This window comes from Chenopodium album, chromosome 8, assembly GCF_948465745.1.
Source record: "Chenopodium album chromosome 8, dcCheAlbu1.1, whole genome shotgun sequence".
NCBI lineage: Eukaryota > Viridiplantae > Streptophyta > Magnoliopsida > Caryophyllales > Amaranthaceae > Chenopodium > Chenopodium album.
Genome location: NC_137841.1, coordinates 71,052,613 through 71,108,736, shown reverse-complemented (window position 1 = coordinate 71,108,736; position 56,124 = coordinate 71,052,613). Strand labels below are relative to the sequence as shown.

The following is a 56,124-nucleotide window of genomic DNA, read 5'->3' as shown; positions in this document are numbered from 1 at the left end:
GCGGTTGCTATCAAATATAAAAATCAATTAGACATAACAACAATCAATAGTCAAACAAACTAATAAAAGTATAAGAGGCTGTTTAAGTAAAAATTTGACAGAGTTACAAATCAAGCGGACAAGGACTCACAAGACTACATGATAAGGAAAGCCACTACACAACATTATACCATCTGCTTCCAGCAAATATAGGTGAATCATATTGTCGTGTATTGTAAAACCTTGGCTATTTTTGTCTCCCAAGTTACAACCTAGAACTCAATAAACAAAAAAGAAGAGGCGATAACAATTTTCCAATGCAATTCTTACCGCCATAGAGGATAGATGCTAAATCTAATTCATGAATCATGATACATCAATCTTAAAGCTGTATCTACATACCTTCAGGGTGTTGGATAAAAAAACTACAGAAAGATGCGAATAATGCAATATTGAGCAATTTTAGCAAACCTAATTATGGGGTGTTTGGTTCGCGGAATATAGGTACAAGGTATGGGTTTAGAATGACTAAAACCCATACCACATGTTTGGTTGTCAAAAGTATGAATTATAAACCCATACCTCAAACCCATGAATTTGAATAAACAATCTTGTGAGTAGTCTAAGATAAACAATATCATGACAAGCCTAAGATAAACAATATCTGAGGACTCTAAGATAAAAAAATCTGTGACTAGTCTTAGTAGTCTAAGATAAACAACTTGAGTTGGCTTCAGTTCAGAATCCAGTAAGTGAAGAGCACTGCCCGTTCTGGCTTCCCTGGACCCAAAAACGAAGGAAAAAAAAAATATATATATATATATATGTACCAACAGTACACGGCTATGGCTAGGATATAATGATCAATAAAAACCAACTTTTACACAACTACAAAGAAACAATTTTGTATGTCCTGATCTTTGAGAACTACACCATATAACACCACATTGTTAACACAATCAAGGTGCATGTTAAACCTAAATGTTCATATTAATATATTATCAATGAAATTGAGCTTCCACACAGCTGTACCCTTGTCATCTTCAACTCGCATCAATCAGATGCAAAGAGATAGAGTAACTGTTAACTATGTCAATTAAATGATGATAGAAAGGCTGATTGAAGTTTACACAAGAAAAGTATTAAAGTGATTGTGACACTGAAAAGCTAAACAGAGAAGGAAATAGTGCAGAATTAGTAGCTTTATCGGATTAAGATAAATTATATTCATAATCTCATAATCATTACATTTTTGCTTCCTCAACATAATATTCTAGCAATAAGGAAGAGCAAATTTCCAACAAAGTTGATAGCATTACCTATGCAATTGTGTAAAAAAAAATCCAGCAATTTGAGACAAGTGAAATAAAAAATAAAAAAAAAATATTAGCAATGAAACTCATTAGCATCTATACCAAATCTTAACAACAGTCTACCACATCATGGTAATTTTAATTTCCAAAGACATAATAACTTTACGTTGATAATATAGCTTGTACAAAAGATAAATGTCAGCACATGTACAAGCTACAAAAGCACATAATATAAGAATGTATGTATAACAATAAACATTGATAATAATTTACATTAAGTGCTTGATATTGTCAATTAGTTTACAGCAGTTGGAGAGACAAAAGGATCCTGTCATATTCTCCCGTAAATGGTATGTAATGTTTACTCGTACAATTACAAATCTCACAACCCAACCCATCGCATTCCAAATGTCACATTAGCACTGAATCACTGTTCTCAGTCAAAATAGCCAGTCATGTCTAATATAAAAGACCACTTCTGTAGTGAACTCATCAGAAAGCTAATGTGGATTATATGTTGACATAGTCTCAATTACTAACATTAACAGCACAAGCTGAAAATGTGTCTTAGCTTACTTAGACACAATAATATGAGTAAACTAAAACATTTTTCCTATATGAAGCAAAACGAGGAATAAGGGACATGAAATTTACATGTTGGTGAATGAAGTGCCAAAGAAAGCCCCATGAAACCCTCATTAAGAAGAAACAAATTCAAGGTCAGTAGACAGATGCATCAAACCTTGGCTCGTAGAAGCAGACTTGGCTGTTGTATGATTGGAGAGCACAGCCAACAATCCAAGACCAAACCTTCTTGTCCACATCATAAAGAAGGCCTTTTCCTTGATTCCAAGATGTAAAGCAGATCAGATTATCCTGCCCAAAGCACTCAAACCTCTCAGCTGATAGCCTCAGTAAAGCTCGAAAATATTTGGGAGGCATCCTACTAATCTCCACCCACAGTACTTTAGAATGATCTAATTCCCAAATTCTCATACTTTGCAGGGTGCTATAAAGGCCTATCCTTCCAACCAGAAAGAGACGCTTCTGTGTACCAGCAACCAAATACCCATCTAACAATGATCGAGGAAATTTTGCTGGGATGTGCTCCCAAGATCCAGTGTCCAGTCGGTACATCATCAGACCAAGTGGTGAAAGTGTTTCCAAATACAACCTAGAATCACAAAAAGCCATTTTCGAAGAACACAAGTTAACTGCAGGCATTATTTGGTGGACCGACCAGCTGTTCATCTTGGAATCATACACTTCAGTGGGTAACGACTTATCACCATAGATATCACACGTGGCTATAACTTTGAAAGATTTGTCCTTGCGATCAACAACCATAATTAACTGCCTCTGCTGATTACAATGCATGCTTGGCAACATCCTCCAAGTCTGTGTGAGTGGATTACACACCAAGGTTCTAAAATCATAACCATCAAATCCCGAAAAGCAAACAAGACCACCAGAAGAACCAACCAACCAAAACGCCCAAGGGGGCAGGTAAGTAAATGGGATCCTATACCACGTTTTCAGCGGTAAGCTAAAAACCGAGCATTGTGGGGTATTAGAGTTCTTCCAAAATGTGAGAAGACAAGGCCCATGAGAAGGCACTTGGGAGTGAAACTTAAGAAAACTACCATCCTGCAATATCAAATTCCACCTCTTACAAACAGAACGAAGCCGGAATATCATAAATGGTGGAACTCTAGCTAAAATCTCATTCAACAAATCCTCTGGCAACATTGCCCATATATTATCCTCCATCTGAACATCCGGGTGAACGGCTTTACTAAACGTTGCCACGGTTTCCTCATCCAAACCCCGAGGTTTCGTCTTAACAACCTTCTGCTTACATGGACTAGTATTCCTAGACCCCGTTCGCCCTACCGGGCTCGTATTCCTTGAACCAGAAGCAGAACCACCCAATTGACTCGAATTCCTAGACCCACAAACACTCATAGCAACCACTTGCTTTAGGCTATCATCTATCTCAACAAATGAACTACTTCTACAAACCCTAGAATCAGATACATCCCCAATTTCAACCATTTTTTCGATCAATCACACCCCCAAAACCCTAAATTGATAGCTAAGAGCATAAGATTAATCAAACACCATAAAACTACCCAAAAATTGTCATAAAAAGCAGAACTTCCAACTATAATCAAATTAACCCAGAATTGCTGAAGTAATTTAATCAAGAACAGTGGGATTTAATCCCAAATCGATAAACATATCAACATTATCATCAGTTTAACTTCAGCAGATCAATCAAATTGAGGGGTTTAGATTATTACCTTGACTAAACAAGATCTCTTTTAGAATGAGCTTCTCTATCTTTCTCTCTCCTCTGTGATCTCATCTTAGTTTTCCATATCTTAAATCGCGTGTTTTATAACCCCAAAAATGGGATTTTTTTCGTCAAAGTGTAATAATTGTTTGTAATTTCATCGCTTTTTTTTTTTTTTTTTTTTTTTGTAGGAGAAATAAAGAAAAAGAAAATAATCAAATTATAAGTTATTTTAGGCAAGAAAAAGCAAGTTAGTTCATGACAAAAGGACAAACCTAATTTGTGAAAGTATGACTTTTGGATAACAAGGGAAAACAGAAATTATTTTTTTGTAAAAAAAAAGTAATACAATGGTAATACACTAATGTGAGGTGTGAGTGTAATGAAAAAATTTATTTACATTGTATATTCGTAAATAAAACAATAATATTTTTATTATATTCGGACCTCATATTTTATGATGATTGGATATGGAAAAAAGTTGCTGATTATTTTTCCTTTAAAAAATTTGTTGATTTATTTACAAAAATATTATGGGATAAACAATTTTATTTATCTCAGATATAAACAAATGTATGTTTAATTTGTCTTGTTTTGGAGGGAAAAAATGTAAATTGTTTTAAATATCAGACTTGCATTTTTATTTTTATTTTTTTAATATAATCATCAGATTTGTGATTTTATATTAACCCTTTGATCCTTTTATTTTATTTTATTTCTTATTATAGGCTGCAAAATAAAAGTAATTCTCATATAGAATCTTCCCTACATATGTTAAATAATTATATTCTATTTTCCTTAACTTAATTGGGATGAACAAAAATGTATTAACTTTTTCTCTAATCCATGCAAGTTTTATACAATTTTCCAATGATTGGTTTTTTCATGCATTATTCTTAATTCCTCCCTCCGTGTTTTAATAAGTGTTACATTTTGACCAAATACGCATGTTGAGATACGACTTTGACCATTAATTTATCTAATCATATGTTAATAAAATTATAGGAAAAATTAAAATTATGAAAGTATACGTTATAACAAATCTAACAATATATTATACAATAATATTTGTTATTTATATATTAGTAAATTTATCAAGTTGTGTCAAAAAAATATATTTATCAAGTCAAACCCATTATGTGAGTAGTGAAAAAAGTCAAATTATAACACTTATTAAAACATGGAGGAAATATCATTCTACCTTCCAAAGCACCATAATAATTACCATGTTTTTTATATTTTCTTTTTCATTTTCAAAAGTGTGGCTATTTAATGTAAAATTAGAGTTTCTTATTTTATTGAATATTTTTTTTTAAGGTGGAGTGAATAAGGCATTAAACTGGATATCGTCATAAAATTTTACTGCCTTTTTCTTTGTTAAATGGACAAAATTTTCTCTCCTCATTCATCAACCATTTTCAAATGTTCAATACCTTAAATTTTGGGCACAGATGAATTCTCATATTTTAGATCAATTTGGCTTTATTCATCATTTTCGTTGTCTGTCATTCTCATAAAATGCGTAATTTCATCTGCTAAATTCCCCCAAAATACTTGAGCAACCTTAGAAGAAAAAAAATAGCTCAATTTCACTGTCAAATCTACGTTAGGTTTGCAACTTTGCTTGCATGGACCAATAATCCACCCATCAATTCAACTCCACTAAATCACAACATCATCAAACCTATATTTGAAATTCAAGGCATATGGGATTCAGGGAGTGAGTATCTTTCTCCTTTCTTCTAAAATTGCGCATGAAAATCAGGAGAATAGGGTTTTTTTTTTTTTTTTGTTTTTTTTTTCAAATGAATTTATTTTGTAGTATCAATCAAGTAACAAATTGGTTGTGAAGTTGTGACAATTGTGCATATTGTTTATTATACTTACCTAAATTCAATTCCTTTTTTGGTTTTTTTGGTTGTGAAGCTGATTGGTATAACTAGTTGTATCAAATGATTTATGAAAAAATTGTCAAAAATAATACAAACTTTGAGCGATCCGCCAAAAACGAGTCAAACTTTTGATTATTTCTAAATAATACAAACTTTAGAGAGTATCCGCTTTAAATGAGATAATTAACCTAGGTACTAAATAACCGTTTACCAATTTGTATTTTGTTTTGATAAATTCAGTTAAAAAAATTAATTAACTCCTAATTAAAGCTTTAATCATAATTAATTAACAATTAACAAAAAAAAAAAAAGATATAAAATCCCATCCCTTCCCTCACCACCAGCCACCCCCTCTTCCCTCATCACCAGCAGCTTCCCTATTTATACCTATCGTCGTCGTCGTCGCCCTCCCCCTCCCTCGAACCACCAATTTACCATCACCGAAATCCCATTCTCCTCCCCACGAAAAACCCACAAAATCTCCTCCTCCACCCACGAAACCCCTTCCCGCTGTAGCCCGAAACACATTATTCTCATTCCCGGCGGTTTGGGCTGATTTCGTTGGGTTTCGCGGCGGTTTGGGCTGAGGCGTCACAACGATTATGCGGTAAGGGGAAGGGAGAGGATAGGGTCTGCATCGGGAGAGAGTACTGGGTTAGTGTTCGCCCGGATTTAGGGACAGTGGTCAACGAACCGCCGTCAGTCAAAGGTGGTTGTTGGTCTTGGCAGGGTGGGGGTTGGTTCAGTAGGTGGTTGGGATTTTTTTTTTTTTTTTTTTAATTTCTAAAATAATAATAAATGTTATTTTATATCTTTAGAGAATTAAAAACATTAACTCAAAGGAAAAATTGCTAAAAATAACACAACCTTTGTTCCATTCTTTTTTAATAATACAACCTTTTGATTATTTTGTAATAATACAACCTTTAGTGGGTGTTCATTTTAAACAAAATAAAATCAAATTTTCGGTGAGTTTTGAGGTGGGAGAAGAGGAGGGGATATTCCATTCTTCCTTATCTCCACCACCTAAAACTCATCCGTCCCCTTTCCTAACCTCAAAATCCACCGAAAATTTGATTTTATCTTGTTTAAAATGAACATCCCCTAAAGTTGTATTATTACAAAATAATCCAAAAATTGTATTATTAAAAAAAGATGGGCCAAAGGTTGTATTATTTTTAGCAATTTTTCCTAAATGGAAAAAAAAAAAAACAAATTCAATTGTCAAACCAATATAATAACGACACGTGTCCCATAAACCTACTAATCAAGTCACCAACCGGTTATAACCTGTTTAAAGCGGGTACTTACCAAAGTTTGTATTATTTAGTAATAATCAAAAGTTTGACTTATTTTTGGCGGATCACTCAAAGTTTGTATTATTTTTGACAATTTTTCTAATGATTTAACTAACTTTCCCTTAAAAAAATGATTTAATTAACTGGTTATATTAGTTGGTCTAACTAACTTATTGCAGATAACTGATTGTATAAAAGTATTTGACAAATACAAGTATTATAAAGCTCTTATAAAGCTATATACTTTGTATGAACCAGCTTGTTATAAGAGTTTTTTTGAAATTAACTTATGGAACAACTAGCTTTATAACTACTAAAGAAGCTTTCTAAGCTCAAAATACTATTTTAATAAGCATATTATCAAACATCCAAATTAATTTTTTAAATAGTTAAACTTTTAGTAACTCAATAAGCTAAAAGTTTTCTATAAAGTTCTTTACCAAACAATGACATATAAGTACAGAGTAGATATCATTCAAACCAACAATGTTACTAAGGGCCTATTCAGGTTTACTGAGCTGAACGGAACTGAATAGAGTTGAAATGAATATTTTATGAGAGAATGAAATTGAAAACTCAGCTAAGTTGAACTGAGCTGAAATTAAGTTGAAATAAACAGACCATAATACGGTTCATGAGCTTTAGGTGAAGCCCTAAATAATTTTATATAACGGGTATTTTCGACTTCGATACTCCGCGGCACGTGCCACCTCAATATTTCGCCGGCAAACTCTCTTTAATAAATTTCTCTCTCCTCTTTTTCACATTTGGACATCTGACTTTCAAAATTTATTTATTACCAACGAAAATAAAACAAATCCAACACAGATCTAACACTTTACACTCTGCTAAAGCCACTCTTCCCTAAAATAAAAAAATAAACCAGAAAAAAGGCCAATTTTTTAAAAATTTTCCCTTTCTCTCGAAACCCTAGCCCTAATTTAATGCAATTGTTGTAGATTTCGATGATTCATGTTTACTGTACATAGAGAAAGAAATTCAAGAAGAGAGAGAAAGTTGCTTCCACTTCACATGATTTTTGAGGAAAGCAATTAGCTTTTTTATTATTATTTTTTATTTTTTTCCTGGTAATTTAACGTTGGTATTTATCCTTTTCCTGTATTTAAAATCAAAACCTGTAGTTTTAATTGATTTTGCAATCTTTTTATTACTATTTTTTATTTATTCAAATTCCCTATTTTTCAATTTTTGTTGGTGTTGAATGGTGTTAATTTCATATCTATATTCATATTTTTTCTAAAAATAAAAATAAATTTTTGATGAATTTGTTGATTTCGAATTTTGAATTGTTGTAGAAAACCCAAAATTTTGTAAATCTTACAAAATTTGAGCTAATTTAATCTTGGATTTGATAAAATGGGGGCGGTGACATCGACAATGGCGGCGAAATTCGCGTTCTTTCCGCCGGACCCACCGTCGTATAAGGTGGTGATGGAGGAAGGAACAGGGAAGATGAAGATGAGTGAAGTGGTGGAGAGAGAAAATGCAGATGTTTTGAAGCTAAGTACAAAAAAAGGGAATGAAATTGTGGCAGTTTTTATGAGAAATCCAATGGCAAAACTCACTGTTCTATATTCTCATGGTAATGCTGCTGATTTGGGACAGATGTATGAGCTTTTTGGGGAGCTCAGTATTCACCTCAGAGTCAATTTGATGGGGTAAAATCATGAACTCAATCATTATTATTATTATTTTTTAAATTAATTTGTACTTCTAATTCTGTTAATTACAGGTTTTATTATTATTTTTGGGTTTTCTGTAGTTGATTTGATGGAATTGAAAAAGAATTAAATTTGGTGTATGTGTGTTGTTCTTTGATTTGATGGGGGGATTTTTTGCTTTTCAGTGTTTGTTTGTTGTAGTGTGGCAGGAACTGTTGATTGTTTTGGGTGGTTGTGGTTAATTTAATGGGGAAAGCAAGAATTTTTTGTTTGTTGAAATAGTAATTATAGTCTGTATTATTTTCTAAGAACATGCTTTAATCCATCTTTTTGTGTAGAAAGATTATCAGATTAAGGTGATTAGGTGGAGTCGTCGGAGATGATTAGAGACCTAGAAAGGGTTTGTTATGTACCTTTTGTGAAGCTTTTTGCAATGATGAAGTTTCTATTGTTAATGAGCTGAATTTTAATATTTGGAATTATTATGCTAATTGATGTATCCTTTATCGGGTTTCATGGTGACATTACTTTGAGCTGTTTTGATTTGTGACCAGACTGATCACTGTTTGTTTGAATCTGTTTAACAGTTAGCTAGCTTATGATTGTAAACACAAATTTTAAATCTGCAAAGTATAGATTCAAAACAAATGCAACAAAGTGTTAATTTTATTAATTTGAGAATTTATGGGTACAATCTCTAATTTGCTCCTCTGATTCGATCTTCACTTTAAAATTTTATGTGTCTACAATAGTACAATGATTGTAGGTTGATCCTTTCTAGTTTTATTGTTGCTTGCAGATACGATTATTCTGGGTATGGACAGTCTACAGGCAAGGTATGTTAATGCATCACCAAGTACTGCCCCTTTTTATTTACCTTGTAAAGATAAATTTTGATTTTGATCCGACGGAAAACACTGATGAAGATATAATTCTATGATCTGATGTTCCTGCAGCCGAATGAGCAGAATACTTATGCAGACATAGAGGCTGCATATAGATGTCTTGTGGAAAGATATGGAGTGAAGGAGGAAGATGTTATATTATATGGGCAGTCTGTTGGAAGTGGGCCTACATTAGATTTAGCTACTCGGTTACCAAAATTAAGAGCTGTTGTGCTTCATAGTCCAATTATGTCTGGCTTACGGGTTATGTATCCAGTAAAAAGATCATATTGGTTTGACATATATAAGGTGGGTTAAGGTGTTTGTTGACTGACAAGCAGCTTTAATACACAAGTGCAAGTTTTCTAACTTTATTTCTTTCTAATGCAGAATATTGACAAAATACCGTTGGTCAGTTGCCCTGTTTTAGTAATTCATGTAAGTATCCTCTGACTCGTCAACAGTTTGAAATTTTGGTATCATACTACATGAGGTAGAAGCATAGGCTGCATTTAATTGTTTGCTCGAATTGTGCTTTGTGCCTTTATACATCCTTTAAATTGTAATTGTAATAATATAAAGGTGCCTTTACATTATAATGTTGATGCAGTATGGAATTTTGTTGTATGGTGTGTGCTTCTGATCTTTTGTGAAGATTATTTTGCTCATAGTAAGAATAAGAATCTTTGGGGAAGTGATTTTGTTTTTCTTTTTTTAGAAGTAACTTAAATGAGAAGCAAATTTTTAATGCACTTTAATTTACTACAGACACTTTTGGTTAGGAGGTTCATTGATTTTGATCTCAACAACTCTAGTAGAATTCAAGAACTTCGAAAATTTAGAAAATATGTATGCTTCTAACTGAAAGCAACTCATATAATCAGCAAATACAGAAAACAACTTCATTTTTCGATGGAAACAAGGAAATTAGAGGAGTAAAGCTTTCTGAGGTTTAGTCTATGAGAGACATATGTGCAATTTGGTTGTCATATACTTCTCTTGAATACAAGTAACTTCCAAACTCTACCAATTTTCCTGGCCAACACTCTGCAAGACTGATATGGTCATATGGTGTTTCTTGCCCTCTGTAACCTTGAGTGATTGTGTGTGTAATGCCAATTTTTGTACATCTCCTTTCTGTTGCATTCAGCCAAGAAAAATCAATGGATGAACTTGGATTTTCTTGAAGTAGTAGACTTGACTGGCACCTGGCAGTACATCATATGTTTTGTTGTTATTGCCGTTGAAAGGTTGGACTCTTGTGATATCTTCTTTTTACATCTTGAGCTTAGGGAAGAGGCTGATCACACATCTGAATATCTGACGGTATTACGAGTTGGTTCTGGAGTACAGAGAATTTTAGGTTTGAAATATGTAAAGAGACAAATGTAACTCAGTATGTTCAAGTTCTATTGAGTACAAGTGTTAGTTACTCTACCACTGTCTATTTAGGGGTGGCTGGGCATGGTTATGGATTAATTGAGTGTAAGAACGGAAAGATTTGAAGCTTGTTATATCTTATCGTCAATGCGAAACTTATCTGTTGAAAAGTTGCCATATTGGGATGGACTACTATTGTTTTTACACTATGGAAGCCGAAAGTTCTTGCTGCAGATATGTTGCATACTTGCATCATAGCCGTATAAGTAGCTACTTGACTTGGCAATTGGCTCTCTGCCATCCCTCTGACTCCAATGCTTATTGTTATCTAAGTGAAAGATGGAACTACCAATTACTTAGATCAAAACGATTATGTAAAGATGTAATGTGTGGTGTGTTGCCATGTCAAAAAATTTCATCAATGCACTGTTAATGAGAAACATGTGAAGAGATTCTGTTAAAACAATTATTTGAGATAGGAAGAATCCTGGAGACTTTTTTCTATGAGTGTTTGTTCGGTGTTGCCTCACTACTAGTATCTTTAAGGAGTATAATTAAGGGAAACTCAGATAGCATATGAAGAAAGCAACATATTTACTAAGATGGAAATGGGAAAATGATTGGAGTAAAACTTTCTCAGCTGCAGACTGTTTAGGAGCAAGTGTAACCAGTAGTTTCTTGTCATCTATGTGTTTTTAAGCAGGTAGCTTCAGAATTCCACTTGGAAAACGTGCTGTAAGAAATCATCCAATAGGGTATCTGGAAAGCATGTATGCTTCTAATTGAAAACAATTTAAATAAGAAGGAATATAAGAAAACAACTTGTAATTGAGATATAAGGAAGTTGGAGAAATAAAGCTTTCTTTGCCGCAGATAATGAGGGATAAATGCAATTGACTAGTCTGTTATCTTTCCTGAACTCAAGTAGCGTCCAAAACTCTAAACTCTATTGGACCAACATGACATGTTGCTGAACTTTTATTTTGCCTTTTCTGAATATATTTAAAAATGGTTGTGTGATGGTGGCTATTGCATACCTCTGCTTTATTGTTTTCAGCCAAGGATCAAATAGGATAGATACTAATAGAATGTAGTCAGGTCTCAGTTGTAGCTAGATATACAAAATAAAGTGAACTCAAAGAATTGGAGAAGAAGAACCCTAGCTACCACCTATCAGGCGGAAAACCGCACTATGGAGTATGGATGGGTGAAGAAAATGTTTTTGTAGTGTGGTCATGTCTGTAATCATCATTTATTTGTTGTATCTGTTGAAGGGTTGGAATTCTATGGTGTCTTCTTTGAATTTTGTGAGCATGGGAGTTGTGATCCTGTGGGTACTGTGGTGGTTTTGAGTTGTATGTGTGGTGGCAGGCTGGCAGCTATAACATAGTTTAAACCTTGTTCTTCTTGGTATTTGTTTCTTTTTTGGTGCAAATGAGGGGTGGAGACTGGAGACTGACAATAATATAAATAAGAAACTTAACATGTTTTCATAGCACCTACAAAATCCTCAAGGGGAGGTTAGAAAAGTCTTGTGAAGGGCTATAAAAGAAAATAAAAGTAAGTGATATCATGTAGCTATATTATATAGTAACTAGTAAGATTGTAACTCTTAAGGCCTAATGTTGCTAAGGTCACCTGGCTACCCACATGGTAGGTAGTAATGTAGTATGGAGTACAATGACTTGGATTTAAAATTTTGTGAAGAGGCACTGGAATGAATATCAGTGTGTTCACGATCTTATTTATTACAAGTATAAAGCTATAATACTGTCATATATTACTGGGGAGATGGCTTGGTGTGGGGTTGGGTTTGTTGATTCCGGGAATGGAAAATCGATTGAAACTTGGTATGTCTTATTTTCAAAGTAAAATCTACTTGTTAGAAAATTTGATGTAATTTTGGAATGGTCTACTATTGTTCTTACAGTAGTGCAAATCAAGATTCCTCCTAAGTGTAGACATATTGCAAAGGTGGCTATTTGATTTACCATTTGGCTCTTTTCCGCCCTCTTTGATCCCCAACATAACTCTCTTCTAAAGTTCTAAATTTTGATTGAGTGCAAGAAGGAACCTTGAATAATCATAATCTTAACTATTTAGTGAAAATTCATGATGTTATGACTTGTTATTTAAGTGTGTCAAGAAATTCTGTTAAACCTTTTTTATTCTTTCTTTTTGTGGGAGTGGGGTGGGGGATGGGAGTAGGTGTTGAGAGTAAGGCGCACACTAAAGTTTAACTATAGTTCAGGTATCAATTATCCATGGTGATTTTCTTTGTTACTTGACCATGCTAATGATTTTAGTTAGGGAGGCAGTTTAGATTTATTGAGTGAGTCTGGGAGTACAAAGGGTGTATGGTACAACACTGTGATCTTTTACAGTTTTGCTATCCCTAAATCTAGTCATATCTGTATTTATTGACTGGTGATGGTTAAACTTCCTTTTACTGTCAAGATTTTACTGGACTCTTGGTGTAGTGTTTCATCTTAGTTGCACATCCACTTCATTGAGCGAGAATTTATCACATATGAACATGAATGTAACCTCCTATCTAGATTTGATCAGGCACTCAATCTATCTTCACTGTTCAGTTCTATTTCAAATTTAGACAACCATGTGCCAACCTGCCAACTAATTTATACTTGTATGAGAAGATGATGATATACTTACATTTGTTGATGCTGCAGGGGACATCTGATGACGTGGTTGATTGGTCTCATGGTAAGCAACTGTGGGAGAATTGTAAAGAAAAGTATGAGCCATTATGGGTTAAAGGTGGAAATCACTGTGACTTAGAGCTTTATCCAGAGTACATAAAACATCTTAAAAAGTTCATATCTGTTGTTGAGAAATCACCACAATTAAGAAGCGGATCTGGATTGAGTTCTGAACGATTGGATCATCCACGGAGGAGCAGCACAGATTGTCGAGATAATAAATCAAGATCAAGTGCTGATCAAAGAGAAATGCCTAGAGCAAGTATGGACCAAAAAGAAAAATCCAGGAAAAGCTTAGATTTAAGAGACAAGTCAAGAACCAGTACCGACAAGAGAGAAAAATCGAGGAAGAGTTTAGATCTTCCTGATAAAGCAAATAACTCTATTGAACGGCCTGATAAAGCTCGGAATAGTGTTGATAGGTCAGTTAAACGCAGAACAACTCGGAATTTCTTTTGTTGACTGTCATCCCTTAATTTCTTTTGCCACTTCCAGTTCTAGCTTATCCTCTGAATTGTTGTTTATTTCGAACACTGTTTGTGCAGATTTGGAGGGATGATAAGATCTGTGGGATTGTGCAATATTGATTGTTTTAGGCCTTCAGCCACAGGGTGATGGAGAAGGGAAGAGGCCTGTCCACGAACTGAGATTGTAATTTTTTCTTTGTTTTATATATTTGATAGTGTTGTGGGGGTCTGGGATTGTTTTTCCTCATCTTTAAGAGAAATAACAGTATCTTGTTGATCCTGAGGCAGATTGTCTACTGAATGTCAGTTTTTTATCTGTCGGGATCAATGACGATTACCTTGTTGTGTCTTCCTTGTCTAGTTGTGTATGCTGAGCAAAGGCAGGAGTTGTTTGTACAATGCTCTTGCTTTCTCTCATGTAAATATACTAATTAAAAAGCTTTGTCCTATATTAATTCTGACAAATCATATTCTGTCGAAGTTTGTAAGTCTAGCTTCAAATCTTTGATTCTTCAATCTTCCTGATATTTGTTGCTCCATCAGTCTACTACTCCACTCTTTGTAAGTTGCTACATCTGATCATGAGATGTGGCCAAACAAAGTCGCCTTTTTGCGCCTGGGAGATGAGCCACATTTTTTGTGCAGTAAAATGGCCTAAGTACAAAACTGTGGAGGGTCAAATGATGGATAATGCTCTCTCGGCTGGTCAAGGGTCCGTGAAATGGCTGGAATCAGTTGGACTAGATTTACTGTTAGACTCAAAAAGTTGGTGTATTGTCTAATGGGGATCCTCTACCTCAACATCATATTGCAATTCACACCTGTTCTCATTGACTGAAATGAAATGAACTAAACTGAACTTATTAGAGATGAACTGAACTAAAAATAATCTAATGAGAATAGGCCCGAAGCACAAGTATTTTATATAGTGTAGTTGAAATTTGTTGCTTTAATAGTTTAACTTACCTTTTACTAAGATAATTAAAAATTTGTGGTGAAATGTATGCTATTACACACCGAAAAAATGACTAACTAAATAAGCAATAAAAGATATATAATCTAATTAGAGATGAACTGAACTAAAAATAATCTAATGAGAATAGGCCCGAAGCACAAGTATTTTATATAGTGTAGTTGAAATTTGTTGCTTTAATAGTTTAACTTACCTTTTACTAAGATAATTAAAAATTTGTGGTGAAATGTATGCTATTACACACCGAAAAAATGACTAACTAAATAAGCAATAAAAGATATATAATCAAAATGAAAATACCTAGCTTATAATTTTAAGAAACATATCTAATCATTTTTTTTTTTTTTTTATTTTTTAAAATTCTTATTTTGGCAAACCAAGTCTAGATAGATATGTGTCAAATTTAGAAGAAAAAAAAAGACTAAGTAACTAAAATGAAGGTTAATAGTCAAATAGAATCACTTTCACAAGTAATTCTTTGAAATATTGCCTATATACTTATATTTAAGGCAGGCCCGTTTCTGAGATTTCGGTGGCCTGGGGCAAAAACATAAATTGGGGCCCTAATTCACATATACTATATAAAATTTAAAAAAAATTGGGTATGTAAAATGAAAATACATATTTTATTATAATTAATAATTTTTAAAAACATCAAATTTCATAAAACATTGAAATTACATTCCCGTAACTCTCGTTGAAGTAATTACACCAGCCGAACCATTCAAACCAAGTACCCAACCAATCAATTAGATTTTTTTCCCCAAAATTTTGTAATATTTGAATGAAAGTAGTCATACAATTTAAGAAAAATATAATTTAATACAAATAAGAGAAGTTGATGAATAAAGTCATGTATGCACCATTAAAAAAAAAGTAGGGTATGCAAAGAGAATTATATATAATTAGATAAATTCCCGTTGAAAATTGAAGAGTAAAAAGACCGTTTATTTTAGTTTTCATCTTCAATTGAATCAAGAAAGAGAAGGAATTTAACTAATTGAAAATTGTAATGAGATACATTTTGAAAAATAAAATTATCAAAAACGGGGATATAATTAAAATTAATGACATTTTTTTGTTAATCAAATTCACTTAGGAAAGTGAATAATTTGGGAAAAAAATTAGGGAAGAAATACGTTGACAAAAAATGTCATTTGATATTTTGGAGTTCTACGGTACTATTGTAGTGTTGTACAGTATACACTTCTTGTTTTCTTTCTTTCTTTTTTCTTAAAAATATATATACTACCTCCGTTACATATTATTTGCAACGATTAGATATTTTTCTTCTCTACTTTATGTCAAATCGTTGCAAATAATATGTAACGGAGGTAGTACATAGTATTACTTAGTGCGAAGTAATTTTTTTGGGGCCTTGTATTGTATTGAAGCTGGGCTTTTTGAAAGATTATAATCCTTGATTATTCACAATAACCAACGTTAGGCTATATACAAAACTGGAGCCTGCAAATAGGCGTCACAGTAGGCTAACAATTAGGAGCTTAATTGATAAGCTTTGACTATAAGATATACATTACAAAAATATCTACAAGATATATTTAACACTCCCCCGCGGTCGAAGCGGGAGATTTACGGACACTGAGACTGTCCCTAAAATCTTCAACTAATACCAGTGGAAGGCCCTTAGTAAAAATGTCTGCTATTTGATGTCTAGAGGGCACGTGAAGCACGCGGACCTCACCCCGAGCCACTTTCTCCCTGACAAAATGGATATCCATTTCAATATGTTTGGTCCGTTGATGCTGAACTGGATTTCCTGATAGATAAATAGCACTTACATTGTCGCAATAAACCAGAGTAGCCTTTTTAATCGGACAATGCAACTCTAATAAAAGATTCCGAAGCCAACAAGATTCGGATACAACATTCGCCACCCCATGATATTCTGCCTCTGCACTAGATTTCGACAATGTTGGTTGTCGTTTCGACGACCAAGACACCAAATTGTCACCCATAAATACACAATAACCAGAGGTAGATCGTCGTGTGTCGGGACATCCACCCCAATCTGCATCTGTATATGACACCAGAGAAGAAAAAGAAGATGGGTATAAATGAAGACCATAATCCAATGTACCTTGAACATACCGAATAACCCTTTTTAGAGCTGACATATGACCAACTCTGGGATCATGCATATGTAAGCAAACCTGCTGAACCGCATAAGAGATATCCGGCCTAGTAAAAGTAAGATATTGAAGAGCCCCGGCAAGACTCCTATAGAGAGTGGGATTATCAAATTTAGTACCCGATGTAGCACTAACCTTTGACTTTGTATCAACCGGAGTAGAAGACGGTTTACATGAAGACATCCCTGCTCGGTCAATTATCTGTTCGGCATATTTTCGTTGAGACAGAAACATACCTCCTTTGTTCCGGGTCACAGCAATACCCAGAAAATAATTCAGAGGGCCAAGATCCTTCATAGCAAATTCAGAGCTTAGAAGTTCCATAATAGAACAACGAAGAGCATCAGATGAAGCAGTGAGAATTATATCATCAACATATAATAAAATGTATGCCATATCAGACCCCTTACGATAAATAAATAAAGAATTATTCATTGTGCTGTTAGTGAATCCAAGAGAGATAACATAATCAGCAAAACGCTTATACCAGGCTCGGGGGGCTTGCTTAAGTCCATATAATGACTTACGCAAGAGGCAAACATAATCTGGATGGTCACGATCCCTGTAACCCAAGGGTTGATGCATATATACAGTTTCCTGTAGCTCACCGTGAAGAAAGGCATTTTTGACATCCAATTGATGAATTGGCCATGCCTTTGAGAGAGATAGACTGAGAACGGTACGAATTGTAGCCGGCTTTACCACTGGACTAAAAGTCTCCCCACAATCAATACCAACCTGCTGTGTCTTGCCATCACCTACAAGACGGGCTTTGTGCCTCTCAAACACACCGTTAGATTTTTCCTTGTGAGTAAAAATCCACATAGAACGAATCACATTAACATTAGGGGGACGTGGCACTAATTCCCACGTCTTATTTTTAATAAGAGCATTATATTCATCATCCATAGCCATTTTCCAATTCGAGTCTCGAAGAGCAGCCACTGGATTACGAGGTAAAGGGGATCTCGTAATAGTAGTATGCATAGCATGGTATTTTGGATTAGGCTTATGTATGCCATGTTGACTCCGAGTAACAATACGAGAGTGTTGGACATGGGAATCAGTGGGAATTTGTGGGTCCAAGGTAGTGTGAGTCGTGTCTGGTTGGGAAGTAGGAACATGGGTCACAGATTGTGGGGTGTCACCAATTGGATGAGCAATTGGCGTAGATGGGCTTGACAAATCAGGCCCAGCTTGGTGTTGAGGTGGAGAAATGGTGTGTAAGGTTGGGCTACTATGATGTGGGCTTGGAGAATGAGCATGTGGGCATCCTTGTGGACTAAGAGGCGTTGGCAGGGGAGTAGTAATTTGATTTTGTAAATGATGCATAGTATATGAGGATAAACCATCATTCAAAAAATCATACGTACTAGGAGTAGTAGAATGCAAATTTGCAAAAGGAAAAACATGCTCATCAAATAGGACATGACGACAAATAATAATTTTATTTGAAGATAAATCAAAACACTTGTAGCCACGATGATTAGGAGGGTAACCCAAAAACACACATGGAGTAGAACGGGCTTGAAGTTTGTGTATAGTGGTAGAAGGTATAAGAGGATAACACAAGCACCCAAAAACCCGAATGTGAGAGTAAGATGGATTTCTTTGATATAGTATTTTAAGGGGAGAAGAATTTCCCAATTTCTTGATCGGAAGAATATTAAGAAGATAAGTAGCCATTTGCAATGCATGATGCCAAAAAGAAGGGGGAAGAGAGGCATGAGCAAGAAGAGTACAAGTGATATTATTAATAGTGCGGATTTTTCTTTCGGCTTTTCCATTTTGAGGTGAAGTATGCGGGCAAGAAAGACGGAATGACAGGCCATTAGCTTTACAAAAATCCCAAAAAGGACTATTATCAAATTCCCTCCCATTGTCACATTGAACATTCTTTATCGGTCGCTCAAAGTGGGTAAGAATATGATTTTTAAAAACTAAAAAATTGTCATAAACATCTGATTTTTTTGCTAATGGAAAAGTCCACAAAAAATTCGAATAGTCATCCAATAATAACATATAATATTTATGACCCGCGGAGCTCAAAACTGGAGATGACCAAAGGTCACTATGAATAATATCAAAAGGTGTAATAGTACATGAACTAGAAGAAGCAAATGGTAATTTAATATGTTTTCCGAAAACACAAGAACGACAAATACTAGAGTTTGAACTACGATTACAATCAATGCTTTTATTGATCCTAAGAGTTTCTAAAATAGAAGCACCCGGATGACCCAGTCTATCATGCCAAAGTGAAGAAGAGATAACAGCAAAGGTGGAATGGGAAGCTTTATTTTTGATAGAAGAAGACACTGGATAGAGTTCGCCCCGACTCTCACATCTCATTATTGGCATCCCCGTCTGTAAGTCCTTCACAGAAAACCCAAAAGGATCAAATTCTACGGTCACAGAATTGTCAGTAGTAAAGTTTCTAACAGATATGAGATTTTTAATGAGGTTAGGAGCATGAAGGACATTTTGTAAGACCAATGGAGGATTAGGGGAGGGCAAAGAAGAATGACCATAACCACGAATTGGAATTGAATGACCATTACCAACAACAATAGCATTATGATGATTGCTCAAATTAAAATAAGACGAGAAATTACCCTGTGAGGATGTCATGTGAGAGGTGGCTCCGGTATCCATGTACCAAGACGGATCCGGTTGGTTGAGAGTCATCGTATGCATTGCTGATTCGATGTCTGTCGGGGTATACGAAGTAGGCTGTCCAGAATAAGAGGCCATGTGAGCTTGCTGTGGGCGTGGACCCAATATGCCTGGACGTTGGGCCTGAGGTGGACGGGCCCATCCTTGTGTAGGAAATGGACAAGGAGGTGCGGCCCATTGAGAAGGAACCCACCCCCATTGTTGATACTGCTGCCATGGAGGAAAAGTACCATACGCCGGAAACTGTTGCTGCTGACTGGAGGGCTGCTGCTGCTGGCCGGTACCCCGTCCACCTCCCTTGCCGGACTTGCCGCCGGACTGGTTCCGGTTACCCCCGCCACCATTATTTTTGCGACCCAAATTCTTGCGAGCACCATTTTGTCTTCTGTTAGAGTGACTTGTCTGATCCGAAGAAGATGAATTTTCATCAAAATCCGAATGAGACGCAACCATGGCAGATTCCATCGCCGCCTCCTTGGCCATTCCGGCCTCCTCCAAGGTGAGCATAGAGCGTGCTTGATAGAAAGGGGGTAGAGGGTCGCTTTGACGAATTAACGTGCCTACACCTTGATAAGCACGAGTGAGACCACGAACCAACTGTAAAACCAGGCGGCTATCCGAAACCGGGGAGCCGACATTTTTTAATTGGTCAGCGAGAGACTTCAGACGCTGGCAGTAGGCTGACACATTTGGATAATCCTCCATTTTGACATTGGAGAAATCCTGTTCCAGAGTGACAGCCCGAGAATTCTTGTTGTCGAGATAAATATCACGCAAGCGATCTTGATGTGATGTAAGACCCGGTGAGACTGGAGCCTGCAAATAGGCGTCACAGTAGGCTAACAATTAGGAGCTTAATTGATAAGCTTTGACTATAAGATATACATTACAAAAATATCTACAAGATATATTTAACACTTTTTAACAAGGGCCCAGGGCAGCCGCCCCAGCTGCCCTCCCCTTGCTACGGCCCTGATTTAAGGAAATAATTCTCAATCAAATAAATTAAAAATCACATGAATAAGACAAGCAGTTTTATAATTTATACAATTCAATATGTTCTCTAACTTTCGTCTTTCTAATGGTTAAAATAAAATAAAATTGAAGTACAACACACAATAAAATGGATTAATAGGTGGTTGTGGTTTTCTATTTTTAGGTTTTTTGAGATTCTATAGTATGTACATAAAAAAATGCCAATTGCCAAACCTATAGTATGTACATAGTACTAAATGAGATTCTTTTAGCAACCATAAACCCTAAACCCTTAATCACCGAATAATCATATACTCAATACTCTATTAATTATTATGTGTTCCAAATTATCTTCAACCTCCAATGGTAAAATTTGTTGAAGATATTTTTGAGCAAATTTACAAAAATCTAGACTTCACTTTCATCCTGAAGTCGGCTGTTTCACCGAAAACAAACCAGAAGCTGAGGTTTTAGAAGGGGTTTTTCAACACTCACTTATGTATTTCTCGTCTTCTTCTTCTACCCATCCAATTCTGGTAACTCCATTTTCTGCTATCTCCTCTAATTCTTCATTTTCCCAAGAATTTCTTGTTAATCGATTAGAACAATTTGATGTCCAGTAGTAGTATTTCTTCATTTCCTGCTAATTTATCGCAGAATTTTGACCCTTATATTTCAATTTGTAAATCAAGGAGTAATTTTGTGGTAAACCCTTATTTTGATTCCACAGTTATGTGGAGAAACTTTGCTAAACAAGCCATTTCTAGAACCCCAAATTTATTTTCGCGTAATTTTAGCTTTCTGGGGGTTTCCCATGATTGTGTTATAGCTGAGAGGTCGAAATTAAGGCCGTTTGAGATGGGTTGTTGTAAAAAAGTGAACTTTTCTGAGGCGGGTTTTTGTAGAAAAGGTGGGTCATTGATGAAGGAAGAGATTGAGGAGAGACCTCTTTCTGGGTTTTTGAGTAATCAATCTAATTCAAATGTTCTATGTCCTAAAGGGTTTGCTAGTGTTGTCGAGGCCGAATTAGCCTCGTCAACTGATTTGGAGGATGATGATTCGGTTTTTGATGAAATTCAGGAGTTGGTGGAGGAGATGAGAAAAGAAGAGAATAGGGCAAAATGGCGAGAATCACGGCAAAGACAGCCGAAAATGGTGGCGGGTATGCCGCCTTACAAGTACCATAAGCTTAGGAATAGGCAGATAAAGCTTGAGACTGAGTCATGGCAACAGGCAGCTAATGAGTACAGGGAGCTTTTAGCTGATATGTGTGAGCATAAGCTGGCACCTAATTTGCCATATATGAAGTCATTGTTTCTTGGTTGGTTTGAGCCATATCGAGATAGCATTATAGAGGAGCAAGAAATAATCAGGCAAGGGAAGTGCAGAGGTGCATATGGGCCGTATTTCGATCAGTTACCTGCAGATATGATGGCAATTATAACAATGCATAAGTTGATGGGAATGTTAATGACTGCAAGTGGCTATGGCTCTGCAAAGGTTGTTCAAGCGGCTTGTGCTATAGGCGAAGCCATTGAACAAGAAGTGGGTAAACTCGTGTTTTCTTCCTTTGAATTATGGCATATGTATTGATTTCAAGTACTAATGCTTTTTATCATGATACATGGCTAATATAGGTTAGGATACACACATTTTTAGAGAAAACAAAGAAGAAAAAAGGTGACAAATGTAAAAAATCTGATGAAGCTGGTTCTGATGCTGAGATCCAAGAGCAACAGCATCTTAGAAAGAACGTAAATAGCTTAATTAAAAAACAAAAGCGGCGACAAGCGCTGAAAATTGTTGATTCTCAAGGTCATTTGAAGCCTTGGGGTGCGGAGGCAAGGGCTAAGGTAGTTGTTTTTACCTAAACTTGTACCATATCTCATTTATAAGAAGGAAGCATCCTCATTTCCTTGTTGCAGGTTGGGAGTCGTCTGATCGAGTTGCTGGTCCAAACAGCATACATACAACCTCCAGTTAGTCAAACAGCTAGTGATGCTCCTGACGTTCGACCAGCTTTTGTGCATTCTCTGAAAAATGTTGGCCCTGAGAACAAGTAATGAAAGATCTCTCTTCTAATGCATCAACTAGTTCAATCGGGTCTGTTTGATTTGCTATGTAAATAAGAATGAACTTTGGGTTTTTTTTTTTTAACAGGAAAACCAGCCGAAGATTTGGGATGATTGAATGTGACCCACTGGTTATCAAAGGTCTTGAAAAAACTGTAAGTTGGATCTTGTAAAGTTTATAAGAATCAATTCTGTTGTTGGGCCAAAAAAGTTAAAAGTTCATTTGTGCTTTTCCTGTACTTGTCTATGCACTCGGTGATTTCTCTGCAAAGCATTTTTACTTGCTATTGCCCCTGTTATAGATTGTTTATAATCTTTGGAAAACAGTTACCATAAACATCTGTTGTTGCTTTTGCAGCCAAGGCACATGGTTATCCCTTATATGCCAATGTTGGTACCTCCAGAAAAATGGACGGGGTATGACCCTATGCCTCATACTTTACATATATTTCATGTCATGGTGTAATGGTGTATTATTCTCTTTTCTCTCTAAGTCCTTATACTCCTAAAACATAATCAATTTTTGTGTATAACAATCCCAAATACTTTGACCAGTCTCGTTGGTAACCCTGTCTGAGTTTTGTGCATCACATATTCACATTGTCTCTTATATTACTATAGCCTAATAAATAATTACCGTATTCTCTCTGTAATACTTCTTCCATGCACCCTGTTAGATTCAAGCTTCAACTTCCTCCTAAATGCAATACTGTCTGAATCCTGTAGTGTGCTTTTTTTTTTTTTTTGTTTTAGTCTCCTCTTTCATTGGCTAGTTCCATTAAAAGTGTGACATAATTTGAGCTAATCACTGATTGTTTCTCCCCTAATTTTTCCAACGTTAAGCTACATATATTTTTTATGTAATTTTGTAGAAACTTTTGTTGGTGGTGTTTCTTTTGAAGACCATGTGCTCATTTTCCCTTAGATGTATTTCTAGAAGTATTGAGTGACTGGTGCTTTGTGAGAGCTGGAAGATGCATCTAAATTGTTAAGTACAAGGAATACCTAGGAGTTCTAGGGATGGAGTGAGAAGAACCAGCAAAGTTAATAGGGAGACACTGAGAGAAGGGGTGGTGAACTTAGATACTTAGTTTCTCTATGCAAACTGATGAAAGAGGAACCAAAGCCCCCTCTTAGATTTTCCACTGAGCTGTAATTGTGGGCTTTAATTGCAGTTTAGCCTCTTGTGCTTTCCCCAGATATTTTAACTTTATTGGGGCCCCGGGTGGGTGACTGGGTTCGTATTTTTGTTTCTGTGGAATTGCAACAACAAAGGTCTACCTTCAAAGTGGCTTAGTGATGTCCTAAGAATCAGACTCAACGTGGTTTCTTGAAATACTGGTTATGTCTCTTACTGTTGTATGGTTGTCTTGTTGTAGTTATGATAAAGGAGCATACTTGGTTTTGCGATCATTTGTCATGCGAACTCATGGATCCAAGAATCAGAGAGTAGCAATTAGGACGGCCTCTGAGGAACAGCTAAAATCAGTTTTTGAGGTCAGGGAGGGAAAAAGATCTCTTTCTGCGTAATCTGCTTTTGCACTTTATTCTTTTGTCTACTTCTTGTGATCTTACGAATTTGCTCTCTGAAAGTGACTGATACAAATTCTGTATTAAATTGCTACTGGTTATCCTTTGCAGCAATATTATTTAATTTTCTATTTATTTATAAAATTGCACAGGCCTTGGATACACTTGGAAACACGAAATGGAGGGTAAATAAAAAAGTTCTTAGCATTGTAGATAGGGTATGGGCTAATGGAGGTCGTCTGGCTGACTTAGTTGATCGAGATGATGTGAGTTATCTCATTTCTTTCCATTCTAAGTATATTAGTTCTCATGTTAGGCTCCTCTTTCCATTCTAAAAACATCGAGATGGTGTTTTTTGTTGTTTTTTTTATTTTTATTTATTTTTATTTTTTATTATTTATGATTATTATATTTTTTTTATTGCAGGTTCCTCTGCCAGAAAAACCAGACACAGAAGATGAATCTGAGCTGAAGGCATGGAAGTGGAAAGTCAGGTCTGTAAAGAAAGAGAATCGGGAGCGACATTCTCAACGCTGTGATGTAGAACTCAAACTTGCGGTTAGTAAAATTATCCTTGAGCTGTCCACTTAAGGTATTTCTTTCTTAAAGTCATGGTATAGACATGACTTTAGTACCTTTTTTCAAAAAATAGGTTGCTCGGAAAATGAAGGACGAGGAAGGCTTTTTCTATCCGCATAATGTTGATTTTCGCGGTCGAGCATATCCAATGCACCCATACTTGAACCATCTAGGGTCTGATATGTGTCGAGGCATTTTAGAGTTTGCAGAGGGTCGAGCTCTTGGAAAATCAGGATTGCGTTGGTTGAAAATACATGTGGCAAATCTTTATGCGGGTGGCGTTGACAAATTATCTCTAGAGGGTCGAATAGCATTTACTGAGAACCATTTGGATGATATATTTGACTCTGTGGATAAGCCCCTGGAAGGAAGGTGTTGGTGGCTGAAAGCAGAAGATCCTTTTCAGTGTTTAGCTGTCTGTATTGATTTAGCTGAAGCTCTGAGAAGTCCTTGCCCTAAATTATACAAGTCCCATGTTCCAGTTCATCAGGTGAGCAATTAAAGACTTTCTGCTTTAAAGTTTACCTTGAATGGTTCAGTTGGATAGGCTATTACTGTAGTAAGTTTGAATTTAAATTTTTTACGTATTACTATTTGTTATTTGCTAACAAACCTTCTGCTTCCAATGATATGTTGAAAAACCTTGGCCTGGTATATAATGACCAAAATTGGACAAACTGGTTTGAGGAAGTTTTCCCTAGCTGGCTGTGGGCTGCTCTTTCTATGTCAGGGATTGACGAATCATATAATCTTGATCATGCAAAGAAAATAAATACTTTATTATGCACTGTATCTATACCTTACTTTAGGGATTAAACAATGGGATTGTATCTGGTTAAACATTCTGATTAATTTATTCTTGCAAGAACTAATGAGTTCAGCAGGATTTTCAAATGTATGATCTAACAAGGTAGATCATGCAATCCAATTAAAGGACCAAAGTAGAGCCACCCTAGAAGCAACTTTGTACAAGTATTTTATTACAATCCTGTGCTATGTAAACTTCCATGACCTGGCAAACTGCTTTTATGGAATTCACCAAAAATGTAAATAAATAAAAAAATAAATATTATTATTCTAGCGATCTTTTGTGTATTGCTGTTGGAGGCTAAGGGATTTCAAAGTGAGTATTTTCATGCGTTCTTATCTTTTTCAACATTCCTTGATTATGGAAGTCCTTATGGTTGTTGAATATGCAAGGAGTGGATGATAATAGTAGCTTGCTCTGTGCTGTGTAGTGTGAAAGAAGCAGATACGTTTAGTTGAAGGAAAAAAAAACATTTGTGAATTAACTGGAGGGATGAACATTAGCCACATGACCTATCAGGTTGAATTTACATCACATGAAATAGGATAAATTAAGCAGAGGTTTATGTTTCTAGGTTGCCGAGGATCAAAGATAGCTTTATAATGTTAACTTTCTGTGCTATATTATTCCCAGGCAAATAGACATCATTGGAATTATATGCTACTGCACTAAGGTGTTGCTAGCATTAAGTTACCATCTATAAAAAATAAATAAATAAATAAAATAAATAAATTGCATTTCCCTTCCTTTCAATATTGAGCAGATGATGCAGAGCTCTTTATGGATTGCAGGGATAAACAAACTGCTTGTTTATCTTGAATTAATCTCATTTCGTGTTCCAGTTTGTTTGAGTTGTTTCTTCTTGAACTCAACATCTCTAAACTTTCATCATGTCAAAAACGTAGACATTTTGTGACACTTAGTTTTGATCAAGCTGTAGTTCTAAGATGCTGGGTTGGCAATATGAGACAAGATAATTGATATTTACCTATTTTTCTTTCCCCCCCTCTTCCAAGTAACTTTTTGGCACTGTTCATATAAATTTTTTTCCCATCTAATTTAAAATGTGAAGTGTGAGCAGTTTTCAGCTACATATGAGCTTATTAATATTCTCCTTTCCGTTTAAATAGGATGGTTCTTGCAATGGATTACAGCACTATGCTGCTCTTGGAAGAGATAAGGTAGTTCCCTCATTCTCTGTTATTTTGAAGTCTTGCTATTAGTGTTTAATAATTGGTCATTTAGTTAATTTGGTATGTAAAGGACATAGTTTTACTGCAAATGTAGGGTAAGGCTGTGAAATGTTTGATTGATTAGGTTAATCTCTTCTCCATTTATCTTCCCTCACTTCCATGTAAGTTTGAATTATGAAAATGTCGTATAATAAGATCAAGTGTGGGTAGAAATTAGAGAACTCTCCCTCCTGTTATATCCAATTATATTAAATCAAAGGGGAAGTTTGAGAGAGAAAGAGGGGTGGGGTGGGGGGAGGGGGGCGGAGAGGGTTGTTGATCTATATTGAAAAGTAGATTAGAAAAATGCGATGGGGATGTTGGCAGAGAAAGTTATTGATTTCTCACAAAGTATTTGTATTTCAGTTGGGAGCAGCAGCTGTCAATCTTGTTGCTGGAGAAAAACCAGCTGATGTTTACTCAGGCATAGCTGCTAGGTAAGGACCCTTGGCTTTCCCTTTGCTTTGCATTATAGTATATATATTATATTCAGCTGTGATTAAGGACATCATCCCCCAATGCCTCCTAGTCTTACTTCAGATCACTTGCATGTATTTGTGAGTGTAAGGTCAGTTCTATGTGATCGCCAGTTTCAATGCCTACAATGCTGTGAGAATTTTAGGTACAGGTTATTTATATATGAATGCTGCTAATGGACTGACTGTTACCATTGATTCGGGTTTAAGCTTTGAATGTATAGCATTGGGTTTGAATATGCTCTGATGTGTTTATTAGATTTTTCTCCATGTTTCCCTTGAATGCTTATATTAAAATTTTGTGCTAAGGAACGCTTATAAAATCCCAATTTTGTCGTAAAACTCTGACAGTTGAATGTTTGTGATTTTATGATGCAGAGTTCTTTCCATCATGCAAGAAGATGCCAAGAAAGATCCCGCTGATTTTCCAGACACTGTGCATGCAAGGAAGCTGATCAACCAGGTTTGTGGTTTAATTAATTGCTTTGTGTTGAGTAGGTTGTGTGTAATGGACTGATGTTCTAGCTTAGTATTTCTGATTTAACAAAACAAATAAGGATAAAGGCTGGATAATTCGATTGATAATGGCTGAAAGCTTATAAAGGTAGTAGGTTTAGCCTACAACTCTCCTATTAGCAACTTGAGGTTGCCACTCTCTATTTCCAATAACCCAATTCATGCCTACCTTTTCCCTTCCCCCCTCTATCTATTTATAATTTATATTAAAGCTAAGGACTATAAACCAAATAATATTAAACTTCCCATATTGCCCCTCCTAAGATTAGTCTTACATTGTGATGCCTGAATTTAGCTGAATAATATAGACTTGCTACAAGTTATAATCTCTCTGTTATGTTCTCACCTTTACAGTCTTATGCTTCTTCCAAATGTAGGTGGACAGGAAATTGGTTAAGCAGACAGTGATGACCTCAGTGTATGGTGTCACTTATATTGGTGCTAGAGAGCAGATCAAGAGGAGGTTAAAAGAACGTGCTGCATTTAGTGATGAGACAGAGATTTATGGGGCAGCTTGTTATGCAGCCAGAGTAAGACTGTGTGGATGACTTAGAGCTTAGTTTCTACTAAGTGCAGAACCTGCTTATGTTAGCAGGACTTTTGACCATTCTGTTCTTTCCAGGGACTTGACTGATGAGTGTTCTCTTACTGTTTGGATAGGTTACATTAACTGCGCTAGGCGAGATGTTTCAAGCTGCCCGTAGTATTATGAGCTGGCTTGGTGATTGTGCGAAGGTTTTTCCTACCTACAATTATATGCGTAGACATGTGCTTTTATGTTTTACTGGCTGCTACATTTTTTTTTTCTCTGCATGCTTGTGTATTGGTTGTGGTTAAAATGTTGTTATTTTTTATTTATGTTGACGGGCCATCGGTGAGTACCTTTGTGAGAAGTAAATTAGGAGTAGTAATTAATCTTAAAAACCATTAACTTCTGTAATAAATAATATTCTAAATGTCCATCCCCCATTTACACAAACCTGTATAACATGTCCCTAAATTACAAAATTTCTGGTTTAGATTATAACATTATGTGATGTTAATCATGCTATTTAAGATGTGAGCTTTTGATATGAATTTGTGTGGATGTGGCCTCCCCACCATTTGCTTCTTTATCTTTTGTGTGTGTTACCTTATATGCATTTACTTGATGGCTGAAATTTGTGCAGATTATTGCATCAGAAAATCAGCCTGTGAGGTGGACAACGCCATTGGGTCTTCCTGTTGTGCAACCTTACTGCAAGAAGGGTAGGCATCTGGTACGGAATCATCTACCCTTTCTTTGTTTGCCTTCCTTTTTCTGTTTGAAATTTATCTTAGGAAGATTAATATTCGCTTGTTTGATATATATGATGCAGATCAGAACATCCCTTCAAATGTTGACGCTGGAAAGAGAAACTGAAAAGGTATTATTCTTGAATTCTGTTGTCCAATTTTTAAATTGCTCATGGTAGTTAAAAGCTTTATTAATGACTTGCATATATTTCTTTGTTTTTATTTAAGTGAAAGTGGTCACAATGTTTAGAAAAGATATGTATGCAAATGACTAAATCAAGACAATCCTATAAAGGCTATAATGCATTGGAATACAATTTCAATATCTTTTCCTGTGAAAGAAATCCTAGATGACCATGTCTATTGTGTGCAGGTTTCCATAGTTTTTTTTTTTTGCAAAATTATCCACATTGTAAATGTTGCACTTCTACTATAATGATATCACTTTTGTTCTTTGCTGAGATTGCTGCACCTTTATACTAGGTGAATTCTTCTTTGGTTGCTGCAGTCTCATAAGCAATGAAGCCTTCTGTTGAACTTGAACCAAAGTATTGTTGTTACGGATGTCTGAAGAGATAGAGAATTTTGTTTTGCAAATCAGTCTACACAACTCTGCAATAACTGAGCATAACCATTGATTTTTTTTTTTTTTTTTTTTTTTCCTTTGTCGCAGATTATGGTTAAGCGACAGAAGTCAGCTTTTCCACCAAATTTTGTTCATTCCCTTGATGGGTCACATATGATGATGACTGCAGTGGCCTGCAAACAAGCAGGCTTAAACTTTGCAGGTTTATATTTATATTTGTATTTACTCTCAATACTTTTCCTTTCTTTGTTATTTCAGGGGATTTAGATGTGATTCTTGCTTATTTCTTTGCATTTGATGATTTTAGGAGTTCATGATTCATATTGGACTCATGCGTGCGATGTGGATCAGATGAGCATGATACTTCGTGAAAAATTTGTGGAACTCTATGAACAACCAATATTGGAAAATGTAAGTTGCGCGTGTAGATAATAGTTGGTGCTTTTTTGTGCCATTATCTGTCTATGATTTACATTGGTAATAGACGAATAGGTATACCCTTCTAAAATAAAAATGGCCTTGTGCATAGCTCATGAACGTAACAGCAAAAACCATTTACAGTTGTAACGCAGAAGGCCTCTCCTGGAAAGAGACCAAGGGAAAACTATCTGGTTATGCATTTAAGATATTCCTTGCTTCTTCTTGATTTACTCTGAAAAATTATTGCTTGAGTGGAAACTATATACTTACTGTTTGATCTGCTTTATAGATGTTTATTTCCAAAGCTGAATCATTTTATTCCTTTCTTTGGATCATTGACAGTTACTGGAAAGTTTCCAGCAATCTTTCCCTACACTATCCTTTCCTCCTCTGCCCGAGCGAGGAGACTTTGAACTGAGGGAAGTTTTAAATTCACCATACTTCTTCAACTGAGCCAACAGAATTTGTCACTGTATTAATCATCCCCTCTTCCGCCACCACTGGGGAAGGCACATGCCATGCTGCTGCTCCCTTGTGACACGAACAGCTTCTATGTAGTGCACTTGCTAGGATTCAGATGATCTTCAGTAGCTAGGTACTGGCTTCTGCCTTTTGATGAGAAGCCACTGAGACATAATCATCTGACAGACAAGAGGACTGTTACAATTTGTGGCAAGTCAGGAGAATGACTGCAGATTCGAGCAATTCTTGCCATTCTTTATAGTAAATTGACATGTAATGTAGCCAAGATAGGTGATTTCTTGTATGTAATGTACAGAACTAGAGAGCTTCCTCTGAGAAAAAAGTCCTGCTGTATACCCTTACTGTATATATTACGCCGTTTAAAGCTAGGAACCTTGAACATCCTCTTCTCCCTTCTAATCTAGTTGAACAAATTCTTCACATTTTATGAACTTTTTTTGGTTTTTTTATTTTTTATTTTTTTTTTATTTTATATAAAAGCAAAGAAATAAAAGAAAAGAAAGAACATTAGAATCCCCTCCTCATGGGGGAACTGTACTCCTAAATCCTAATACAATTCCTTATTTTTTTACAGTATGTGCGATGGGTAATCTACTAATCTGTTATTTAGTAAAGATTCCTCCATATTAATGTTATCCTAAAATAATAGGAGTAAAAAGTTACCCAGAATATCTAAAAGTTGCCAATAATTTGATAATTTATTGATAAAAGTGCTCTTTAAATAACATAAAATCAAATCCCACTACACTATTCATAAAACCTTATTGGAAAATTTCCTAAATTACCAAAAGTCCCAAATTAATTAGAGGTATCTTAGGAAATTTTCTTTCCGGTGTTTACTTCACTATCTCACTTATGAAAGTGTGGTTTGTTGATGAATTAAAATTTGAGATAAAATAGTGTAATAAAGTTTATTAAAAAATAAACAATGTGACAAAAAAAATAGAGAGACATAATCATATGCTTCATACTACTTTGAAACTAATACACATAAGTTAGAGAGGTAAAAAAAAAAAAAACATAAGTAAAATACGTATTTAAACAAGGTCGATATATAAACAGAAGGATTACTATTTACCCTTTTATTTTAAGAAACTAAAACTGTCATAAATTGGATTGGATACCAAGTAATTCCAATTTACCAAGTAAAATTAAGGGAAGATTTATTAGTGTACGCTAAACTAAAGTAATTTTAGGAAAGTCGTGAATAATATAGTCCGCTAGAGTGAATGCCGTTTTAGGAAACCGACTAGTAATTGGATATATTCTTTATTACATATTTATTTCCTCTATATATACGTACTATAATTCTATTATACATCAATTAATCAATCTCATACTTCATAATAAACCCACAAACTTTTCTAAATTTTATTCTCTCAAAAAAAAAAAAAAAAAAAAAAAAACAAAAAAAACAATGAGTGTTGTTCCGTTTCATGTTTCTTGGTTATCAAAACCTCAAGAAGAATTCAATATTGAAATTGATAATTCTAACACTCCTTTCACTCATCCATGGCTGCCTAAATGTGGATCACAACCCGTACACCCGGCTACGCGTTACAATCCCTTAGACTTCGCTTTCCTCCCTCCCTTACCGTCACACCTTACTAAGCCTAAGTCGATCGAATCAACCCCTTTTAAACTAGTCGAGAATGTAGCCGATTTAGATTACTTGGCTACCAAGTTATCCGAAGTGGAAGAGTTTGCGGTGGATTTAGAGCACAATTCGTACCGTTCGTTCCAAGGGATTACTTGTCTTATGCAAATTTCAACTCGTTATGAGGATTTTGTGGTTGATACTCTTAAGTTATGGGATAGTATTGGAGATTATCTAAGACATGTTTTTCAAGATCCGTCTAAGAGAAAAATAATGCACGGTGCTAGTAACGACATTAAGTGGCTTCAAAGGGATTTTGATATTTATGTGTGCAATTTATTTGATACGATGCAAGCATCTAGGGTAATGGGGTTAGAAATAAACTCTCTTGAATTTCTTCTTAAGCATTATTGTGGTGTTACGGCTAACAAGGAATATCAAACATCGGATTAGAGAATTCGGCCTCTTCCTCGTGACATGATCAAGTACGCAAGAGAAGACACACATTATTTACTTTACATTCATGATGTTATGAAATTTACCATCTTGTCTAAGTACGGTCAAGATTCATTGGCCAAAGTTTGTAAGTTAAGCCATGAGGTTAGTTCTCGATTGTACGAGAAAGAAGTGTTTGATAAGGACGTGTCGTACTTGTATTTGTATGGACTAATGGAAGCTAATTTGGATGGTAAACAACTTGCGGTTGTATGTGCTTTGGTTGAATGGCGTGATGATGTTGCAAGAAAAGAAGATGAGAGTACTGGCTATGTTTTGCCTAATAAAGTAATTTTGGAAATTGCTAAAAAATTGCCTAAAAATAAAGAAGATTTGATGTGGATTGTGAAATACAAGCATGATTTTATGGATGTAGATTATATTGTTAAGTTGATTAAAGTTGCCGTTGATATTGAAGCTCGCACGACTAAGTTCGAGGATTTGTCTCTACAATTAAAACATAAAATATCCGTTAGAGATATTGCAAAAATAGTTCAATTACTGGGAAGATATGAGTGCCCGGAAAGATTGGTTATGTATTCCATTCCTAGGTGTTTGCCGATTGTTGTTAACCCGATTTATGATTGTGTTACTAGCCTTGTTCCAATTTATATGTAATTCAATATTTGAAGGTGTAAATAATACTCCTGTAGTACTGAATTTGATAACAATACAATTCTTGTTTTTTATTATAGGATCTCTATTATCATAAGACTAATTAAAAAAGTGATAGGTCTAAGTTTAACAAACTAATCATAGACTAACTATTATGAAGTCCATACTATATAATGACAGTTTTGGCGCATTGTTTACGTCTTTAATATTTATGATTAATGATTAATTGTCTAACTCAATTATTGATAAGAAATAAAAAAATCGTCCTTAGACTCTAATTTTAGTCAAGTATTGTAACCTTTTGCAATTATATACGCGGTAATATTCTTCAATTTGTTTTGCATCAAAAAAAAAAAAAAAAAAAATTCTTCAATTTGTGATTAGTGATTACTTATTAGTTTGCGTGTACAATTTTTTCACTTCAATTCTCAGCTTATCTCAACTGAACTAAGCTTCACCTTTGAATATTTATTTAAATCCCACAAACAAACAATCTTTCAATCTATCATCAACTTTGTTTGATTGGTTCACTTTCAATCTTATCAGTTTCTCACTTATCTCTGTTTTTTCTAATTACTTTGTTTATGTCAATTTCAATAATTTGATTTCATCTGGGTCTATAATTCTACTCAATTTACAATAAAAATCTGTGAATTTTTTGTGTTTTATTACAAAATTTGCACTGAAATTTCTGGGTGAACTGGTGTTTTTCAATTTTCAATTTGTCTGTTGGTTTAAAAAAAAAGTCTTGCCTTTTTTATTATCAAAAACCCTAAATTTCCCCCAATTTTTTGAAATCAGGGATTCTGGAATCACAAAATCCAGATACCCAATTTATAGAAATTTGCTAATTTTGGAATCCAATCATAAAATTTCTTTCTAAGAATCCTGACAGATTTGAGCAGACTATCAAATAAGATTGGATAATCCTGCTCTTAATTTTCTGCTCCTGTAAAATTCTAAATTTTAGGGTCTACAAATTCAAATTTTTTGGGGAAAAAAATGACAATTGATAATATGGAGTCGAAGAGAGAGAGACACCCAAAGAAATCGAAGCAAGTCCCTGATGAAAATGCTCCATTGTTACCCAAAAAACGTCAAGAAGAAGCTGGATTTGATGAATTTAATGGAGCTTCATTTTCTGGGGCAGTCTTTAATTTGTCCACAACAATTATTGGTGCTGGAATTATGGCTTTGCCTGCTACTATGAAGATTTTGGGTCTTGGTCTTGGGATTTTTATGATCATATTTATGGCTTTTTTGACTGAGAAATCCATTGAAATGTTGCTTAAGTTTAGCAGGGCTGGAAAGTGTTCATCTTATGGTGGTGTAATGGAAGATGCTTTTGGAAAAGTTGGTAGAATTTTGCTGCAAGTTGCTGTTTTAGTCAACAATATTGGTGTTCTTATTGTGTACATGATCATCATAGGTATATAACTATATTATGATTATATGTTTATCTTATTGATTGTTGGCTTTTCGTGCTCGGTTTTGCTGAAGGTTTTGGGATTTCTTTGAAGGTGATGTGCTATCAGGAACATCTGCCAGTGGAGTTCATCATGCTGGTGTGTTGGAAGGTTGGTTTGGAGATCACTGGTGGAACGGCCGGTTTTGGATTCTCCTAATCACAACTCTCTGTGTGTTTGCTCCATTGGCTTGCTTTAAGCGTATTGGTGAGTTGTTGCTTTATTGGTTGATCTTGATAGTCATACTTGATATTTAGCAAGTGCACTTGTTCTTTAGCAAATCTGCAAATATGATATCCTTCGCGATCTGGCTATCTGCCATTGCAATTTCATAAGTTTATTATTGACATACAAGACATGCTTGGTTGACTCATTGCTCTTCAAGTGCCGTGTTATATATTATTGATGACCAATTAGAGATGCTTAGATCCATTGCAGATAATAAAGGTTGGTGATTAGACTATGGTACTATTTCAATTTTCAAACTTATGTGGGCATACATCTTTAGCATTAGTTGGATCAATTGAAGACATTTGATGCCAATTTTAGAGTATGGTACTATATCAAAACTTATGTGTACAAACTTTGATTTGGTGCAGGTTGTCTGTTCCTCTTTCCTGAATATATAGGCAATGTAGGACAGGATATTAAATCATTTTGGAGGGCTTTTTAATTTATACTTGCTGAAACCTTTTTCTTTTTGTTCCTTTATTATGTTGATTATTATGATTTACTCATAATTGGTGTTTGTGTTGCAGATTCTCTGAGATATACATCAGCATTGTCAGTTGGCCTGGCTGTTGTATTTCTTGTAATTATGGTAGGAATTGCAGTTATAAAGTTGATAAGTGGAACTGTGATGATGCCCAGATTGCTTCCTGACATTACTGATTTTAATTCATTCTGGAAACTCTTCACTGCTGTACCTGTTCTTGTCACAGCATATATATGTCACTACAATGGTATGTCAATTCATCTATTTTCTTGGTGTTTTCTAAACTTTTGAAGAGCATATATAATGAGGGATTTGACCCAAGTTCCATGAAATGGATGCAGTCCTTTTTCTCAAATAATAATAGAATAAAAAGACTTGCACATACTTGTCACTCTATGCTGTCAATAAAATATAGTATCCAGAAGGATAACGTTCCTCTTTGAAGGTCAAAAGTATCTACGTTGGACTTGCAATCTCATTAATTTAATGCAATCCCTTTATTTTTATAAAGATGACTTGCAGATGGAATATGACCCATTCATGTCACTACTTAACTATATCTGTATATATTATTATGAACTACATGTCTCTTGGTGCTCTCTGAACTCATGAACAAGTCAATGAGATTCTGTTGTACCAATTAGGAGTTAAGAATTCACCATTTGAAGAGTTAAAAGTGCCATGTTGCTTTCTTATCTTTAGATATGTGGGAGATCTTATCCCATGAATTTAAACCAGTCAGTTTTTCTACGACAAAAAAAAACTTGCACAGATATGTGGAACATAGTGTTTCGTTGCGTGGGTATGCTAAAGGATAAGTTATTTTTGTGGAATTACTAGTTTGTATTTAGCTAAATTGAACTCTTGTGCCTTCTTTCTGCACCAATGAAATTATCATAGATTACTGATTGATTTGACTGATAGAGTCTTTTGTGACAAACAATGCTCATTGCAATTGAACCAAAACTTCGAATTTTGCAGTTCACTCGATTGACAATGAACTCGAGGACTCTACCGAAATAAAACCTGTTGTTCGAACAGCACTTGGTCTCTGTTCTTCTGTGTATGTTATGACAAGTTTATTTGGGTTTCTTCTGTTTGGCGATGGAACTCTGGATGATGTCCTTGCAAACTTTGATACTGACCTTGGTATACCATATGGTGGCGTGCTGAATGATGCTGTTCGTGTCAGCTATGCTGCACACTTGATGCTTGTTTTCCCCATTGTTTTCTATCCTTTAAGGCTCAATATTGATGGCCTTTTCTTCCCCTCATCAAGTCCTCTGGTTAACAGCAACAAGAGATTTTCTCTTATTACCATGGTGCTTATAACTCTCATATTTCTGGGAGCAACTTTCATACCCAGCATCTGGGATGCGTTTCAGTTTACTGGAGCAACTGCTGCAGTTTGTCTTGGGTTTATCTTTCCTGCATCTATTATCTTAAAGTGAGTACCTCTGTCACTTTTTCGTTCTTAAACATTCTTTATAAATAAGACCAGTGAAACAGGGATTGACATTGTTCTTGTTTAGCTGTGGTGACTTTGACCTGTGTCTTGGTGATAGATTTTTTATTCATTCTTAACTGCACAAGTAAAACTTCAAATACACTATCCAAACTACTCTATGTTGATACTGTTTGATGTTTGTGTTACTTATGTGCATGAGTTTGACCTGATTAACAGTAAATGCGTTTTTTTTCCCGGTAAAAGTTAATAGTGTTGTTAGTAGTCTGCTTACTGAATATTCCTCACCAGGCTTAAGCAGATGAAAATGTGATGCTCTTGCTATTGCAGGATACACCACTATCTAATCGCCCCTTATTTTTTCTTCCTATCTTAGTCAAAAACTTAAAATGGAAGATCCATAATTTGCTGCCTTTTTTGAATTTCAATTTAAGTTAATAGATGGCATGGATCCACCCAAATGTTATTGTTATTATGATCATAGAATTGGGACAATGCTTTTGGTTTAATTAGGTTTCTCAATTATGCTGCAATACTTTTGTGTGAGCCACTTAACTGCCTCAGCTGCATACATGAATTACAAACACGTTTATCATCTTGTATCGATCAGATTGTCTAATTTATCTTGCAAACTGTTCTTTCAGGGATCGTTATGCCATTTCCACAACCAAAGAAAAATCCTTGGCCATTTTGATGATTGTCCTTGCAGTGTTCTCAAATGTCGTGGCAATATATAGTGATGCCTATGCACTGTTCAAGAAGAGTTCTGTAACCAGTCAAATGTGATAGGACACTTGATGCTCCGATTTAAGTTATTTGGGTACAAAGCAGAGCATTGATTGTGTCCTGTTCCGTGAAAGCTTGGAGATTACTCGGTATTAGGGTATTAAGAGTTACAATGAAGAGCAAATGCAGCTTGTCATGTATACAGGGAGTAGCTCTTTGTACAAACTGTCATCTTATATCCTACCGGTGTTTGTTGTGATGTACCACCGATAAGTATATTGTCTATATATAGTTTGCAAAATAAAAGAGATCGGCCAGAAGTTCGTGATAAACTTTTTTCGATGTCAATGTTGATTGTACTTGGTATATTGTATACCAAAGGTCGGCTTGTGGGCATAAGAAGCTGCCTTCAACTGGTTGTTAATATGGTGGATCTATCAAAACTATTTATTTCAGTTTTTATATGTTAACTTAGGGTTCGTTTGGCATCACTGTGGTTTTCTGTTTTTGGTTTTTTGTTTTTTTAAAATCGTATGATATATGTCATATAACGAATTAAAAATTAGTCAAACTGATTAAAATCATGATAATTTTGAAAACTGACAATAGAAAAGTGGAAACACCTTTTTCTTGTTTCCTGTTTTTAGTTTTTGGTTTTCAAAAAAACAGAAAACAAAAAACGATGTCAAACATTTTTAAGACTTAGCAAGCTTTTTTTTTCCCCTTCTTTTCTCCTCTCCATTCCTTCGCCTATGCATTTGTAATATTACTAATATATTTATATAATTGTATAAAATAAAAAATTAAAATCACGCCAATTGTATTAATGTTTTTATTTTTTTATTTTTTAATTTTTAATGCGACTTTTGATTGGTTATTGATATAGACTTTATAGAGTAGTTTAGGTCAAAATATGGATTGGTTTTTCCCTAAAAAAAAAAATGGATTGGTTTAATGCTTATAATACATTACTTCCTCCACTCCATTTTACTTGCAACATTTAGATTTTGACTTCACACACTCTTATAACGTATTATTGTGATTTATAAGGGGAAAAAAAATACTATATTTATTCATGTGAGATCTTGTTGGATTTACCTCGATTTGTACTTAATTATAATCTGAAGGACACTTGGTAGGGAGGACCTGTGTTCGATCCCCCGCAGCAACAATTGGGAGGGGACTGGAACCTAACCACCCAGAACTGATCCCCGAATCCGGATTAGCCCAAAGGGTGAACCGGGTAGAACACTAAAAAAAAAAAAAAAAAAAAAAATCTGAAGGACACGGAAGGAAATATACCCTTTAAATCCAAAGCATTGAATCTCCTTTATACTTTTGTATAGAAATTTAAATGAATCTAACAACACCTACATGACAATAATATACCATTAAGTATAAAATTTAGTGGATTTAACAACACCCTACTAATAAGTAATACTTCCTCCGTTCTTGTAATGTTTCAACAACTAGGTTTTCACTATTCATCACGCTTGTTTGACCGCATATTATAATTTATACGTGAAGAAAAATAAATTCATTCGAGATCTTGTTAGATTCGTCTCGTAAAATACTTTCACAACATCAACATTTTATAATTTATACTCTTATATAATTATAGATATTTAGCATACAAAATGTGTTTTGGAATGCGTAATTTTAATCATATTGCAATGTTTGTAGCAGAGGAAGTAACTATCTATAAAAAGATAATACGAAGTACGGAGTACTTATTTAAGAAAAGAATACTTCCACTACCAACATAAAATAGAATTAAAACTAAATAAATTAAGCGAAGGACACAAAGGAAGTTCATTTAAAAGATGTTTTTGTACAACTAGCTTATATAGCATAAATTAGCTTTTTTTTTTTTTTTTTCCTGAAAAAATAGCATAAATTAGTTGGTAATTCCTTTGCTTATCTAATGAGAGGTTTTTTATTATCATTGGTGAGGTAACATTTAGCCTAGCATCAATTAGACTCCCCCGAATAACAACATATTTCAACTAGCAATGGAACATAAAGAAGAAGGCCTAACAAAGTTACAGGCAGAGGCTTATGCGCTGTTGAACTGTCATAGTGTCAAGGGGTTTGCTTAGACGCGGATAGAAGTTCTCCTCACCAAACAGGATCTGACTGGCTCACAATAATAGCCTCATTTCATGCTATGTAACAAGGAATTATACATTTCAATTGATATACATAAACTACCATGAATTACTTCCTAAAAGAGATAAACAATGCAATTTATCTTCTGTTTGTGGAACAGTATAAATGTTTAAATACTATGGAAGTACAAAAGAGGGAAAGAGGACTGAGAACTCAATTAACCAATCCTCAAGTGGCGAACTCAAAACTACATTGTTTCTTAAAGAAAGGTGGTTGAATTTTATAGACGAAAATTCAATAGATTTTACAGTTTACCTGGCTGTACAAAGTCTCAAAATTTTGACATCCCTGGACAAGTTTTACCTTCAGGCAAGTCTTTCTTCAGCAAGTAGTTTTGGACTGACTCTCAAATCTTCATCCACCTCAATGAAGCTATCTTCTTCCTCTTGCACTTCAAAACCTCCGTTTTCTGGCTTGGCTGTTTCTAGGGGAATATAATTTGCTGATTTATCGGGAGACTGAACTTCAAAAATGAAATCCCTTTCAACAGTAGCTGCTGGAGAACTTACTTTGCCATTAGACCTGGAGCTATCACCAGAAAGTTCATTTGATGACTTACAAGGAGATGAATTACTCTCTTTGTGGCCCAATGCAGACTGAGAATTATCAAGCTTTGTTTTATCCTCAGACTGAACTTCAACATTTAGAATACCTCTGAGGGCCGAGGAACTTTCCCCACTACTTCGACTAGTACTAGGAATACTTGAAGTTATCCATGAGAACTGTAAATTGTATCCATCCCAAGATTTACCATTCAGGAATGCCCTTTCAGCTGACTGACGGGTCGCAAAGCTTACACGAGCAGAGCAGTGCTTCATTGCCTCAGAATCACCATCTTTAGGAATCTCTTCCTCACCAGAGTCTTCAATCTCCACATTAGATACAGCACCGTATGTTGAAAAATGATCCCTTAAAGCAACCACCTAGTAGACATGAGAAAAATGACACTTTTACTTTTAAGCTTACTTGTAAAAACAGCTGAGAACTCAGAGCACATGTTGGGAGGTGCAAAACAGCGTATCTAATACCATCTACAAATGATGAAGGGAATTACACACCTATGCCATAATTAGGCAAAATAAATGCATACTAGACATGTAAAGGGTATGCAAGTACCTTCATCATAGTAAATTAATCAACCAGCATAGCTATCCCAAGACCTCATGCAACAACATTTAAGGACTATAAGCAGGAACTTAACTGTTGTAACATATTCCACTCAAAGGCTGAACACCAAACACAGCAGGAAAAAAAAAGTAAAGAGAGCTCTGGAAATTATCCAAGAGTTATTCAACCGTACCTTAATCCTCAATTAAGGGAACGCAAGAAAAGACGAATAAGACTATAACATACCAGCATAATAATTAATAAAGGTACGAACACATGCAAAGTAACAGCACCAGCTTTTTGTTTGGGAGAGTGGGGAGGAGCAATACTCACATTTGCCAAACCGAATGGTAAAGGTGCATTGATTCTAAATGTTGTAGGCCGGTTATCCAATTTATATCTATTCAAAGGAAAAGGAATTGCAGAAGTTGCCATTGGACGAACTGCATTCTTCAAGGTTGAAGGATCCAGGGCATTAGCTGAATTTGTTCTGGATCTCTGAGATGTAATGTTTTCAGTATTAACCATCTTATCTGCTGATACCTCATCCTTCAATAATGGTCCAGAAACATTAGCATCAGCTGACTTTGTGTTTGCAGTTTTCACCAAATCGGTCACTGTGTCAACTGGTTGCTCCTTCGATGCTTGCTCAGTTGATACTTCACCCTTGACTCCTGTAGCCTGCACACAATAACTTATAAGCATAGAATACTTCATATCTCTACTCCTAATTGACATAGAGGCCTAGAAACTCATGCCATCATGGTTTTGTTTACGCAAATAAAATCCCTCAGAAGAATCCAGTAAAACTTTACAACTGTTCCATTCAGGCATACTATTTGGTCTGGTTTCAAATTGTCAGAGAGCAATCAGAGCATAACTGCCTTTCACTTGGTTTCTATCAAGATTTGCCAATTTCCAAGGACATCCAAACAGGTTCTTCAGCATAATTTAATGACCCAATTGCCTTGGGCAATTGCTGGTGATCCAGGAGTCTACCTATCAATTTCCATCAATATTTCCATTGGCATCTTGAAGGGGTCATTGGATGTTCAAGTATGAATAACGGACAGTATAAGAGACAATAAATGTAAGGCATTATGGTCCAATGATTTAAGGAAACACTTAAACACCCAAAGACAAGAAGTCAAAATTCACAGCATAATGCAAAAATAAAAATGAATAAATAAATAAAAATTCCAGTGTTTCTCCTTATCTAGGCTAAACTAATTCACTACGCCAATTTACTCTAATTAATATCAGAAGCATTAAAAGACTACAGTAGAAATGCAATTAGTCATGTTACAACATGTATAATTTCATGTTGGACACATAAACACAAAAAACTTGGAAATTTCAACACAAATGAGGTAAACAATGAAGATTCAAGTATGAAATACACTTACTTGTTTAGCAAGTTTTTCCAACTGTCTGCGAAATTCATTCCTCCTCTGTTCCAGCATCTCCTGTTTTTTACGTAGCTCCTCCCTCATAACCTCCAAATTTTCCATCTTTTTCTGCACTGGTGGTGTCATCTTAGGACTGTTTGCAGCAGTTGGTTTATAGTCATGGCCAACGGTCACAAAGCTAGCTGGTGGTTTAGTCACACCTACTTTTATAGCAGCATGTTGGACATTATCTTTTCCTTTATTCAAAGCAGACAGATGAGATCCTGAAGCAGCTGGCACAGCCTGAGGCGTCATCACAGTGTTAGCACTGTTTGTACCCTCATCAGCTATGCTATCTCTATTTGCCCACCATAACTTAATAAACCGGCTGCCCATCACAGCATCAGGTGCCTTCAACGCTCTCTCTGCCTCTTCCCTTTTAGAAAATTGCACAAAAGCGCGTTCACTATTTGCTGGAATGTAAATATCAATTACTTCTCCAAATTTTCTAAAATGGGAGAGAAGGTTTTCTCTCTTGTTGTCTTTCAGGGGAATACAATTGACAAATAGAGTACGTTGGGCCTTTTGAGATGGTTTTCTAGAATTAGCCCCGGCATCAATTTGCATCTTGGAAGTTGAACCAACAACTTTCATGCCAAAAGGTCCTCCATTGTTTTGCTTTCCTAAATGAGAAGTCCCTTGCACGCTGATTGATGCCTCACGGATCTCTTTTGATTTACTTTCAGGATATTCTGATGGCTTTGTCCTAAAGTCAAATTTCTCTTTAAGCTCCAGCTTATTCTTTGAATTATTAAGTCGCCCCCAAACAGTTGCACTGGTGCTTTGTGAACCAATACCTGCCCCACTACTGCGGATTACACGATCAGTAAGGTCTGCATCCATAAAGGGTTCAGATTCATCAAAGTTGGGTGGTTGCAATCTAAGTGGAGTTGATGTTTCATTACTATCATTATTCCACAAAGGCTGATCAGGGTCATACACATCAGCTCCACCAGCATTAGCAGCACTGGCCAAGCTCTCATCATCAAAAGCAGACTTGCTTGTTTTATTGTGTATACCTCGGCTGTTCATCATAGTACCTGAAGAAACACCAACTGAAGGCATAAACCCACTTCCAGCTGATGCACCCAGCACATGTGCACTTGAGAGTGACACTGGGAGGTTAAACTGTGACAAGCTCTGCAAACAAGGAGAAAAGTATTCAGAAGATATTTAACTAAATTCCGCTGAGTGCTCACAGGATCAAACAATTTTTTCTAGGTACCTAAACAAATGTGTCATTATATATAGTCACAAAGAGACTATACAGCGATCAGTTTGTATGTTGCACAGAACAAGCACATATGCTGTAAAACAACATAGACTAGGAGCCCCAGGGGGGCTTACTGACCACTTTTACTGTTGAAAGAACAGATTCTTAGTCTAGCTATACACACCAACAAAGCCACCAAGCTGGCCTGAATTTATAAATCTCAAATGTGTACCCAAAAAGGCTCCTCTATCAAAAACCAAATGCACAATCACATGTTATAATCAATAATAAGCCTCTTTTACCCGTAAAGGCCGTAATCTTTCATAGTGTTGTCTTATTAAATCTAGTGAAAAAAAAAATGCCACATGAACAATCCTTCCAGAGTTTCAGTAAGCCCCATAAAGGGACAACCAAGCAATAGTCTACCAAAAGTTTCATGTGAGCAGTTATGTATGCCTTAACTTAGGATGATAAACAATATGCCACCAACTTAGGATGATCAAAAGCATTACGCTTAACAAACATCATTCACCTCACAGCAGACTGATTAGAGCTTATGTAACACATAAGCAATGACAAGAAAGAAATCATCTAACATAAATTGTTAACCACATCTCAAGAGAGAGAGAAAAAATAAATAAATAAAATAAATAAACACACAAAGCTTTAAAGCTGATGCATGCCACTTCAAAAACAGGGTTTAATTTTGATTATTCCAATCCCACCCCTCCTAAGCACAAACCAAGCAAGGAGAGTCAGAAAGAAAGTAAGTTAGCTCAAATCATCCGGGAACGGTCTATTTAAATGAAATAAATTGTGCAGAAACCAGTACGAATTAATGTAAAGCATCATAAACAAGGAATTTGCAAATTTGTTACAATTGGTTATTTCTGCAAGAATCAGTACACATACCTGCACATCTTCAACAACAATTCGATTGACACCATGCTCCATTGGACACATATCACCTCTCAAACAAAAACCACGCTCCTCAAAGTCTCTACAGCGTTGACGCTGAATTCCCATGTTGAGTGAAGAGTTCAACGGTGGTCTGAGGATTCCTGGCAGCCCGAGTGGATTGATTGCATCTATTGCCCCATTTGGGATTGCAGGAAGTAGTCCAAAGCCATTCCAGGATGCACTTTGTACACTTGGAACATTAGGCAACCCTCTTCCTGTGAACATAGCTGATTGAATAGAGCCTGGGTGAGCCATTTGGGAAGCAAGATCTACAGTGCCAAACCGTGAATCACGTTGGAAATCTCTACCCCTTCCTCTGCCAGAACCATACTCACTAGGGAACCGGGAGAAATTTACTCCAGGAGGCCGTCTCTTTTCAAATTTTGTGAAGTCCCTATCTAAACCATAGTGAGATTGGGGATCACTCTGTCCATTTTCAAAAGTCCTGCTGCGCTTTCTGTACGGTTGTGACAAAGGTTGTTCTAGCAGATCTCTCTCCAAGGATTGAGACCTAGTCTCCCGCCTACGATGCTTATGGTTGCGATCATCATCATCATCATCACTAATTTCCTTCTCATCTGGATCACTGACACAGTCAGGAGGAACAACGCCACCAGATTTCAGAGACGGACTTTTCAGCTCCATATCCATCCCAGTTCAAAGTAAGATATTACAGCTTCCTTATCTTTAGTGTATCTGTATAGTCCAATTCACAATTAGGTAATATAAAAACCAATTATACTATGTTTAACATAGGCAACTAGATGCACTAGTACCACCATAGAACACAACAATAAATGTGGGTGAGCAGACAGACAGTTAAGCATGAAGTATGAACATCCTAGCAGTGTACATTAGAGAAAGAGCACCAAAATCAGTATTGTAGCAGCGCATAATAGGCACCGAAAAGTAAAAGATAATCCAGAATGAAAGGAACCCAGGCAATGCAAAGACATCCCACTATAACTAACACTTCTTTCCTGCTCATCACAAAACACAAAACAAAACAAAAAAACAAACAAACAAAAAAACAGAGAGAATCTAGCATGCAAAACAAGGATGGTGTTTTAGAAAAAATCATACAAAAGGAAAACTGTAGCGTCCACATATATGCTAGACTTCAATCAGGGAAGAGAGGGTTACAAAGGCAACATAGCACAACAGCTTTGCACAAAAATGACCCTAGTCAAAGGGCTACTGTAAGGACAGCACTCCCAGCTACCCTCCATGAAAATGCTATGCCTTAATTACGGGCAGACGAAATTGACAAAGGAGCAATTCTGCATAAGCATCTCACTGGAAATAAATTTAATTAATTTATTAATTGGACAATAAATTTATAAATTTGAGCCTCCTGAGAAATTATTTGATGATTAAAACCTTGCAAGGGGGTTATATCATAGCCAATGAATGCATTATTGAAAAAAAGGGGACATTGGGATTTCTAAAAACCTTAAAAGTCCATCACCAAGCAGCTAGAATTTTGTAGTTAAAATCCACGGATACGCTGGTTCAAAATCAGTAGGCTACCCTTTTGCAAATCATGAACCCAAACCAATAAAGATCTCTGAGAGAGAGGCTATGGAAAAGGATCATCTACAAGCATCTCTTTATAATCATAGGTCCCAAAAGCATCAATCTGCTATCTATGCAGCAATGAATAAGTTTAATAGTTAACCGCTCAGTCACCTAGAAACGTGATGATAAATGATATGTTAGTCTCTAATTAGATCCTGCCAGCACAGCCAGCACCAAATGGTAATTGTAAGCTCAGTAAATTGTTCCAGCACTAAAAGGCAACTACACTTGAAAAAGGACTCCCTAGCAAAGAATTCGTAGTGTAGGAGAAAGATTGTAAGTCAAGGAAGAAAAGTTTTCTTTCTACCAACCATAAAAAGATTTGGTTCTAATCTAGTTAATCTACCTTGAGTTCTAGCTACCTTTCTGGTTTATCTGATACTGAATCCTGATAAGTAAATGTGTAAACAATTAAAGTGGTCCAGCAAAAAAAAAAAAAAAAACTCACTAATTATACAATTTCACAATCAGTGACCTAACCCTTCTTAGATCCAACTTTCTGAATTATCACATACTTGAAATTTAAAAATGTTCAGTAGCTTGCTAAAAATGATTAAAAGAGTAGTATGTGCAAGGCCGCTTAGTAATATAATGCAGTACTATTTCTGGTTCACGGAACAAAATATGGTTCCTAAGCGTATTGAGAGAAGTAGGACATTAGGTAAAGATAGACCGCCTACAAGGCTCTAGGGTGAAGGCAGCAGCTCAAAACTTCAAACCCTCCCTCTAGAACAATTTTTAAGTAAAAAATTAATAATAAAAAAAAAATAAATAAATAAAAAAAAAAAAATGCAGGCAATATGCACGGCAATTCATGAAGATTCGAGATATTGATCATGGCTTGCAGTGAACCAATGTGCCAACTAGAGGCCAAAGCGACTAGTATTTCCATTACCAAGCGTCTCAGACTCACCAATAACTTTTGACATACTCATATGGCCATATTGGACACCATATGTCCGAATCCAACACCTCAAACAGCTACACTTGGTGATCGAAACTTGTTGTAACTAATGAAGGGGAGAAAAGAGGGATAAGCCCATTAGGAAAGCCCAGAGTGAGGTTCTTCCTAAAATCAATAGGCATTAGGAGGAATACTCCAGTTGTAATGACGTGCACGAAACAGTAAGAATCAAAGTTCAGATCTCAACATTCAAAATTCTAGTAAACACTTTCATCTGTGCAAAGTACTACCTCCCTTCCATATTTCACTCAACTTCTCTTAACATATTAATGCACCACAACTAGTCAATTTAGAGTAACAACGGGATAACTAACAACTCCTAAATGGCTTAATCTATATGCACAACTTTAACAGTCCCATATTTTTAAAGAAACTAAGTGCTCGTGATCACATTTCCCTACCCCTAAACAATGAGTCTCTGATTTTTGAAAAAGGCGGTGGGGAAGCACTCGTGATCACATTTCCCAACCCTAAAGAACGTACTATGCAACACCACCGTAACATCCCCATTAACCCGTCCCCACCCCCGGCACTAAAACAAGCACTCGCCCATAATTTTCGAGACATCATCCGATAAATACAAGCAATACACAGAACATCATCTACATTCCCTACTGAGAAATACCAATAACAAAGCTTGAAATTAAAATTATCACAGGAACAACAATTTGCTACAATAAAAACCAACAAATTATATACAAATCAATCAAAATAATAACATACAATTGTTCGGTTTTCTTTAAGTTCTCAATTGACAGTAAAAATAATAATTCCCAGATCTAAAATCAAATGTATGAAATTAAAAACAATTACTTACCAACAAAAATCAGCACTCCAATCAACAATCAATCTCCACCAAGCGAATAATGGGCGAAACAAGTGTGTTATCAATTTCCTTCAATTAGCAACCCTAACCCTCAAATTTCATTCTTTTTAAAGGCAATCAAAAAACAAAAACCCTTGAAAAAGCGGTTCGAGCTTCACCTCAAATTTACATGAAAATAAAAATAAAAAAATCAAATAAAACCCTAAAAATTTACAAATGTCCGATTATCGACATTGAACAACCGCAAACACCGCCATGAAAGCAGGGCGGAGTGACGATGAAGGCGAGAAGCGGAGGAGAGAGAAAAAGTGAAGAAATTCGACAATTGGAGAAGATGACGATTGCTTAGGTTTAGCTGGTTGTGATTTTTTTTTTTATTTTCTTTTTTCTTTAATATTGGTTTTAGTGGGGAAGAAGAAGGTTGGTTCACTTGGTTGTGTTGTGTAATGTGTATGGCTTTTTACAAATAGGGGTTATTAGTATTTTTGCCATTTGATACATACCCTAATTAGAAAGTTATCTTCCTAAATAGGATGTACTCTCATGAAAAGTTTGGATTGCGCGAATTTCTTTGTACAATATGTTGTAAGCTTGTTATGGTCCGTGGCATTTCTGAATAAATATGTAGTTGATTTTAAAAAAAAATAAAAAAAAAAATCTGTTAGTGGTGGAAGACCCTCAAATGATAAGAATTAAGAGGCATAAGGCTAAACAGAGACAAAAAAAGGATATTCCGTGTATGATCCTGCATAGTCTTGAATATTTATATACAAATGGTACTTCGAACTTGGAACGAGCATGAAGAAATCAACGATACTTCTTTATCTTTTGAGTTGTTTAGCCATATCGGTCGGGATCTTTGGTCTCTACCTGGACCCAATGAAAAAAACGAGATCACTTCTTATAGACTCGTGATCGAGAAGGATAAGAAATATGGGGGAAGAGGAGATTTTGAGCTTTCAAAAACCAGTAGAAAGGGGCGTTCTCAAATTGGTTTTGCATTTACAATATTTTTTCTTCTTTTTCTTTTTTGTATAATTGATTGTAAGCACAATGGAGAACGGGATGATATAGATGCAAGTACATATATGTTTATGGAGTTTATCGTTAAAATACAGGTTAAGTGTTTTAATGGATATGATTAGCTATAATGAAAACAAGATTAAGTAATTTCAAATTTATATACAATATCAGTGTTAATGAGAACGAGATTAAGCAATTTCAAATTTATATGAGTTTAGTGTTTCATTGGATTTCGTAAAAACATAAAGACGATATGCTAACCATTGATAACCTTCCATTTGTATTGATTCAATAATAACTATTTTTGGTCAGTGATCATGTAATAACACTTTGGATAAACAACTCTCATAGTTGATCATGTTATTTCACTAGTTTTGCACCTATATCTAGAAGCAAGGCATTGAATATAGTAATATCACCCCACTATATTCACATACAATAAAGATTGCATTTCAATCATTTTTTGGAATATCAAGAAGATTAAAGATTAAGTTTAATGTATAATCCTTCTAAAAAAAAATTTAAATATGATTACATGTAAAAATTTAAAAATCAAGACCTTGTAAAACAAATTTATCAAAATTTAAAAATCAATACCCTGTATTACAATTAAAACAATACAATCAAATGTGAGTCATTGCATGAAATATACTCGCATAAATGAGAATTTTGACAAACAATCTTGTAAATAAAAGATAATTTCACCTTCTCCGAGCATTTAACAACACGATGGTCGTAATAAAAAAGAACATCGAGTGCACTTTCAAATATAACAATCCTTAGACTATAATATTTTTTGCAATGTCAAAAGCCATAAAGATTGAATTTCTTGCTACCATCTTTGCCAAAGATACTTCATTACTTTCCTACTGATGTAAAATTATCTATGACGACTATCAATATTTTGGTATCTCAAAAGCCACAAGGATTGAAATTCGTAATATCAAGTTTGTAAAGATTCTTCAATATTTTCCTCATGACAATGTAAAATCATCCCATGCAATTGTAAATTGGAGCATTTGTGCCAAGATCATTTACTTGATGAAATACTAGTCAAAGTACGTACTTTTGGGTTGTGACTAAATCATATCATTAATCCAATAGTTTAGGGAGTGAGGTATAGCTCAAGTGGTTAAAATTTCCCTCCTAATTTCAGGTGATCCTAGATTCCTAGAATTGACTTTCATCACTTGAAGTTGTGGCTCTCTATACACCTAAAAAAAATCCAATAGTTTAAATTAGGTGTATCAACTTGGGCCTCATTAGAGTTTGGGCTGTAGGTTTTTGGTCTTATGGGCCATAGTACTACTAGTCTATTAGTAACATTTCTGCAAGAACAGAGAATTAGGCAATAAGCACATTGCACATACAATGAAATAAATTTCAATTATATGAGATAAATTTCAGTTTAGTCACCTTAGTTGTTCATAAAGGGCTGATTAACAATAGGATAAATGAAAAGAGTTTGCTTAAAGAGCAAATATTTGGCTAAGGTCATCCAAGATTATCATATCATTCCCACTCTATAGTTGAAGGAGGCTTCGATGTTATGTCTAGAGTAACTCGGTTCACTCCTCGAACATTGTTGGTAATTTTACGGGACACCTGATCAAGGAATTCTGAATCAAAACGATACCTGAAAAATATTAAGCAACAACCATTAGTCAGTCGATATAAAGGCAAATTGACTTACATAGCTTGAATCTACAAAAACAAAACAGTAAGATCAAGGACTATTTGATGTAGGTAATGACTCAAACTTCAACCTAAAGCTGGTGACAAGTATAGTTCATTTTTGCCACTGAATTGGAGGACTAAGGCCAAATTGTACGTTGTAAGTGTCGTGAACATTACATAACCACAACGAAACATCTAAAATCTGCTGTTTATTGTACATGTAGGAGCAATTTCTTAATGTTAGGAGGTTATTCCAACAAACCAAAGTTCTTCAGGAAAATAATGGTCCTTTTCACACGTACACAACATTCAAAAAGGTGTTCAATCAAGCATATTAATGAATTTGAGGACAAGAAGTTCCAAGAATGGTAGCAAACGTCAGAACTGTGTCCATGTGTGTTTTTTTCTAGAAACACAAAGAAGTTTACAGGATTTAAAACATGCAAAATGAACGATAGATGTTCAGTACTTACCAGTCTGCTGTCATCCCATCTTGACTTGTAACAGCTCGCAGGCTTACAACATGAGAATGCGTTCTTTGATCACCTTGAACTCCTACTGAAAGAATGCCCAAGAAAACAGCAAAAGCTTGCCAAATTTCATCATAAAGTCCAGCATCTTTGATTGATTGAATAAAAATCTCATCAACCTGAAGAGCAGAACATTTCATATCAACCTAGGCACATACACAAATTTAAACCATGAAAGGGAGTATCTGCTCACCTGTCTAAGAATTTCCAAATGATTTCCTTCTGTGACATCACCAAGCACACGCACAGCAAGTCCAGGTCCTGGAAATGGATGACGCTTCAAAAAGCCCTCGGGAATATTCAAGATCTTCCCCAATGCACGTACCTTCAAAGAAAACATGAAAAATAAAGAAATTATGATGTGAATTGGAAGAGAACACTATATTTCTCACATCAAGGGGTGTAAACACAAACCTCGTCCTTGAATAAAAGCTTTAGAGGTTCAATGAGCTTCAGCTTCATGTCCTTCGGAAGTCCACCAACATTATGATGACTCTTAATGGTATGGGAGTGATTTCTTCCACTTCCTGGAGGTGGGCAGGATTCAATAACATCTGGATATAAAGTTCCTTGTACTAAGTAAACAGGTTTATTCCCCAATTTTTTCTCTAGCTCCTGGGCAAATTCATCAAAAATACAGATGAATTCTTTTCCAATAATCTTTCTTTTGGTCTCAGGGTCTGCAACGCCCTTCAATTTGCTAAGAAACTGCTCCGATGCATCAACACAAGTGACAGGGAGATGAAGGTGTTCCTCAAAGGTATCCATCACACGTTCTCTCTCTTTGTACCTACACAAACATTATACAAACTAAGATCAAGGCTAAAAAAATACTGCTAGAATACATGGTGCCAGGATATATAACCTAATTCTAATTAGCCTTGTAACAGAAATTAGTGAAAAATCTCACCTTAACAAGCCATTGTCTACAAAAATACAATGAAGCCTGTCTCCTATCGCCTTATGAACAAGAGTAGCAGCGACAGTAGAATCCACACCACCCGATAAAGCACAAATAACATGATCATCAGCACCTACAGTTTCCTTGATAACTTTAATTTCTTCATTCAATACATCCTCCATATTCCAGTCTGCACTTACTCCACAAACATCAAAAAGAAAATACCGCAATGTCTTCATCCCTTGAGTCGAATGTGTAACCTATAGTATGTTCAACAACCTTGTTACTCACTACCAGGCACTTGACAACACTAAACCACAGAAAACCTTTTTTTTTTTTAAAAAAAAAAACATCCATTGACCAGCAAGTTAAGAACTCCCATTAATAGCTACCAAAAACTTAATTAGCCAACAACACCTCATTTCCTCCATTCAATACATTAATCAAACATTCTTCTCTAACAAAACCCGAAATCGGGCCCATGTAATTGCTTTTACAATGTCACATCATACAACAATACATGTATAAGAAACTCATCACAAACTATCAAAATCATTCCTCAAGTCATATTCTTCTCCCATTGAACTTTTTTACATACTACAGTACAATTAACTGAAATACATACAAAAGTTGCCAAATCATACTTTTAACACAGAGCATCTAACAACAGAGCAAAAGGCAAAACAAGATATAAAAATTACACCTTTGCATGATAATCAAATTAACTTAATCATCAACAGCTTTATAACAAAGATCAATTAAATCAATTAATTAACAACAAATAATCAATTATACATTAAATTCAATTTTTTAATCAAATTTACCTCAGGATGATATTGAAGACCATAAAACTTTCTAGAGGGATTCTCAATAGCAGCAACAGCACCTTGCTGACTGACTGCAACAACCTTAAACCCATCAGGAAGTTTCGAAACCTCGTCACCGTGACTCATCCAAACATCCTGCTTATCCCCTTTAATCCTACTCCCAAAAAACGTACTATTCTCAGATATCACCTCAATGTTCATCTTTCCATATTCTTGTCTATCACCAACCTTAACCAAACCCCCAAGTTTCTGCACAATCAACTGTAATCCATAACAGATACCCAGAACATGAACGCCATTTGTTTCGACATATTCGACGAACCCGTCACAGAATACCGGCGCGTCAGGCGCGTGAACACTGTGGGGGCCACCGGAGAGGATGATTACACGTGGGTTTAAGTCGGTGATGGATTTGAGAGGGGAGGTGCCGGAGATGCAGAGAGAGAAAACGGAAAGTGACCGGATTCTTCGGGTGATGAGGTGGGTGTATTGGGAACCGAAATCCAAGATTAAAACTAAGTCGGATTTCACTTTCTGAGCATCCATAATTGATTTTGATGATTGAAGAGAAAAATGAGGATTGAGAGGAGAGAGAAAGAGAGGGTTTAAGAAGGGAAGAAGGCGGGGGTTTGGAGGAAATGAAAGGAAGGATGAGATTTTAGGGTTTTAGAAAGTGATGGCGGGAACCCCGGGTTCACGGGGTCCATTGGTATGTACTTAGAAAACGGCAAGGAAATGAACTAATACTTGTATTGTATTTGTAACGATTTGATATAAAATGGAAAGAAAAAATGTATAATTGTTGCAAATAATATGAAATGAAAGTAGTTATTGTTTTTTATTAATCAAAGAAAAAAAAAAGTTGTTTGTTTATATGTATTAGGGCCTGTTCATATTTACTTATTTTCAGTTCAGTTTAGTTAAGCTCCAATCAATTCAGTTCAGTTCAGCTCAACTCTAATCAGTTCAGTTCAGTTCAGTTCAATTTAGTTCAGTTCAGTTCAGCTCCAATCAGTTCAGTTCAGCTCTAATCAGTTCAGTTCAGTTCAGCTCCAATCAGTTCAGTTCAGTTCAGCTCAGTTCAGTAAATATGAACAGGTCCTTATTGTTTTTACATAAAAATATAAGGAGAGGGAGAGGAAAATTCGTTCGATATCAGAGTATCGGACTAGACCATTTTGAATTAAATTGATACCCCTTTCGTTTCAATATTAATCGCAAACTTTAATTGACATACATGTCAATGCTCAAATTTGATTATTAATATTTGTAATTATATATTATTAAGATATATAAAATGTTAATATAATGAAGAAGAAAAAAAATCTAAACGATAATATTGGTAAAAAAAATAGGGATATTATCAATGGTACACCCGTGGTATTGACTTTTATCAATGATACACCTGTGTTTTTATTATTTATCAACGGTACACCTGTCGTTTGGACTTTTCTCACTAATACACCTATTCCGTTTGAAAAGTTAAAAAACCGTTAAATTTTTAATTTTTTTTTTAAATCTAAATTATTCTAAAATCTTTATAAAAAAAAAAAAAAAAAAAAAAACCCAGCCTCCCTCCCCACCCCATTGCCACCCCATCCTCCCCGTCACCATTGGTCCCCCTCCCCCCCAGCCAGCGGCCGACGCCAAGAGGGTCGCCCGGCGCCGGCCACCCCACCTACGCCCCCCTTTCCCCCATTAAGGCAGCCTACCACCCTCCATTTCCCCCTTATCGTTTCCTGACCCCAATCCCAAAACCACCCCTAACCACCGTTCTCCCGTCGAAAACGCCCCCTTCCTCTCCCCCCCTCCCCTGGAAACCTCCCCTCACCTTTCCCCCTCCCTTAATTGACCCCCTATGGGTCCTAACCCTAAACCACCACCTTATTGAAACCCTAAAACCGCCGGCGAATTAAGGGAGGGTTAGGGCGTTAGAGTCCTTAAGGGGTCGATTAAGGGGGGGGGGGTTTCCGGGGGGAGGTGAAGAGGAGGGGGGCGGTTTCGAGGGGAGGACGGCGTTTAGGGGTGGTTTTGGGATGGGGTTCGGGAAACAAAAAGGGGGGAAAAGAGGGTGGTGGGTTGCCTTGGTGGGGGAAAGGGGGGTGTGGGTGGGGTCGTCGGCTCTCGGCGCTGGCCGCCGGCTGGGTGGGGGAGGAGGGACTGGTGGCGACGGGGAGCAGGGGTGGGGGACGGGTGGCAGTAGGGTGGGGAGAGGGTGGCTGGGTTTTTTTTTTTTTTTTTAAGTTTTTATAATAATTTTTTATTAATCTTAAATTATTATAAAAGCTTTTCCCTTAAAAAAAAAATTTAACACTTTTTTAACGGAATTAACGGAAGAGGTGTATGAGTGAGACAAAGTCAAAACCACAGTTGCATCTCTGATAATTATTAAAAACACGAGTGTATCATTGATAAAAGTCAAAACTACGGGTGTACTATTGATAATTTCCCAAAAAAATATAGTCAAAATATATAAATACTGCAAAAAAAATTAAATTATTACGATTATTATAGAACAGGGGAGTATTTTATTTTTTTGTAACGAAACAAATTAGATTGGTACTAGAAACATTACTCAGTGTATAAGTTGACCCAAATATCAATTTGGTTTTTTTTTTTGTTTTTTTTTTTAAACCAATTTGGTTCTATTTGGTCAGCCTGTTGCATGCTTTTAATCTTTTTATCCGTAATTTTTTTTTTTTTTGAATAGAATCTTTTTATACGTATGATTCTTTATTAGAAAACACATTAAAACATACTCAATAAACATTAAATTTACGTTTTTTTGTTTTTTGTTTTTTGTTTTTTGTTTTTTTTAAAAAAAACAATGACTAATTAACTACCTTCGTAAGTTAAAGGCCCTGTTTGGTAGTTAACTTATTGGGGGTATATTAGCTTATTTGACTAACTTTAGCTGATTGACTAGTCAAACAAGCTAATACAAGTGTTTGGTAGTAAGCTTATTGAAAGAGCTTATTTCACTAAATAAGCTCTTTTTGAAAAAGCTCATTTAGGAGCTTTTTCAATTAGCTTATTCATTAATTATTGTGAAATGACACTTATAACCTCATTTAATTTAAAATTCTATCTAAACTACCTACCCCACAATTAGCTAATCAGTTAATACAATAAGTTAGTCAAATCAGTTAATAAAATC

At 35.5% G+C, this 56,124-nt stretch overlaps 6 protein-coding genes and 1 pseudogene across 7 annotated transcripts; 4 read left to right on the top strand and 3 right to left on the bottom strand.

Moving 5' to 3' along the window:
- Nucleotides 1-1,536: 1,536 nt before the first annotated feature.
- LOC145556506 (F-box/kelch-repeat protein At5g15710-like) lies at nt 1,537-3,764 on the bottom strand. Its single transcript, XM_081618165.1, has one exon. It carries the CDS (start codon nt 3,345-3,347, stop codon nt 2,013-2,015), a length of 1,335 nt encoding a protein of 444 aa, XP_081474291.1. The 5' UTR covers nt 3,348-3,764; the 3' UTR covers nt 1,537-2,012.
- Nucleotides 3,765-7,560: 3,796 nt separating this feature from the next.
- On the top strand, nt 7,561-14,399 carry LOC145642215 (uncharacterized). Its single transcript, XM_081693322.1, has 6 exons — nt 7,561-8,457; nt 9,260-9,296; nt 9,417-9,653; nt 9,735-9,782; nt 13,415-13,866; nt 13,990-14,399. Exons 1-6 carry the CDS (start codon nt 8,156-8,158, stop codon nt 14,057-14,059), a joined length of 1,146 nt encoding a protein of 381 aa, XP_081549448.1. The 5' UTR covers nt 7,561-8,155; the 3' UTR covers nt 14,060-14,399.
- Nucleotides 14,400-21,043: 6,644 nt separating this feature from the next.
- LOC145642214 (DNA-directed RNA polymerase 2, chloroplastic/mitochondrial-like) lies at nt 21,044-31,098 on the top strand. 2 transcript variants are annotated; one of them, XM_081693320.1, is made up of 19 exons: nt 21,045-22,233; nt 22,326-22,541; nt 22,614-22,747; nt 22,849-22,915; nt 23,119-23,177; nt 24,140-24,257; nt 24,443-24,556; nt 24,717-24,848; nt 24,943-25,359; nt 26,808-26,858; nt 27,276-27,346; nt 27,764-27,848; nt 28,279-28,431; nt 28,562-28,636; nt 29,071-29,160; nt 29,260-29,307; nt 29,850-29,964; nt 30,070-30,173; nt 30,525-31,098. In XM_081693320.1, the coding sequence occupies exons 1-19, from the start codon at nt 21,301-21,303 to the stop codon at nt 30,633-30,635; spliced, it is 3,093 nt and encodes a 1,030-aa protein (XP_081549446.1). In that variant the 5' UTR covers nt 21,045-21,300; the 3' UTR covers nt 30,636-31,098. The 2 variants fall into 2 exon arrangements, with proteins under 2 accessions (XP_081549447.1, XP_081549446.1); XM_081693321.1 differs by lacking the exons at nt 29,850-29,964; nt 30,070-30,173; nt 30,525-31,098 and adding an exon at nt 29,660-29,812 and having other exon boundaries at nt 21,044-22,233.
- Nucleotides 31,099-32,082: 984 nt separating this feature from the next.
- Nucleotides 32,083-33,375, top strand: LOC145555462 (protein RRP6-like 2 pseudogene; annotated as a pseudogene).
- A 328-nt stretch (nt 33,376-33,703) lies between these two features.
- LOC145642213 (amino acid transporter AVT6A-like) lies at nt 33,704-38,214 on the top strand. The gene is made up of 5 exons (XM_081693319.1): nt 33,704-34,801; nt 34,893-35,045; nt 35,597-35,800; nt 36,535-37,000; nt 37,663-38,214. The coding sequence occupies exons 1-5, from the start codon at nt 34,375-34,377 to the stop codon at nt 37,802-37,804; spliced, it is 1,392 nt and encodes a 463-aa protein (XP_081549445.1). The 5' UTR covers nt 33,704-34,374; the 3' UTR covers nt 37,805-38,214.
- Nucleotides 38,215-39,943: 1,729 nt separating this feature from the next.
- Nucleotides 39,944-48,480, bottom strand: LOC145642216 (zinc finger CCCH domain-containing protein 41-like). The gene is made up of 5 exons (XM_081693324.1): nt 48,001-48,480; nt 44,594-45,337; nt 42,427-43,608; nt 41,354-41,701; nt 39,944-40,836 (listed from the first exon to the last, which is right to left on the bottom strand). The coding sequence occupies exons 2-5, from the start codon at nt 45,290-45,292 to the stop codon at nt 40,219-40,221; spliced, it is 2,847 nt and encodes a 948-aa protein (XP_081549450.1). The 5' UTR covers nt 45,293-45,337; nt 48,001-48,480; the 3' UTR covers nt 39,944-40,218.
- A 1,896-nt stretch (nt 48,481-50,376) lies between these two features.
- Nucleotides 50,377-53,668, bottom strand: LOC145642212 (uncharacterized). The gene is made up of 6 exons (XM_081693318.1): nt 52,965-53,668; nt 52,150-52,400; nt 51,654-52,029; nt 51,433-51,564; nt 51,183-51,358; nt 50,377-50,668 (listed from the first exon to the last, which is right to left on the bottom strand). Exons 1-6 carry the CDS (start codon nt 53,511-53,513, stop codon nt 50,545-50,547), a joined length of 1,608 nt encoding a protein of 535 aa, XP_081549444.1. The 5' UTR covers nt 53,514-53,668; the 3' UTR covers nt 50,377-50,544.
- Between the last annotated feature and the right edge of the window lie 2,456 nt (nt 53,669-56,124).

What these genes read in the sequence shown, in the direction of transcription:
- LOC145556506 (XM_081618165.1), bottom strand. Translation starts at nt 3,347, where the DNA reads ATGGTTGAAATTGGGGATGTATCTGATTCTAGGGTTTGTAGAAGTAGT.
- LOC145642215 (XM_081693322.1), top strand. Translation starts at nt 8,156, where the DNA reads ATGGGGGCGGTGACATCGACAATGGCGGCGAAATTCGCGTTCTTTCCG. An exon ending in CTCAGAGTCAATTTGATGGG is followed by an intron (nt 8,458 to 9,259) that starts GTAAAATCATGA and finishes TGTTGCTTGCAG; the next exon opens with ATACGATTATTCTGGGTATG. An exon ending in GCCCTGTTTTAGTAATTCAT is followed by an intron (nt 9,783 to 13,414) that starts GTAAGTATCCTC and finishes TTGATGCTGCAG; the next exon opens with GGGACATCTGATGACGTGGT.
- LOC145642212 (XM_081693318.1), bottom strand. Translation starts at nt 53,513, where the DNA reads ATGGATGCTCAGAAAGTGAAATCCGACTTAGTTTTAATCTTGGATTTC. An exon ending in GTCTTCAATATCATCCTGAG is followed by an intron (nt 52,401 to 52,964) that starts GTAAATTTGATT and finishes AACATACTATAG; the next exon opens with GTTACACATTCGACTCAAGG. An exon ending in GTAGACAATGGCTTGTTAAG is followed by an intron (nt 52,030 to 52,149) that starts GTGAGATTTTTC and finishes ATGTTTGTGTAG; the next exon opens with GTACAAAGAGAGAGAACGTG.
- LOC145642216 (XM_081693324.1), bottom strand. Translation starts at nt 45,292, where the DNA reads ATGGATATGGAGCTGAAAAGTCCGTCTCTGAAATCTGGTGGCGTTGTT. An exon ending in TTGTTGTTGAAGATGTGCAG is followed by an intron (nt 43,609 to 44,593) that starts GTATGTGTACTG and finishes CCTTGTTTGCAG; the next exon opens with AGCTTGTCACAGTTTAACCT. An exon ending in TACCATTCGGTTTGGCAAAT is followed by an intron (nt 40,837 to 41,353) that starts GTGAGTATTGCT and finishes CATGTCTACTAG; the next exon opens with GTGGTTGCTTTAAGGGATCA.
- LOC145642213 (XM_081693319.1), top strand. Translation starts at nt 34,375, where the DNA reads ATGACAATTGATAATATGGAGTCGAAGAGAGAGAGACACCCAAAGAAA. An exon ending in GGCTTGCTTTAAGCGTATTG is followed by an intron (nt 35,046 to 35,596) that starts GTGAGTTGTTGC and finishes TTTGTGTTGCAG; the next exon opens with ATTCTCTGAGATATACATCA. An exon ending in CCTGCATCTATTATCTTAAA is followed by an intron (nt 37,001 to 37,662) that starts GTGAGTACCTCT and finishes CTGTTCTTTCAG; the next exon opens with GGATCGTTATGCCATTTCCA.
- LOC145642214 (XM_081693320.1), top strand. Translation starts at nt 21,301, where the DNA reads ATGTCCAGTAGTAGTATTTCTTCATTTCCTGCTAATTTATCGCAGAAT. An exon ending in GGCTTGGTGATTGTGCGAAG is followed by an intron (nt 28,637 to 29,070) that starts GTTTTTCCTACC and finishes AAATTTGTGCAG; the next exon opens with ATTATTGCATCAGAAAATCA. An exon ending in TGGAAAGAGAAACTGAAAAG is followed by an intron (nt 29,308 to 29,849) that starts GTATTATTCTTG and finishes CCTTTGTCGCAG; the next exon opens with ATTATGGTTAAGCGACAGAA.